General features: G+C 49.2%; 4 protein-coding genes across 4 annotated transcripts; 1 reads left to right on the forward strand and 3 right to left on the reverse strand.

The window, feature by feature from the left end:
* The first annotated feature begins 947 nt into the window (after nt 1-947).
* PGGHG (protein-glucosylgalactosylhydroxylysine glucosidase) lies at nt 948-22,700 on the forward strand. The gene is made up of 14 exons (XM_050952856.1): nt 948-1,072; nt 1,783-2,044; nt 4,281-4,491; nt 5,554-5,989; nt 6,893-7,012; nt 7,155-7,286; nt 9,144-9,255; nt 10,934-11,006; nt 11,300-11,436; nt 12,861-12,994; nt 13,105-13,200; nt 13,970-14,067; nt 18,603-18,817; nt 19,917-22,700. The coding sequence occupies exons 2-14, from the start codon at nt 1,792-1,794 to the stop codon at nt 19,979-19,981; spliced, it is 2,082 nt and encodes a 693-aa protein (XP_050808813.1). The 5' UTR covers nt 948-1,072; nt 1,783-1,791; the 3' UTR covers nt 19,982-22,700.
* A 6,643-nt stretch (nt 22,701-29,343) lies between these two features.
* On the reverse strand, nt 29,344-32,178 carry IFITM5 (interferon induced transmembrane protein 5). Its single transcript, XM_050952976.1, has 2 exons — nt 31,978-32,178; nt 29,344-29,864 (listed from the first exon to the last, which is right to left on the reverse strand). Exons 1-2 carry the CDS (start codon nt 32,161-32,163, stop codon nt 29,646-29,648), a joined length of 405 nt encoding a protein of 134 aa, XP_050808933.1. The 5' UTR covers nt 32,164-32,178; the 3' UTR covers nt 29,344-29,645.
* A 7,886-nt stretch (nt 32,179-40,064) lies between these two features.
* On the reverse strand, nt 40,065-47,892 carry LOC127051098 (dispanin subfamily A member 2b-like). The gene is made up of 2 exons (XM_050952987.1): nt 47,647-47,892; nt 40,065-43,257 (listed from the first exon to the last, which is right to left on the reverse strand). Exons 1-2 carry the CDS (start codon nt 47,842-47,844, stop codon nt 43,117-43,119), a joined length of 339 nt encoding a protein of 112 aa, XP_050808944.1. The 5' UTR covers nt 47,845-47,892; the 3' UTR covers nt 40,065-43,116.
* Nucleotides 47,893-63,102: 15,210 nt separating this feature from the next.
* Nucleotides 63,103-69,902, reverse strand: LOC127051090 (dispanin subfamily A member 2b-like). The gene is made up of 2 exons (XM_050952977.1): nt 69,631-69,902; nt 63,103-63,806 (listed from the first exon to the last, which is right to left on the reverse strand). The coding sequence occupies exons 1-2, from the start codon at nt 69,847-69,849 to the stop codon at nt 63,597-63,599; spliced, it is 429 nt and encodes a 142-aa protein (XP_050808934.1). The 5' UTR covers nt 69,850-69,902; the 3' UTR covers nt 63,103-63,596.
* Nucleotides 69,903-70,226: the final 324 nt, after the last annotated feature.

Genomic DNA, 70,226 nt, shown 5'->3' on the forward strand with positions numbered 1-70,226 from the left:
AGCTTGAGTCTGGGACAGCCCCTGCAGCAATCTGATCTCTAGACAGCCAGTCCTTATGGATAAGACCTCAGCACTTCACACCTCTTGTATGCATTAAGCCCGGAGAGGAGTGTGTCAGGAGATCCCCCCATGGCACTACCTGTCTTACTGTTTTTCTTTCAAAAAAAGTTATTTCCTTCCTCTCCTCTCCGCTCAGTGACTTCCTTCTACCCTCCCTCGCCCCTCCTACAGCTGCAGCAGCAGCCTCAAGCTGCCAGAGTCCAGCCGAGCACTAAGGGAGAAGGCAAGATATAATATCTAACTTTTCAACTTCTCCCCGAAACCTTGTGAGTCATGTTTTCTGCCTGGCTGATTCCTAGGGGCCGCCAGGAACGAGCACAGAGAGAGGCATTTACAGGCGGGAAACTGCCAGGAGAGTTTGACAGGAGAGCTGCCAGCCATGAGCAGAGGGAGGGATTTCCAGTACTGCCAGCCTGGCACTCGGAGAGAGAGATTAATAGCAGGGGAGATGCCGCCCGGCTGCATTCTCATTACTCAAGGTCCCAAACAGGCAGCAACTTATGAATCCTGGCCTGGCCTGCCAAGTTCTTGCAAGCCTAGCCCTTAAAGAGAGAAAAACTACCCAGGCTTGCCTTGATCTTACTCCACTGTGAACGTCAAAGGGAGTTGGACCAGATCCCTAAGTTCAAGGTCTCCCGTGGGATTGTGTCTTTCTCCCAAAACAAACAGGCGCAGTGATTATCTAGAAGAGAAGGGAGATATCCACTGCAGTAAGATGCAGGCAGGGAGGGAGAAGGAATCAGCCACTTGAATTTTCCTATGACATTCCGACAGAAGCATTTTAATTTGAAATAGAATGTTGTGCCTGATTCTCGACTGGTGCCTTGTAATCATTTACTTAGTTCAAAGTGGGTCTAAAATTCTTTTGTTCGTCGATTCATAGATTCCAAGGCCAGAAGGGACCATTGTGATCATCTAGTCTGATCTCCCCTATGATACAGAAATTCCCTCAAATTAATTCCTGTTTGAGCTAGAACGTGACTTGGTAGCATTTTGCGCCCACTTTCCACAGGTAAGAATGACTGCCTGGGGTGCATTACAGAACTGGGCACAGGCATGATTTCCATCGCCAGGTGAGAGGATTGTCACGTGAGCTGCAGCTAGTATTTTTCCTTGACAGGTGGAGTTTTTGAATTGTTTTTAAGATGCGATGAGTGCAAACTCCCTCTTGGTTCCTCCTCACCCTTGGACCTGTCTTTACTTTCCAGGGAGAGAATGCAGATTGCCCCTGCAGCCCTGTGCTCCCAGTTCTGGGCCCCACACAGGCCCACCAGTTCACCTGAGTCCTAACCTGCAACACCAGCTGCTATTCCAGTGGTAGATTCACCACTATTCTACCAATGCACCTTAACCCTGACTTGCAATATGGCTATTCCAGTTCTCAGATCTAGAAGCCATAGAGGCCTGAGAAATTAAAAATAATCATGTTCCACACACCATTCTCACTGTCAGAAATGCCCTGCCATCAACTACAAATCATGGAAACTTCCTAATACCCCTTCATCCATCTGCCACCAGACAAATGGGGTATTTCCTCATCCCACAAGCAATGCAGGACCAACTCCATCTAGGGTCCTGAATGCACTCTGCAATCTCAGCCAGGCACCATGATAATGTTGCATTAAGATCGTGGGGCTGCAGGGTTGTCTTTGACAAAAATTCACTGTATGGAGTTGTTTTATTTAATCCTCGTCTCTGATTCTGTTTGTTCCCTGTTAACAGGAAGTAGCAATGGCAGATGGTGGGACAGATCCTGCTGTGTTCACTTCCAGCACTCTGCCCTCAGATCCCCGCCTCCTTGCGACAGTGACCAATGCCTACCTGGGCACCCGAGTTTATAGGGACATCCTCCATGTAAACGGGGTGTATAATGGGGCAGTGGGGGACACTCACCGTGCCGATGTCCCCAGCCCTGTCAACGTCAGAATCAATGGGCCTGGTGAGAATGGACTGACAGAGACCTTCACCTTGAACACCAGGACAGGTAAACAGGCAGAGCCTCAGCTCCCAAGTAGCAACTACGTTCTTGTGCTTTAATGTTTTGTTTGCCTGATTTTCTTTTCTCCTCATTGTCAGTGACTCCCTCTTAGAAGCCTAGAAGTTAAATCTCTAAATCCCCCTACCAATGTTTTCATTTTCTATGTGATCAGATCAACACATTCTCTCTCCTCCATTTTTGGTCCCATGTTTCTAACAGAGCCAGAAAGGAGCAGGACTTTGTGTTTCCTTCTTGCAGGGCCACCCGGGTGGGGGGGGGCAAGTGGGGCAATTTTCCCTGGGCCCCACAGGGGCCCCCACAAGAATATAGTATTCTATAGTATTGCAACTTTTTTTTTATGGAAGGGACCCCTGAAATTGCTTTGCCTCAGGCTCCCTCAATCCTCTGGGCAGCCCTGCCTTCTTGCTGTGTGCATGGCATCACGGACAGCAGTCAGACAAAAGCATGCATAAGTCTGTGCTATGTTCATGGCATACACACAGTGAAGACAGATAAAAAGGATAAAATACTCTTGTTAGAAGGGTTGCAATGTAACTACTTTATTTCTTAGAATTCAAGACAATCATATGCAAAAAAACCCAAAACAGAGAGAGACAAAGCAGGATGCTCCCTAAAAAAGAGAGCCACAACTCATCCCACCTTACTCTAGGCTGTCTGTCTGCAGAACTGAGTCTGATGATGGCATGTTTCCCTACAGAGCCCACTAGCCTGCAAGCAGGACCAGGAAACCCCTCAGAAATTTAAAGTGATAGCTTACACTTTAAACACAGTTTTCAGTACCCCACAGTCTGGGAACAGTGAATGGCTTCTGCAGAGCCAGTGAGGAGCACTCACATGCACATTTTAGGGGCGAATTTCACAGAATAGTGGCTAAATGTCTTTAAAAATAAACACATACATAGAAAGCTGTAAGGCCTGATTATACTGGGCTCTGACTTCTTCCACCTTCGCATTACACTTTTAAGGTTGATCAATTTCCCTTTAGCTGAGAATAAGACACTAGTGATTATGCCATGTCTATGCACCTGCTGGAACCATGCTAGTAAATGATGTTTAACCATGACGTTCGGTAAAACAGTTTATAACTGGGCTTGGAAGGATTCGATTTTATTAATAAATGTTCATTTCACAGACAAACCAATGAAAAAATATTTCCATTGATAATAATTGAAATTTACAGATAGGCAAAATAGGAAAAATGCTTCTTGAGAATTTATGAGTTTGATTTAAGGCTATTTACTTTGTATGTTTTGACATATGATGCTATAACGCTTTAGCTTTTTGAATCTCTGTGTCTCCTGTCATTAAATAATTGTCTAACCCTCCCATTTAAATAGATTTTTAAAATGCTTTAAAATAAACATTGATATTACCAGTTGAAATTATTTCTAAAAAAATTTGAATTCTGACAAGCCAATTTATAACATAATTCCTTCCATGGCTGCTCTGTCCTGGTAAACTATATTAGCAGTTACTTACAGGCAAGAGCCATGTTTAAACATTTTTGGATAAAATGGTTTCAGTACTAGCAGAGACAGTGGAGCAGCCAGAAAAAAGATTCTGGATCACAACTTCAGAAATTGATCCAATTTAGGCTCCCTCTTTGCAGTTTGGACTTAATTTCGCTTACTCTATCGCACTCTAAAAAACTGGCACTTGAGAAAGTTTTTGAATTTAGTCCAGATCTTGAAATCCAAAGTTTGGGAGAGTTCAGATCCAGCGTTCTGAGTACTTAGGTAGGTCTGTTTTAGAGACACTGGGCTGATTCTGCTCTCAGTTACAACAACATAAAGCTGGTAGGAGCAAGTGGAGAATCAGGTTTGTGAGATTTGGATCCAGAGTTCAGTTTTGAGGGTTGGTCCTGGCTCATTTCTTGCTTTGATAATAAATCACTGCTGGGTTTAAACTAATTGGGGAGGATCATATTTCCTGTAGGTTCTATGGCCCAGATTCTCAATGGTATTTAGCTGTCTAACTCCCATTGAAATCAGTGGATGTTAGGTGCCTAAATAACTTTGAGACTCTGGGCCCATGTGCACTTTATGTATCTGTTACAATGGTACCTCTGACTATCCTTTCTCCCTGCTCCAAACAGGGCTCCATGCAGACACAGATCTGCACCCACCCAGATCTGATAGCAGGATCAGGCCCTAGATTTAGAGAACAGGCAGGAACATCTGATAGCAGAAGCTCCAAATGATAACTCTGTTTGTGTCTGCAGGAACTTTCAGCCACTTGTTTCAGTTGCCAGGTTACACCACTACGCACAGGATCTATGCCCACCACTCCCTCGTACACCTGCTGGCCTTCAGCATCACCATCAAGCGATCGACTACCAAAGGCCCACCAGTGACTGTGCAGCTCCAGATGCAGTTCAAGCCACAGAGCCGAGACCTGGACTTGCACAAGGGGCAGGACTTCCAGGGAGCTCAGTGAGTGTGGTCATGGTAGGGTGGTACCCAGCAGGGATGTGGCCTGAGGAACAAAAGGACTCGCCCTCTTTCCAGCTTTCAAAAGGGTGACAAAAACAGAGCTAGGACAATGGCTAGGGTTCTGAGAGGCCTTTACCCATGCTCCAGAGGGGCTGGGCCCGAAAGTCAGGCTCCTGGGAGCTGCCTCAGGCCCTTGGTACTTTTGGTGGTGCCATGGCAATGGATGCCACGTATCACAGCTACAGATGTATCAAACACAGCAGCCACTGACTACAGTGGAGGGAGAAGGGAGAGTCTGGAAAGCTGAGCTTTGTAGAGTCCAGCTTGACCTAAGTTGGGATTTCTTCAATTTCCTGTTTGACATTTACTTGATGTTCGGGAGGGGTGGGTGTTAATTTAATTGACGGAGACAGCCCCACTCCCACCCCATCGGGTAAACTTCAAGCTGTTCAATGTCCCATTGCAGGTGGGTGCAGCCTAGAGGAGGGGCATCTTGCCATGGGCATTTTGCTATATTTTCCCACCAGGGGTGTGGAGAGGAAGACAATCTGAAGGGGGAAGAGAGCACCAGGTATTTAGGCTTGAAATGAATGAAAGTTAGAAGCCTAAATAGCTTAGAGGATCTGGGCCCATGAGACAATCCAAGGGAGGAAAGAGGGGGTGTAAATGGGAACCCTGAACTCTCCCGTACTCTGGGTCATCTGTCTATTTCCCCTCCATGTCTATTGGTCTCTCTTCTCACCACCCCTACGCTGTGCTCCACAGCTCTTGCTAATAACAGTGGAATGAGAGTCCTGATACATTCCAGACTCGGAAGCTCTCTCTGGTGGTGAGAGTCCCTCTTAGCTAAATGGGCTGGGGGAGGAAGGAAGGCCCATTGCACACAACAATATGGGCCCGATCCTCAGCTACTATGAATTGACGTAACTATTTTGGAGTAAATGGAACTACACTGATTTATACCAGCAGAGGATCTGGCCCCTTGAGTCATTCACTTTGTGACCCTTTTCTGGCTGCTGAGGCGAAGCTGCAATTTCCCATGCTATTTGCTGTACCTTGCAGATATATCTATGGGAAAACTTTGATCCCCGAGGTGAAGGGGGCTCCCCAGCCCACGGTGCACATGATCTGGACTCCAGTGCCGCAGGCTGTGACCCTGCCAGGGGAGGAGCAAGAGAGAACCTGGGAGTTCCTGACCGCCGTGGCAGAGAGTGAAGAGGAAGTGAAGAAGTGCTTTAGCGAAGGAACGTCCCTAATTGCTGCTGGCTCCTTATATTCCTCTCACACCCAGGCCTGGACAGCACTCTGGAAAGGATGCCGGGTCGATGTAGATGGGCCTCTCCCTTTGAGGCAGGCCCTGTATGGATGTCTCTATTACTTGCTGAGTGCAATTCCTCCCTTGGATTCTCCTGACTTCCTGTTCCATGGAATCAGCCCTGGTGGGTTATCCAATGGCACGCAGGGAGAAGACTACTGGGGACACGTCTTCTGGGACCAGGTGGGCTACAGAGGATTGCAGCCCATAATTCCATTCTGGGGATCAGACATGCTACAGCACTCCAGCCTGGGAGTGGGACACGTGGCACTGAGTGGGAGGTGTGGCAACAGTCTATGTCTTGGAAGGCTGATAGGGCAAATCTTGGTAGCCATGCCCTGGGGTGTGTATCCTATAGCACTCAGAGGCTGGGAAGACAACTAATAGCAGGAGTGTGGTGGGATATAGAACCTCCTGAACCCAGACCCTGTCCCTATAGCCAGATTCATAACCCGTTCTTGGCAAGGTTGCCTCTAAGTATGTTTAGTGTGGTGACCATGGTCAGCTCAGAGTGTTTCCCCCCTGCCAGAGGCTTAGACCAGCACACGGTTTTCTTCCGATAACTGGATCACTGCACGGTCTATTTTGTAGTGTGGGCAGCAGTTACACCAGGTCTCTGGAACTGGTTTGGATGGCCTTCTTCCTAGCAATCTGTGGGGTGGAACAACCCCAAGTGCTGCTGCTGTGTAGGAACATCCTCCAGGCTCTCTGCTCCACTGGTGGGGCACTATGGGAGAACTGCTTGGACTCCCCCAGAATGCTCTGATACAAACAGGGCTTGGGAGCATGGCAGGTATGGTGACACCAGCATGGATGTGAGGGCAGAAATGCTCCTATATGGGCACAACTCAACTATGTTACTTTTAATGAGCTAAGGTGACAGTGCAACTAGCCAGTTACATGCACAGTTAACAGTGTTTGTGTTGGCAGGGCCTCAGCGGCTCCAGGAGTACAGATCCCACAGTATTCAGAGGCTAGAGGGGCCTGGGCCTAGTGTTCTCTCTGAGTCCTGGCACACTCATTGTCCTAACCTCCCCTAGTTTCACTAAGTGTCTGACCTTATACAGACTCATTTTCTGTTTCCAGGACACATGGGTATACCCAAACATCCTGTTATTTTACCCTGAAGCAGCCCGAGCCATCCTGAAATACCGTATTCGAGCACTAGGCGGAGCCCTAAAGAATGCCCAGGAGCAGGGATACAAGGTAGGAACAGACTTGTCAGAAAACGAACAGAGACGACAGCCACCAAAGGAAATAATCCTCTTAATACTTAGCTTGCCCTGATCTGTTCCGTTCAGAGGGTCATGCTCACCCTCTCCGGGGGGGGGGGGATTTTTTCCGACAGGGTGCTAAGTTCCCTTGGGAGAGCGCAGTCACGGGCCAGGAAGTCTGCCCTGAAGAGATTTATGGAACTCAAGAAGTTCACATCAATGGGGATGTTTTGCTGGCATTTGAGCAGTATTATCACGCCACACAGGTAACCAAGACATGCGGGCGGTGTGGTGCAGGTATGAGGATGGTGCCAGAAACAGAACAAGCCCAGTGGCCAAATCTACCAGTCTACTGGACAATTCCTTGGATGGGGTCCTTGGTCACTTTGCTCCTTCCCTCCCAGAGCAGATAGTCTCTGCTGTCCTTTCCCCCATCCACAACAGCCAGTAACACTCCCTGACTAGACTCTCCACAATCTGCAGTCGCCCTTCTTCAACGCCTGCTTCTCAGGTATTGTTCCTTATTTCACTCTTCAGCATCTTGCTTTTGAACTCTGGACTAGTCTCTCTTTACCCCTTCCCCTAACTACTGCTGGTACAACCAGTTACCAGAGTCCCCTGGACCCCCTAACAGCCCTGCTGCTCTCCTCGTGCCCTGAATATTATATTTATCTTTCTTGTGTCTCCCTTGCCCTGAGTCTAAAAGCTCTCTGAGTAGGAGCTAAAGAACCCCAACTAAAGCGAAACATTAAATAGCCCCCATTGATTTTTGCAGCTGTCAGTCTTCTCTGTCATTCAGTTAGAAAGCTGTCTTCTTAAAAGTGGATGGGGCTGACATGAAGCCTTTTAAGGGTATGTCAACACTGCAGTGTAAGCCCAGGGTTAGAACTTAGGCTCAAACCTAACCCTTCCATCTACACACAAATCGTGCTAATCCAGGGCTCAGATCCAGCGTCCCAGGACTCCACCGGTGTGGAGGGTCCAAGCCTGAGCCAAGCTAGGACCCAGGGTTCAAGCCCTATTAATTTGCAGTGTAGACACAGACCTGTTAGATTTATGCTCTGCAAGACCTCCAAAAGTATACCACAATTCCATGGGATGACTTTCTTTTTCTTTTGGATAATTAGATGGACAGTCAAGTTTTCCCAAACTGCACCACAAATAAAGGGCTAGAGCAACCACACTATGGGAGGGCACTAGGATGTTTGGGATATGGGTGACTGGATTTGAGGCCACATAAAGCAGTGTAGACACTGGAGCCCAGGTTGGGACCCAGGGTTCAACAATTTCTACCCTGGTGTTACAAATGAGTGTAGATGCTCAACCCCCTAGGTTAACAAACCCAGGGTCTGCTAACCTGAGTTGTACTAGCTCTGGGCTTACACTGCAATGTTGACATACCCAAAATGTCTCTTAGGCCTGAAAATTACTGGCAGGTACAAAGTCCAGTCCACAGAGCTGTTTGCTTGCCTGCTCAGGGAACTGAATTCCCCCCAGTTCCTCTGGGGAAAGCCTGTTACAGAATGTGTGCAGAACAGGACAGAGGTTCATTTTCTCCTAGAGGAGGAAGCCTCGGGAGATGGTGGTGTTCCCCTCCATTGTCTGGAATTGCTTAGAGGGGGTGGTATGCGATTTCCTCACTAAGGCGATTACACACACTTCAAATGAGTCAATGGGCCAAATTCAGACTGGTGCAATTGCTGAAATCCATGGAACTGTGTCCACTTACACTAGTGTTGAATTTGGCCTTATTTCTTTACTGTGGAGGTAGTGTCTAGGTTGGAGGGTATATTGCACTCTACTGCTGAAACTTCAGGGATATCCAAGCCTGTAAACAAACTCCACTGGGAATAGCACCCCCAAAGAGCAGTGCAGTATCAGTCATGTGATGAACTGGACAAAGGGGATGTGCTTGTGCTGATGCTGGAAAAAGGCAAGGGAAGCAGCTGCTGTGATTTCAGCCAACTGACTCTTGGGTCAATGTCCATCTTCTTCCCAGCTCCCCATCTCTCTGGGTCTGGGTACCACTGTCTCTCTTCCTCGTGGCTCCCTCTGGGTTTGGGTACAAGTGTTTCTGTTCCTCGTGGCTCCTCATCTCTCTCTCTGGGTTTGGCTCCCTCCAGGACCAGAAGCTGTTCAGGGAGGAAGGAGCCTGGGACGTGGTCAGTATGGTGGCTCAGTACTGGTGCAGCAGGGTGGTGTGGAGTCAGGAGGAGCAGTGCTACCATATCAAAGGTAATTCCCCCCCTGAGAGCTGGTTTCTGGGATATAGGACTTGGCAGGTGAAAGCCCACAGCTTCTCCAGCTTGGCCTGCCTCACTCTGGCATATGGTAACAGCTGTTCTCTGCGTGGGGTGCACTGGCTCTCAGGTCCCCTGTATTCCTGAGCAGCCTACCATGGGCTTAACACCCACCTCCCACTCAGACCCCGCATAGCTTTACTGTGTGCTCAGAGAGTGGCTGGAAAAGCTCCCTTGTGCCTTCCAGGCTCACCCAATCTCCCACTCCCTCGGGCCCTGTGTTGCACCCTTCCAGACAGGATGGCCATAAGTGTGGAGCTCCCTGTATTTGCCACTGTCGCGGCATCAGAATCAGATCTCATTTCATTTCTGATAAGGATGTGCCTTGCGTTACGCAGGAAATGGATAATGTGGTCCTCACTGGAGTAGAAATAGGAGCAAGGAGAGGATGGTGGCACAGCCCAGTGGGCTAACACACAGGCCTTTAGCCTCTGCAGGCCTGCATTCAAATACAGCAGTGAGTTGCATGTGAAAAGGTGTTTTTGTCTCATCCTACAGCCCACAGGTGAATTAGTCAGTATCACCTACCCAACACATACTTTGGCATGTCTGGGGGAGGTGTAAGTCTAGCATAGCGTCACCTCTTCCCAGGAGCCAGAAGAGATATGGAGCCTTCTCCTTTCCTGCCAGCTCCAGGGGCAATGAGATGGACAAAGCATATTACACCTGCCATGGCTTCCCTTTCCCCCTTGCTGAGTGAGGGGCAGCAGGCCAGAGGGGAAAAGGTGCGTCACAGCTGCCCCTTTGCTCTGTGCTGGGAGTTGGGCCATTTGTCTGGGCTCACCGGGTTAGAAAGACCCGAAGAAGAGCTTAGTGTGGCTCAAAACCTTGTTTCTCTCCCCAACAGAGAACAGCCCAATAAATGACATTCCCTCCCACACCTTGTCTCTCTCAGGAGAAGGAAGACTAAAAAAGCAGGAGGTGCGGCAGATCAGGACCAGAGTGCCTGGGGAGAGCTGTGAGGGCCCTGGGACTGGAATAAGTGTGGCTATTGTGCGTCAGGATGGACGTGCATCCACAGAGCTGTGGTTGCAGAATATTGGAAAATCCTTGTACTATGCACAACTGGCTCTTTCTTCCTGAGATCCTATTCAATGTGCACCAGTGTTTTAAAGAAAAGGTTATTGTTAATCTAAGGGATCCCCCCTCTACTGAGAAATTAATGCCTCTGTCCCCAGAGACAATCTTCTCCACTCCCATATCGGAAATGATTGAACACAGTGCTAGGGGAAGGTACCAGATTAACCACTATGGAGTTAGGAGCTCTAGATATTAATTCATAGAACAGGTACCCCACATGCCACTTCATCCACATCACCCTGCCAATGGGCCTCAGCCCTGAGGCTACGGAAACACCACTATGGCTCAGAAGGTAGTCCAAAGTCTATAACTCTAGTAAGGCTGCCAACATTGGTGCCAGTGATGTATACTTCTCCAGTCAGGGCTGCAGTGAGATCCCTGCTAGCTTCCCAAAGGCCACCCACTAACACTTAGCTACAATGCAAACCGGCGAGCTCAAGGTGAAAGGTTCCATAGCCTCTCATCAATCCCCGGAGCAAGGGGTTTAAAACAAAAGAAGGACAGGCAGTGACGTCTTCTCCCTCTTCCTCCAGGTGTCATGCCCCCAGATGAGTATCACTACAGTGTCGATAACTCTGTTTACACCAACGCCGTGGCCCAGAGGAGGTAACGCGCATGATTTCTAGAAACACTGAACCATTCTTCCAGACTCTGATCAGTCTTCCCTGCTGCTTAGCAAGCTGGCGGGTTTCAGAAGAAAGCCCAGGCTCCAGGAGGCATCAGCAGCTCTCTGAAGCTCATGCTTTGGGCCATACATGGTCTTTCAGTCTTGCTATTTCCCTTGTGGGCGACGGGCTGGGTTAGCGCCTTTGCTTCCAATCTTCTTATATTTTGCTCTTTAAAGCATTGCAGACACCATATAAACAGTCTCTCCTCACCCCCTCACCCCCATCTCACAGCTTGAACTTTGCAGCCGAAGTGGCCTGTGATTTCCAGATCCCTGTCCCTGAGGAGTGGCAGGAGGTTGCCAAGAAAGTCAAAGTGCCATTTGATGCAGCCAGGAACTACCATCCAGAGTACGATGGGTACAGCCCAGGTGAGTCAGAGGAACAGGAAGGGGAGGGGCTGCATCTCAGCCTCCATCTGTCCTTTGAGGATGCTTTACAGCACAATAGTAACCTCGGATCCTGACTACATAGAGTTTAGGGCAAGCGCTGTGTTGCTGGCCCATTGAAGAAGGGTTGATGCTGATGCAATGTGCGTGCTGGTGGGTCACCTAACCCAGGTTCTTAGGTAGAATGTGTGGCTACTGAGCTGTTTTCTGCACTGGATGGGATATTTCTCACCTCTGGGTTATTTTTAGGCTTGGAAGGAATCAATTTTTATTGGTAAATGTCAATTTCACTGTCCATACGCAAAGTGATGAAAAAATATTTCCATATTTTCAATATTCCAGTGATAATTAATTAATTTTACTAATTGGCAAAATAAGAAAAATGCTGCTTGGGAATGTCTTAGAATTTGATTTACGGCAATTTCCTTTGTATATTTTGACATATGATGTTGACAGTTTTTGTTTTAATAGTTATAATGCTTTAACTTTTCGAATCTCAACGTCTACTGTCATTAAATAATTGTCTGACTCCCCCCATAATTTCCCACGTCAATGATCATTTAACTGAATAAAAATCTAATACCATGTTTTAAAATGATCAATATAATCTATCAAAAATATAAAAAATAAAAGTCAACTTTTGCCACACCTAGTTATTATTAAAGAAGTTGACCTATGTCAAGATTTTCTTTGCAAGGGGTACGTCCATAGTGCCTGGGGAATTTGCTCTTTCCCTGGTTGCAAGTGGCACGGTTACTGTTTGAATGTTTGTTTAGACATTGAAGCTACATTTTCAAGGCTGTGCTCCACAGTAATGGCTGCTGCTCCCCGGTTCTGTGCATGCAAAAAAGATAATTGCACACTGAAACATTAACTCAGTTAAAATCTGCTTTGCCACAAGAGTGCCTGCTTGGTCATAAATCTGGGGTGGTGTGTGTGCACCTGCACATTTGTGAGTCATTCCATTGTGCCTTCTTTTGAGAAGATGCCTTCTGGTTAACACCAGGTTAAAACTGGGTGTTTGGGGTGCTATCCTGGCCCTGCACCAGCTTCCAGAGAAGGTACCTGCTAGGACCACGTCCATGAAAAACTTTCTAAACAAACTGAAAATCACTGTGTCTTGATCTAACTTCCAGCCAGCCAAACCTAAGCCATCCCCAGCTGATCTCCTGTGTTCATGACCTGCCTTCTCTAGGCTTGCTTTGCACTTCAGTTATAGTTTTGCTCTGTTGAAATGGCATCGCGTGGTTCTCAGTGTATTGCATTAAATGCCTCCCTATCAAATTAGCTTTCTAGCTGCCAGCTCTGCAAGCTCTTCTCTGGGATATGAGATTCAAGTTGGGCCCATCACCTGTCATTCCTAGTTTCCATATATGCTCTGCCCTTTCTGGCTGTCCTTTTCCCAGGTAAGCAGGTGAAACAAGCTGATGTCATCTTGCTTGGATACCCAATGATGTATCCCATGAGCCCTGAAGTCCGAAGGAATGACCTGGAGATGTATGAACCTGTCACTGTGCTGGATGGGCCAGCCATGACCTGGGTAAGCTGCCAAGCAGAGTGGAAGCCAAGTGTGAAAGGGGTGAGCCTCCTGCAGGGCTCAGCTCCTCGCAGTGCACCCAGGAGGCACCTGTTTGGATCTCTTTCCTGCAGAGCATGTTTGCGGTTGGCTGGATGGAGCTGAAGGAGATCCAGAGGGCGCAGAGTCAACTGAGCAAGTGTTTCAACAACATCACCGAGCCATTCAAGGTCAGGCAGGTGCAGTGGGGTTTGCCCCTTGCCACTGTAGATAGATGACAGGTCTGTAATGGCTGGTCACTAGCAGCCCGTGATGCTGACAGATGTCACTCAGACCAGCACCTACATTAACTGTATTATCAGTCGCTGTGGCCTCTTCTGTTTTATTGACCTCCGTCTTGCATACTACGGGGCAGTTCACCACCCCCATCTCCCTGCACATTGATGGGCAATGGGGGAATGGCACCACCACCCTTTTCCCTCTCCTCTCACTAGGGGAAGTAGGCTAACGTGCAGGCATCATGCCCACCTCAGATTCCTTCTCCTCATTATGGGTGAGGGCAGTGGGACAAGCAGTACCCTGCTCTGCTCTCCCGCCCAGCTCCTCGTATCAAAGGTAGGCCACAGGGCTGGGAGCATTGCAACACCACCACCCCTCAGTGCTAGGAGAGGGCCCACTATCAGCTCCCAATTCCCCTCTTTCCAATGGTGACTAGATCTCACCCACTATGACTCCCTTTCTCCTCCTGCTGGGAGAAGGGCAGCGGAGCAGGGAAGACCTCCCCTTTTCCCTACTGAGGGGCAGCAGGACCATGTGGGAAGAATGCATCATACCCACCCTATCCCTCTGTGGCAGGAGTGGGGGCAGTTCTCTGGGCTCCCAAGGCACCAGACAAATGATGCTCATAAGTAACACTTTCCAACTGCATGTAAGGCAGTGAAGCATAACTAATAAATCCTGACATGGCCTAAGTCATTTCTCTCTCATGTGTTGGTGTAGATCTGGGTGGAGAACTCCGATGGGTCAGGAGCTGTGAATTTCCTGACGGGAATGGGGGGATTCCTGCAGGCCATCCTTTTCGGATACACGGGATTCAGGTGCGAGCGCCAGTGCTACCCACTGAATTTCTTGACAGCCATGACAAAAGTTCTATACGAACCTTCACCTTTAAATGTAGCAAGATGACTGGTCCTATGGCGAAAGCATTCAGGATGCTGGGACTTAAAGTCTTTCCAGTCTATGGCATCATCTCTAAATGGAGGATACTGTCCCATCCCCGTCCTCTGACAGCTCTCTGCAGGTAATGGACAAACAGCAAAGCTTACAATCCCCTAGGAATCCCAGATGGTAACTAGTGAATTGCAGAGAATGGGGTGGGATTTTCAAAAGCCCCCACTCTGCCCCCGTTGAGGTCAATGGTAAAACCATTATCATCAATAGGAGCTGGTTCAGGCCAACAGTGAACCCTTCTGAAAATCCCAGTCAGCTTCTCCAATGGAGTTTGAAACCCCAATAGGGTCAAAGGACCCCATAACACTCCCTAGAGCAGGGGTCGGCAACCTTTCAGAAGTTGTGTGCCGAGTCTTCATTTATTCACTCTAATTTAAGGTTTCGCGTGCCAGTCACACATTTTAACATTTTTAGAAGGTCTCTTTCTATAAGTCTATCATATATAACTAAACTATTATTGTATGTAAAGTAAATAAGGTTTTTAAAATGTTTAAGAAGCTTCATTTAAAATTAATTTAAAATGCAGAGCCCCCCGGACGAGTGGCCAGGACCTGGGCAGTGTGAGTGCCACTGAAAATCAGCTCGCATGCCACCTTCAGCACGTGTGCCATAGGTTGCCTACCCTTGCCCTAGAGGGTTCCATGCCTTAGCCTCCCAAATGCTCACCTTAGGTATCCAGACCTATCCAAGTCAAAGTAGGGGGGAGCTTCAGCTTCTTCACTAACTAAGGTTGGAGGGACAAGGCCACCATGGGTATGTCTCACTAGAAGCACTACAGCGGCACCGGCACAATTGTAGTGCTATAGTGTAGACACTTCCAACAACAATGGAAGGGATTCTTCTATAGTAAATCCACCTCTCCGAGCGGCGGTAGCTAGGTCAATGGAAAAATTCTTCCATTAACCTAGCAGTGTCTACACTGGAGCTTAGATCAGCTTAGCTACATCTCTCAGGGGTGTGAATTTTTCACACCCCTGAGCAATACAACTAGGTCAACCTAACTTTGTAGTGTACGCCAGCCCTAAGACCTGAATCCATTAATTCTGAAATTATTGGTTAGATCTATCTTGATTAAAAAATTAGTGCACATACCCATGACAAAATTTTAAAAATTTTTAATAATCCACTTTTTATTAATAGGCCAGTTTCCAAAAATGGAAGTCAACCATCAACATTAAAACACACTTTTAAAAGCTTACAAAGTAAATATCTTTGAATGTGCCCTGTATAACATTACAGAATGGAACATTTTTAGTAAACTTTTAAATCTGCCTATTGATGCTTTATACTTTAGATAGCAAGAGATTGCTCCTCTTAAGTAATGTCATGAATAGACTGACTTTTGTTATGTATTTGAAATATATGCTGGATTAGATTTTCTCAAATTAATGGAAATCACTGGAGACTAATCACGGAAATCACTCCTTGAGGTGACAAAAGGCTAAGTCAGACTTCAACATTGTAAATATTAAAGTTGGTCTGAATCTCAGGGGGATTCTCCCCTCTCGATAATAATACTAGTATCCTTCCCATTTTAAAAATGGGGAAACTGAGGTTAAGAAGAGCGAGTGACTTCCTCAAAGTCACATGATAAATCAGTTGCAGAGCTGAGAAGCTACATCTCTGGAGCCTCAATCCTGTGTTTCAGCTACAAGACCATCTGTTCTTGCCTCGGGTACTACTTGAGAGTAGAGCTGGTTGAATGTTTTCCAACAGAAGAGTTTTCCATCAGAAAATGCTGATTTGACTAAATTGATACATTCCAATACGTTTGATGGAAAATATTTCATTGAGATCAAATTATTTCATTTCAACCTTATTGAAGCGTTTTGGTTTGATGTTTCTGAAACAAAATTTAGGAATTTCAGTTCTGCTGTGATATTTCTAAGCTTTGACATTTTGTTCCAAGTCAGAATTTATTAATTTTTAAATTAAATTTCTCACGGAACAGGAATTCTAGTTTCCAGCTAGCTCTACCTGAGACCTCCCCTCCCACTGCAGGCAGGAGGTGTCAAAATAACCCGTTAGCAAACTACCAGTTTACAAAGCCATTTTCTACCTTCCCTTTCTCTTCCCTGCTGGGTAGAAAGATGGTGATGAGCAGACAGAAGCACTCTCCTCTCTAGCCAGATGCGTCTCCTAAGGTTTGGTTTCACCCAGGAATGTACAAATCATTGGCCTGGGATATCACCATCAAGAAGACGGTGACGCACTGGAATGGGTTACCTAGGGAGGTGGTGGAATCTCCTTCCTTAGAGGTTTTAAGGTCAGGCTTGACAAAGCCCTGGCTGGGATGATTTAGTTGGGATTGGTCCTGCTTTGAGCAGGGGGTTGGGCTAGATGACCTACTGAGGTCCCTTCCAACCCTGATATTCTATGAGTCTATGATTCTAAGTGACACATTGTGACATCAGGGGAAGGAGATTGTTTCCTATTGGCAAACAAATATCCTGGTGAGCAGCATGCAGGGAGAGAGATTACAGGAAAGGAACATGGCTCTGCAGTGGGACTCTACTCAATCTGTTTAAGATTTGCCAGAAGCTAGTAATAATGTCTGAGCCCTTTTACTAACGCAGTTATTTCTGGTTTATTCATAATTAACTGTGGGGAAACTGGCAGCAGCCACAGAATTTATATCCAGATACAAGAGACCCAGAGCAGAGCAAAGCCAGCTGAATCAATATTGAATTAGAGCAAAGTAGAGATCCGGATATCACCCTAATGACCAGGCACATCAGCCTCCAGGCTTAAAAACAACATCTTCCCCACAGGGACAGAGAAACTGTAAATAACTAAAGGGCCCAAAATAGACCACGTGGTGGGAACTCACCACTGACATCAACTCCTGAGGAGGGGAAATCTCCAGCTGAGTCTGAGAAACTTGGGCTGGCACGGTGAGAATGGAGCCAATTCAGAGCAAGAGTAGAGAGCTCACCTGACACACATGTGGAGCCATTTCCAAGTGTTCCTGCCCTATGGGTCAAAACCAGTTGCACCTGCAGTAAGTAAGTGGTTTAAAGGGGAGCCAATTAGCTGCATGAGAAGTTGTGGTTCTGAAAAAAAATTGAACCTCTGAATTAGAAAAAACTTAACTAAAGTCTCCTCAGTGGCCCTAAAAGCAGCATTCAGAGAGCACTTTAGAGTGCTCAGATCTGGTGGATTTTCAAAGCTAAGGTCACAGTATTTATACTCAAAACAGATGTGATTCTGGTCCTGGAACATAATCTTGAAGAGCTTAGTTGAGGACAGATAGAGTTTAGAGGTGGTAAGATTGATACGTAGAAAAATAGTTAGTGCTAACAAGTTGCATTCATTGTTGGTGTGTGTGGTCAGTATTAGGTGTGAGAAACTCCAAAGTCTCTGATAGACATAGGTGTGAGTTGCAGGTTTCACCATCCAAACTCCAACCTTAATCACCACCTTTCCACCAGTCAAAGGTATTTAGACTCCCTGTTCCACTTAGACACAGACTCAAGCCACAGAGTTTGAATCTGGATCCAAATCTTCCTTAGAAGGCAGACTGAGATGACTTCCACCTCTCCTCCAACTCATTTCACATGGGCCTCCAAACAGACATCATAGAATATCAGGGTTGGAAGGGACCTCAGGAGGTCATCTAGTCCAACTCCCTGCTCAAAGCAGGACCAACCCCAACTAAATCATCCCAGCCAGGCCTCTGCCAAGCCAGGGCTTTGTCACATTGGCTGCTAACAACCATTTGTCACTAGGACACTGGGCCAGAGTTGAACCAGTGACCTAGGTTAAGGCTCCACATGCCATTAGCATGCTCCAGAGCCACCCAGTCTTTTGTGATGTGGTTCTGAGTTAAGCTGTTGCCAGTAGCTCAGGTAACAGCGCTGGAAGAGTCAGTCATGAGCTGTGGCTCATTGCACGCCGCTTAGCGACTGCTAAGGAAACTAACTGGCAAAAAGCAGATTGGCTAGGAATTATTTTTTGTAAAGAACTAAAGACACTGTAGCCTAAAGTCCATCTCTTCAGTGACCATAGAGAGTAAGAGCTACATGACACCGTCACTACCAAACTCTGCCCGGAAGGAGTTATTCACAGAAAGGGAACAGATTCACCCTCTTCTACAATCAGCTGTGGTTTTTGGGTTTACACAGAGGTCCTCTTCCCTATTTGATGAGCTGGTTTGCTCCAGGTGGAAGTCATAGGAGACATTTTGCATGCTCAAGTCAGCAGCTGTTCTGTATTCTAGCAAGGCTGTTTTGGGAGATGTTCTGGTTCTCACAGCTGGTATTTGCTTTAGTCCCGTTGTTGCTCCCACCTCAAGAGGGAGTGCTGGAAGATTCACTGATATTCTAAGAAGAATAGCCAGTGTCTCTTCCCCCGTGGACGGAATTCACTAACATGGCCCCTGACTCCCCTTTGCCTTTCCTAGGATCACCAAGAGCAGCCTGAACTTCGACCCTATATGCCCGGACAACATCAGCAAACTCAAGGTCACTGGAGTCTCTTACCTTGGAAGCAAGCTGAACTTCACGTTCACCAAAGAGAATGTTAGGATAAAGGTGACAAAGTCCTCGCGTGACCCACAGCTGTCCCCCCTGGAAGCTGTGCTGGTAGCATCAGGGCAGCACATTCCCTTGCCCGAAGGTACAGTGTCTCCCCACTACATCACTGCGCTGTGCATCTCTGATCTTTGCTGCAGAGCGTGTTCTGCTGGGAAAAGTTAGGGGGCAGAAAGGCATCTGGGTCTCCCAGTCCTACACCCTTTCCTGGAGTCACTTCTGCTGGCAGGGCCGGCCTCACAGGATGGTAACGTCGACGACCCCCCAGGGTGCCATGATCAGGGGGGCGCTGTGGTCAAGAGGCAAGAAGTTGGGTGGGCCTGGGGTGTGAGACCACAGAAGGGAGCTCCAGGCGATGCGGGGCTGGCAAGCCTGGGGAGGCAGTAGGGACCTGTGGGGATGGGTGTGGAATCTAGGGAGGTAGCGGGAACTAGATGTGATGGAGGCATGGATGGGGAGACAACAGGGGCCAGGGAATGCCAAAATACAAGTTTGCCCAAGGTGCTGTTTTCCCTCAAACCGGCCCTGCCTCCTGGGAAAAGCTGTGGCTGCTATAGTGCAAGCTGGCCCATGACCTGCACTCCTAGACCATTGCTTACAGCACTACCTGCTGGCAGAGGCAGGGACTGGACTAGCTGTCAGCTCCACACAGCCAAGACTATAATCTCCTGCCCTCCACAGCCCATCCCACTGGAGTAGACTGGGGGCAGAACTACCTGACTGCATTTCCTGCTTTGAAGCTGACTTAGAAAAACACCCTGGCCCTAGATCAGGGGTTGGCAACCTTTCAGAAGTGGTGTACCGAGTCTTCATTTATTCAATCTAATTTAAGGTTTCGATTGCCAGTAATACATTTTAATGTTTTTAGAAGGTCTCTTTCTATAAGTCTATCATATATAACTAAACTATTGTTGTATGTAAAGTAAATAAGGTTTTTAAAATGTTTAAGAAGCTTCATTTAAAATTAAATTAAAATGCAGAGCCCCCCAGAACAGAGGCCAGGACCCGGGCAGTGTGAGTGCCACTGAAAATCAGCTGATGTGCCACCTTTGGCACGCGTGTCATAAGTTGCCTACCCCTTACCTAGATGATACCTTAACATAGGAGACTAAAGGGAATAACCAGAGAGAGGGTGCTTAGAGCCAGAGTCCTTCTCAAAGCTTGTGTGTTTGCTTCCATTGCAGGGCAGAGCGTTTCCTTCGCCACAGCTGCTGGCCGGATCCAGAGAGCATCTGAGGAGCCATTTTAAGTTGTATTTGTCAGAGCAGGCATTAAAACTACCAAAGCTACGCAAACATAGCAGGGAGCAAGCGTCCTGGAGCAGCGTGGCCTGGGAGCCCCTGCTGCGTTGTGGAGCAGACTGAGGTTTGGCTGCACAGACTCTGCGCATAACTGACGTGCTCCGGGGGGGGAAGCTGTTTGACTTCCTTGCTTCCTTTGTGGCCAGTGAGCGGATGCTTGGAAATTCTAGATGGAGTGGGGAGGAGGGGAATGCACCATCCTCCTGCTCTTATTGCCTTTGGGAAATGGTTTTATTGACAGCTGAATTTGGTTCACCTCCCAATTACCTGCCCTTATTACCTCCCTGCAGATTTGCTGACCAATATTTACCTCTTCTCTGCTGGGCTCAGCTTCTGCCACATCCCTTTGAGAACCTATTTATGGCACTTCCTTAAGCTTGCGCCTAGTACGTTTGGCAGCATGGGAGCTGGGTTTTGCCCTCCATGCCTGGTACAATATGTCACGCACACATGATGGAGTGACAGCAGCTGCTCCATAGTTAACATGGCATGTCATTTTCCTTCATATGGTGAGAGTTTCAAAGGCACAAGGAGCAGCTAGGCCACCTCCAACTCCCAGTTGTGCCTTTGAAAATCTCTCTCTGATTTTGGCCACCCACCTAAAACCCACCAGAAGAGGGAATATTGATTCAGATGGGTAGGTTAGCTCTGGAGCTGAGGAGGAATGTTTACCCAACCTGAACAGAATTGCACAAGTGAGTCCTGCATTACAACCTCCTAAAAATAGGTGTCTGCTGGAATTCATCTGGCTTTATTTACTGCTTTGTAGCACAAAACCAAACAGAAAGAGAGAGGGAGAGAGAATGCATAGTCTGCTGGCTTCTCCTGGCTGAAATCTCATGCCCAGCCCCACTCTTTCACTGCTTAGTGTCCAACTCTAAAAGTTACTGTCATTCTGAGTAGGCTCCTGAGAATGGCACATTGGCTCTGGCAACCTCATTTGGGCTCAACAGGGGTTCCAGACCCACTGGGCCTGACTCTATTCTCCATTCCACCATCATAAAGTGGGATTATCTCCACTGAAAGCCAGCGGGTCGCATGGGCGCAATGGACAGGGAAATCAAACCCATTACTTGGTAATCACCGGCCAGGTGCTTGGAAGGTACAATGCACAAAATGGAGACAGTCCCTGCCCCAGGGTGGTTACACTTTAAAAAAGATACACGCTGGGGAGCCCAAAGGATTTATTTTATTGGCTAATGTTGTTGTTGCTCCCTTGAGGGCACTGCGGAAGACTGTGTGTGTAGGAGGGTGGGTCTTTTGGAGAGGTGCGGCAAGTGGCCCGCAGGGCAGCTGGTGGAGAGGCACGGACAGGGTAGAGCTGCACAGAGAAACATGGCAATCGGCCATTGGGGCGACGAGCGAGTGCCCGAGCAGTGGCGAATGTAAGATGCCTCCTTACCGTCCACCCCCTTCCACACAGGGTGGGAGGTGAACTCTGTGGATGAGATCAGCTCCTGGAGTCTTTTTCCACAGCTCACCACTAGATGTCAGGGGAGAGCTCATTCAACTCTGCTTACATATACACGGAAAATGTTGCAGTGAAAACACTCACTACAGTGATGGGAGGGTCTCCCATTGCTGTAGTTAATCCACCTCCCCGAGAGGCAGTAGCTAGGTAGGGTGACCAGACAGCAAATGTGAAAAATCAGGACAGGAGGTCGGAGGTAATGGGAACATATATAATAAAAAGACCCAAAAATCGTCACTGTCCCTACAAAATCGGGATTTCTGGTAACCCTATATCTATGTCAATGGAAGAATTCTTTCATCAACCTAGTGCTGTCTACGCCCGAGGTTAGGTCCACATAGCTATGTCCCTCAGGGGATTGGATTTTTCACACACCCTCTGAGAGAAGTGACTATGCCGAGATAAATTTTCAGTGTAGGCCAGCCCTGAGAGTAATCGTACAGGACCGCAGGGGCTCCTTCCTATCTACTCTCTAGAATGCTAGTGTGAGGGCTGCTGTGTGACTCACCCAGCCCTGATCCAGCCACTCTTTCCTGGACTGCAGATACCTTCCCTTTTCTGCACAGGTGGGGTGAAATCCATATGTAGATGTTCCCCTCCATGCATGGAACAAGGGGGTACAATCTGACCCAGAGGGTAATAACAAAACTGGCCCTATTTGAATTTGCCCTGAGTGACAATAGCAACTATCAGCAGTTCCAGGCTTTCCTTTTCTCTCTCTCTCTCTCTCTCTCTAAATGCAAGGAGAGCTTCTCTCTATTTCTTCAGAATCTCGAGACAACCTCAGATATGTTCCTAAGGGAAAGGAAGGAAAATGGTTCAATCTGGTTTTTCTTTTCTGGGTTGGTCTCTCCCGCCCCCTCAAATCAAAACAAAACATTACACTGTTGCCTGGATTCCATTTAAATTGTGCTTTAGCTCTATCTCGTTTATTAAACCAACAAGAAAACTAACACTGGTGCCAGGAAACTTCCAGCTGCTGGAAGAGATCAGGTTCAGTCAGTGTTGCCAACTCATAGTTGTATTCTGAGTCTCGCAGTAACTGATGGTTTTCTTAAAGTCCCAGCTCCTGGAGTCAGGTGACTATGTGAGACTTACAGCTTTCGTTAAAAACAAAAATATATGTTCCTCACCCACATATCCACGGACCAAAGCTTGGAAACATGAACCCTAAAGCTCAAAAGCCAGAAGGCAAATAAAGAGACCCAATATTTATTGCTTTTAAATGTCATGATTTCTGACCCAGTCTTATGATTTTGGGAGGCCTGACTCATGAGTTTTGAATGCTTAGGATTGGTAATACTAGTGGCTCCTTATACCAGTCAAATACTACATCCAAATGCCAAGGTGCATTAGGCAAGGTATTCTAAATGCAACTAGAAACAATATAAAATTAATATTAAAAAGTCAGTATGTAAAGATAACATAGCTGGATCAGGACAATACCAAGCAGCTTCCTGCCTTGTATTCCTGGGCAGCCTCCTGTACTGGAATCACAGTGTGAAACCCATGATCCTGGGATCTATCACAAACCACACAGATCAGGATTTGATCCTCTATGCAGAACGGTCTCAAAGCCTCCTTGTGTTTCTCACTATTTTCTCCCCATCCTGGCTCTTTCTGTGTTCCTAACCTGAAACACTTAATAAATTCTGTGATGGCCTGAAGTTCCTCTGGGGATAAAACATCTCTGCACTGAGGGCAGGAGAAGCTTGGCCCTGATTCTCCTCCCCCCAGAACTGAGTGATGCAGGCTCGGCAGAAATTGTGCCCACAGTCTATGGGCCTGTAAAATACACCAGGCAGATGGGACAGGCAGCTTCCTTGCGCAGACTCTCAGCAGTGCTCACAGCAGCCATGGCCCCTTCCTAGTGCCCAAAGGTTAGTTTCACTTTCCTGTGCTCAGCCTGTAGCAATAACACAGGGCTTTTTCCTCCCTGAAACCATCCTTTGTGCACAGAGTTACAGGCTGTGGCGGTATCTGGGTCCCTCTCAGAGGCTAAATCCTGCAAGTTGCTAAGCATGGTAGCTCTGCTCCAGCAAAACACTTAAGCACCTGGTTAACATGAAGCCTGTGAGCCATCCTAGTCTGAAGGACCTACTCCTGCTTTGCTGGATGAGGGTGCTCAGAGCTGTGCAGAACTGAAACCTAGCTAAGGAGAAAGGTGCCAAATGCTTTTCTCCAGCAATTTCTGCAGCTTGTCTTCTGACCAGCGGTGAGTCCTCCCCTAGACACTAGGGCCCAGATTCCCAAAGATATTTAGGCTCAAAATTTTCCCTTAAGGATCTGGGCCTGGGGTCCTCCTGAACCTGGACCTGAGGTTCACTGAGCAAAGCCCAGGATGTCCCCCTAGGGGAGTGAGGGGGTCTTGCTCCCTCAGACATGGCAGGCTCTTCTCCATGACAGCAAGTGTTTTGAAGGGCCCGAGAGAGGCCTTGTGTCTTCCCCTCTTAGCTTTAGAAAGCTAACAAAATGGCCACCAGAACCACAGATGTGGAACGGAATCCACTTGAGAGCTATCAAGGGCCAAAAAAAGCATCTGAGAAAGGAACTGAAATTACAGCATGTGTGGGTGGGTGAGTGTGTGAGAGGGGGCCACAGCCATGTGGGTTCCTATGAAATCAAAAAGCAATTCCTGTCTGTCCCTGTGGTTGGAGGCAGTAACACCCAGGGAATTTCTTGGTCCCAGGCAGACAGAGTGCTGCAGAGGCAACAGCTCATGCCCACCAGGAGATGACTTCATGTCACACTGGGTGATGCACACAGTGTTAGAGACTCCGGGGAGTGCCTTGAGAACAGGCAGAGCAAAAAGGAGGAACTGAGGGGCCCCCAGAGAGCACACAGAACCATTCTGCCCCTAAAATCTTGTTGAGTTACATCCCCCTGAAAAGAAAGGGTTAACAATGCCCTGGGCACATTGTCACAGCTGGAAACTCAGCAACATTCTGACCCCTGCTGCTATCCTGTTGTATCTAGGTACAATGCCAACATGTTTTTGGTCTGTACTGACTAGGGTGACCAGACAGCAAGTGTGAAAAATCGGGATGGGGTGGGGGGAGTAATAGGAGCCTATATAAGAAAAAGACCCAAAAATCAGGACTGTCTCTATAAAATCAGGACATCTGGTCACCCTAGTACTGACCCTCCTGCTTCCTTCTATCCTGGCCGGCACTGACTATGCCTGATTAAATGGACCTGATCAGCTGAGCCGGCACTTTGGTGGTGGGTCCCAGGGCAGAAGGACCCCCCTTCGCCGAATTACCGCCTAAGACCCGGAGCAGAAGAAGCTCCAGGGGCCCAGGCCCCGCGAGAGATTTCCAGGGCCCCCGGAGCGAGTGAAGGACCCCTCTCCAGGGGCCCTGAAAAACTCTCATGGAGGCCCCTGTGGGGCCTGGGGCAAATTGGCCCACTTGACCCCCCGTCTGGGTGGCCCTGTATGTCACTGTATGCAATTGCTATAAGCATTTGTTGTTACTTCTTCCTCTTTTGAGTACAGGCTGAAGGGCCATCTCTCTCGCTCTCTCTCTACCTTTCCTCCTCATCTCTCACTCTTAATGTTTCAAACCAGAGCATTTTAAAGCCACGCCCTGGTTTGGCAAGATGCCGTCCTGTGTAAACAAAACCCAGAAACCTCAAACTAACCTTGATGGAGTTTATAAAAAGCCCCAGAGCCTCTTTGTGCCACCAGCAGCATGTGGCAATGCTTAAGGAGGGAGAAAACAAGAGTTTCTGCCTTGTAATTAGGCTGGCTGTAAATTAGGTCCTGTCAGAGCAGCACAGCCACTAATCAGCACTGGGCCGCTAGGCCAGGGCGGGGTGGGAGGAGGCAGCCCCCCTGATAACAGCCCTGAGGGCCTCGAGGTTTCAGTCCATGCTTAGATCCTGGAGGAAAGTATTTGAGAAGGAATTAAAATAACCTGCTCTAGATTCCCAGCTCCCTGCCCCGCTGGGGGAGAGCAGCAGAGACAGGATGGAGCTCCCTCTTCTCAGAGAGCCTGAGCTGTAGATCCCCTCTGCCAGCTGACCCCACTGGGGCCCTGGGAACACTCCCCTGCCAAAGCTCAGGGCCACTTCCCATCAGGATAGCCTCGGCCCGGCACCTGCCAGGATGGCCAGTGGCAGACTCCCCTGGGAGAGTGCTGCTGGCAAGGGTCCCTTTGGAATCTCAGCAGCTTTCAGGCCAGCTCCTGCCGCCCTTCATCACGCTGAGCAGGAATCAACAGGGCCCCTCGCAGAGTAAGGCAGTGCTCAGTGTGCATCACAGCTGCATAGTGGCTGCTGCTGTGCAGAGACCATGGCCTATCATACTGACTAGTAGTGTCTCATTGGTTCCTTGGACTCCCCCATCTGTCTGTATCCATCTGTGGGCTCTTGTTGTGTAGTTAGATTGTAAACTCCTTGCGGCCGGGACCATTTTTTGGTTTGGGGCTGTACAGCGCCCAGCACAGAGCGGGTCTGGGCCATGACTGGGACACTCCGATATTATAAATAATAAAGAATAGTACTCCCCAAATGAGCCCTGTCCTTACCCCAAATCAGATCAGGATTCACCAGCTCCACTGGTGGCAACAGCAATGGAAGCTAGAATATAAACTGGGCTGGACCAGCTTGTCCTGATCTCCTGGGGAGATCGTGCAGCTCCACCCCTTTCCAGCAGCAGGAGTGATATTGGCCTTGGGTCCCAAAGCCTAAACCCCTTTTGGCTGGGCCCCACTCATCTTCTGAATGAATCACACAACAGACTAGGGCTGCACCAGCATACGTGGTGCCCCACAGAGTCACCTGGTATGGCTCTCAGGTGCAGCTAATGGGCAAGACTAGTAGGTGTAGAAGAGAGATCCAGTGGAGAGGCAACTCACGCTACAACCAGTACTTCAAGGGAATTTGCCTTTCTGCTCAGGAATGTGTGACACTTGGGGCTTATTCTTATGTTGCCTTGTTTGTCCCTTCGACACCTCCAAGCTGTATCCCACCACCCAGAATCTGGTGATTCCTAAGAATGCAAAATACCAGACGAGTGCCAGGTCACAGAGAAGAGAGGTGGATTTGGGGGAGTCACTATTAAGATGTCCCTTCAGCAACAGTGGCCATCAAAGCTCCCAGCATGGCTTGAGCTGACCATGGACATCAGAGTTCTCTGCCAATCCCCAGGACGGCCTGAGCTCACTGGGGCATCTGAACACACACAGTGCAAGCCCTGGCTGGGATGATTTAGTTGGGGTTGGTCCTGCTTTGAGCAGGGGGTTTGACTAGATGACCTCCTGAGGTCTCTTCCAACCCTGATATTCTATGATTCTATGTCCTTTCAGTGATATCCCTGCCAGACTTGGAATGCTGTAGGGACCGCACAAGGAGTAAAACAGAACAGCCCAAGTTATCTACAGAAATATCACAGCGTCTCCACCCTAGGAGACCGCAGGAGGCAGGGGGAGCAGAGCCCAGCTAGGCTAGAGCCAGATTAACTGGCTGCCTGACCAGAACAATTAAACTCTGGACAAAGATCAATGGTGAACAAACCAATGAGAAGCCAGTTAACGAGCCAATCAAGACTGCACTGAAAGGCAAGGGAGTGGATGACTGGACATTCTCAGCATTGGCTATATCCTGAGTTCCTTGCATGTTTTGAGTGTTGAGTCTGTGTACTAACTAATCAGAACTCTGCTCCTCTGAGTCTGGCAGCCAATGAGATTGCTTGGTTGACAGGAGAGGTGCACCCATTGGCTTCCAAAGTCAAAAGCCACACTATTTGGCTGATAATGATATGCTACAATTCTCCTGAGTCTCGGCAGCTTTGACACTGTTAAGCTGCCCTGGGCTGAAAAGCCAAATACACCAAGAGGAGCATTAAAAGGAGCCAGTAAACTAGTTACTCACATCTGTGGGGAAAACCCACTGTTGCTCTTTTCAGCTAAACTAGGCCCCTTCTGTGGGAAGTCTGGGGTACCCCATGTGCAAGGCAGAGGGATGGAGCTGAGTGAGTGTGACTGAAAATCAGAGTTCCTTCAGGACCCCAGGGGGATATTTAATGATATTTGACAGGCCAGGAGATGGAGAAATAGTAAATTGCTCCTTGAGATCCCCACCCTGGTTCTCTCAGGGGATGGGCAAAGTTCAAAAGGGGCAGAAGTGCTTTTCAGATAAGCATCATACCCTCTGGACACTTAATCTTGCCTCAGCATGGAAGAGGGACTAGATTCCCTCTTCAGCCTTCCATTTCTATGATTCTCTGAACTTCACCCCAATTCTCCAAAAGTGCACTGTTAGGCAGGACATTTTACAAAGATAGGTAGATTTCCATTGCTTTATGCTTCCATTCATGCCAGAAATCCAGCCAAACAACCTTCCTTCTGATCATTTGGATTTCCCATCCTTGCTCCTAAATGGAATCAAGGCATGGCAAAAATGAAAAAAAAAATCAGGAAGGAAGAGGCTGAGAGATTTTCAAACCTGAAAAATGTTTTGGGTGAAGGTTCAGGTTGGTTCTTCATTGATCAGAACCAGAGCACGCATCCCTATATGGGAATCTTCAATATAATGAATTTGTAAGGCGTAACTAAGGCTAAGATTTTGTCACACATATTTTTAGTAAACGTTACGGACAGGTCATGGGCAATAAAGAAAAATATATGGAAGCTGTGACCTGTCTGTGACGTTTACTAAAAATATGCGTGACAAAATGGGCCGCCCAGGGGTGCTTGGCTTGGAACTGCACGGTCCCCACATCACTGGTGGCTCCAAGCTTGGGGCATCCCCGCCATCTGCAGTGCCTCTGGCTTGGAGCTCCAGGACACCCCTGCCAACCGCAGGGGCTCCATGCTCTGGGGTAGCCCTGCTGGTAGGCTGGGAGCTGCGGAGCACCTGTGCTGCCCGCGGTGGCTGGTAGCTCCCAGGGCCCCGCTGCCCGTAGCGGCTGGCTACTGCAGAGTGGTCCAACTGCCTGCAGTGGCAGGGAGCTCCCAAGACCCCTCTGCCTGCGGCGGTGGGGAGCTCCCGGGGCCCTACTGCCCGCAGTGGCTGGGAGCTGCAGATGGGTCCCGCTGCCTGTGACGGCTGGGAGCTGCGGGCCACTCCTGTCGCCCTTTATGGCTAGGAGCTCGGGTCCCACAGTTCCCAGCCACTGGGGGTGGGGGGGACCCTACAGCTCCCAGGCGCCAGAGGCTCAAGTCACAGAGGCCTCTGGAAGTCATGGGTTCTGTGACTTCCATGACAAAGTCGTAGCCCCAGTCATAACTCAATTCATATTAGGTAATATCTCAAAAACGCAAACCACCATCTAGTGGCCTTGGTCCCTTCACAGGAGCTAGGGATTCAGATTCAAACACCCAGGCTCATTTCTTTTCCCTTTCCCCCCTTGGGCATGCCCCTGTATTCACTAGCCTCCCAGATCTAGTCCCGACATGTACATTGCAGCTTGGGCCTCCCATGGTGCGAAGGAGGGGGCAGGCCTAGATTAAGGCCTAGGTTCTACAGGCCCACGTTTAGACCCTCGAGCTCTTGGAATCACATGATCACAACAGAATCTGAGATTTCATTAAGAAGAACAGTCAGGTTCTAGCCCTTCTGACTGGGAAATTTGAAACCAGGACCTGAGGGTAACCGAGTAACTATGCCACATTTACATTAGCCATTAGAAACTGCCACACATAGAGAGACATGTGATTTGTGAAGTTATTTAATCACTTAAATAGTAACAACAAAGGTTAAACTGGTGGCGCAGCCAGCATTAGACACAGTAACAAAAGAATAGGGTTCCAAGGGAAGTCGATAGCTCATGTCTCTAACACCCCATGGCCAAGATCCCAGGACAAGCAAAGACCAAAGGAGGAGGAAAAGAGGAGAGGAACCACAGTGCACAGACTCAGCTAGCTTGAGCATGAGTCCACGCAAACTACCAGGATGCAAAAGGAACTATTTTCACACCTCAGGCCACACCAAAGGGCAAGCTGTGAAATGAGTTCCGGGGCACATGAATACCTCAGTGATGCTCTGATTGGTGTGAGGCATTGGTTGCTCTAGGTTACAACAACGGAGGTTGCAATGTGCAGTGGTTTGGTTTGCTGGGTTATACTGGATTAGCAGTGTCCTTAGGAGGCTACCAGAGTGGCCCACATGTGTTTCCAGGAGCCCACGAGGCCCTTGGATCACTTTCCATCATCGTCGTTAGTGAACAACTTGTAGTTGAAGAAGTCCATCGATTCCTGAGCGAGCTTGGAGAGGTGGATCACGCCTGTGATCACCAGGGCGATGAGCAGCAGCGGCAGCAGCAGGCTCCACACCATCGCCAGGATGTTGTAGCATTTGGCTTTGGAGCTGAAGCGGCGAGCAGCCTCGATGTCACCAGCCACCTTCTGATCCCGCGCCTGCAACAGCCCCAGGAAGGGTTCAGTGAGTTAGTGACATGGCAGAGGAGGCAAAGGACAAGGCAATGCCCTGAGAGCAATACAATCGAACTACAAGCATCAGAACAGGCTGCAACCACCCACTGCAGCTCTCAGTGACTGTCTGTCACTCACCTCACTTCCATCTGCCCCTTGCTCTGGAACTGACTGTTCTCTCCCCGCTCCATTCTCTCTGAACTTCTCTGTCAGCCTAATCCAGTGAGTTTAAGCAAACAACTGGCACCTTCTGCTGGCTCCCTCACAGCAAAGCAGACTCACCCTCTTACCAACTGGTAACTTACCCCTCCATTACCATACACGTCATCTCTGAATTTGGCCCACTAAGTCTCAGCTGGTGTAACTCAACATGGCGAGTGGCCAGGAGAGAGGTCTGTAGCTACAAAAACCACAGGGCACTGCAAGAATGTGTGAATTAAAGTAGTTCACATCCCGCTTTAATTTACATCTTCCTCCAGCTCCTTGATGTGTTAATTAAACCACTTTTAGCTCCCTTACGCATCAGTAAGCGATTTACAGCACCTCTGACCTTAGCCCACTGTCTGCCTTGGCTACACTGGCACTTTACAGAGCTGCACCTTTCTCGCTCAGGGGTGTGAAAAAACACCCCCCTGAGCGCAGCAAGTTACAGCGCTGCAAAGCGCCAATGTAAACGGTGCCCCAGGGCTGGGAGCACAGCTCCCAGCACTGTAAGCTAATCCCCATGGGGAGGTGGAGTGCCTGCAGTGCTGGGAGAGCTCTCTCCCAGCGCTGGCCCTGAGACCACACTCGCACTTCAAAGCACTGCCGCGGGAGCGCTCCTTTGCTATTAGCATCTTTTAGCAAATAAAATCCAAAAAGGAGCAGTGGCTCTGACCCTACATGAATGATCCTCAGCAGAGAGATCTGGGAACAGAATGGTTACTCTAAACTTCTCCTTCCTCCAGTTCTCTAGCAAGTGCCTCTTGCTGGCTTCATTAAATCCATTCCCAGCAGTTCAGGATATACCCATTCCCCATTCCTGAACAGAGCAGATTCCCAGCTGCAAGATGTGGGATATGGAGGAGTCCCTCCACATAGATCATGATCCCTGGGCATCCTCTGGAGTAGAGAAGTCAGTCCCCAGAACCTTATCCATATACAGATGGCACTAATTGTGGGATAACAGGAAAGTGTGATTGCCAGGACAGCTCACAGCCTCATTGATGTGTGGCAATCTAGCCAGGGATATTATTTAGATGATACACATCAGCCTCAACCAGCATGAGGACATGGTGCTTAAGGATGCTGCACCAGCACAGGGTGCTCACATAATTCCTGATGCTCTTTACACAAACACTGCAGTCAGCTATCCTGCCCAATCACTGCCCTTTCAGACCCAGTCACTGAATCAGGAGGCTCAGGCAGTCTGTCTTGCAAATGCCAGAGCAGCTGTCACGGATAGTTGTATTTTTCAAAGTATTTTTCCTTTTGAAAGGTAGAATTCCAGCTAGTGGGCAGCACGGGGCTAATTTCCTCTGCTAGGACAATGCTAACAAGTTGAGATTTAGGGCTGAGGCAAACTGAAGCCAACTGCCGATAACAACTTTCTACCGTGTCACAGTAGTATGAGTAGGGCGGTACCCTCCAGTACGCAGTAACGGCAGGAGATTTTTTAGCCTGTAGGGGATACCGGAAAGAATTGAGGCTAGTCCCCTCCGCCTCCAGAGGGGGAAGGGTCATGACATTCTTCCAGAATCTCCTAGATTTTTCACATACCTTCCCTATTTTAGGGTATATTACGACTCAGAGAACAGAGAGATCCCAGAATCGCTAGGTAACCTGAGAGAAGTTTATAATTCCTACCAGAATCCCTGGGAAATCCTAGCATCTCTAGGTCAACTCAATAGAACTGGAACATATCATTCTTACTAGAGACCCCCAGGAAGGAATCTCCATGTAAGACTAGATGCACTGAGATGTACACTTCCTGTACACCTCCTAATCCTGGAATCTCCAAGTGACTGGGAGACATGGACACAAAAGGGTCCGTTTCTGCACTAGAGTCAGCCTCTATGGGCTTGTGTAGAAGAGGCAGAGGAGAGCTGGGCTGTCTTACCTTGACGGAGTAGGCAAGAGCCACTAAGCCAAAACAACAGAGGTTCATGTAGATGGTGTTGAAGATGGACCAGATCAGGTGGTCCCGGGGCACTACGGAGGGTCCAATGGTGATGACGGTGGGACAAGTGTCCTGCTTGCGGGATGTCATGGGCAGGTAGTCCTCGCGAGGGTAAGACGTGTCCATGGTCCTGGAAGGCAAAATCCTCAGCTCTCCTGTGGTAGCAGCCTGTAAGGGGAGCCAGTACAGGGCAGGTCTTTTTTATAGTCTCTGCCTGAGGCACAGCTCCATCTCCCTCTATATATAAAACAGGGAAATTACAGCCCTTGCTGGCTGTGGTTATCAGAAATGTTTGGCCAAAGCTGAGAGCAACATACTTGGGTTTGTAAGCCTGTCCTCCCCTGATTGTATATGGAGCGCTTTTTATAGTCTCATGGGCTGAGGCCTCCCTGTCAGCCTTTTCCAGAGAGCTAGGCAGCTTGAGGCACTGATTCAGGAACCCAGCTTCAAAAGGACATGCTGCAGATCCTGAGCAATGCAAAGGGCCATGGACCATACAGGACTGTGCATGGCAGTTCTGTGTTATAACCCATCGGGGACAGAGAGGGAAGCTGTTGGCACAGCGAGGTACATGTACAGGGCAATACAAGTGCATTGAAAGAGCTCTTTCTTCTCAAGCGCTAAAAGATCAATAACTTCCCAAGGGGGATTGCATTTTCCCTGCCTGCCTCTATATGTTTTTCTGGGTTTTGCATTACCCTTTGCTAAATATTCTAAAATCTACGATTCCCACCCATCTATAGCCTAAGATGATGCCCCCACATCAGGAACTTCACAAATGTGTCATCCACAAAAGGTAAAGCACTTTGAAATGGAGAGCTGCTGCCAAGGCTAGGGAGGGGCTGAAACACGGCCCTAACAGAGCTAGCTTTGCAAACCCCGGGCTAGACCCTCAAAAGTATTTAGGCACCAAAGTCAATGGGAGTCAAGTGCCTAAATACTTTTGAGAATTTGGGCCCTGTGCCTACCCTAGAATAAATGCCCTGTAGAAGTGTTCTCCAAGACAGCGGCAAGGACTGTTCGAACAAGGGGCTATTGTTCATGGTATGGAACTGAAGTACTTACAGTCAAGGAGGAGCTGTGAAGCCAGCAGCTGCCCTCAGTTACATTGATGTAAAAGAGTAACATCTGCCCCATAGGGTCCATTCCAGGGTGGCAGATATCCAGGTCAAGTTTTCTTCTTCCAGAGTCCAGAGCAGGGTTTTTTTTTTCCCTCTCCTGAAACCCCAGGGCTCAACCCTAGCAGTGGCTAGAGCAGTTCTGATCATAAGACCAACCAGACTTCAGTAAGAGTAAAGACAAACCAGCAGCAAGTGTAATATTTCTAACATCTCTATGCTCAGAGGTTCTGGCTATTTCAGTGCAAACCCCAGCAATTCGCAGGAATATGTTGGTGTTGTCTTTTCAGGTTTGACATGGGCCATCAGACAGCTGTCACACTAAGAGATTCTAGTCTTTACCAAACCAGGCTGGCTACAGGTACATACAACTCACAACCAAGAGATTGCTGCCTTTCAAAGTCGCTTGCCCAGAATAAAGACTAACTGGATATTGCAGTTCAGTGGACGGGTTGCTTAGGACTCAGGTACCCTCCACACATCAATGGAAGAGGGAATGCAGGTGAGAAACAGGAGGTCAGAGCTTAGATACTAGAGACAAGCACCTTAGCAATTCTACAGATTAGATGGATGGCAGTGATTCTAGTACCAGCCCTGATACAGCACAATAGGGAGAGCTGTAGTGTTAGAGGGCACCATCCATATGACCAAGGCTCCTACAGTCACACACCTGGAAAAGGAAAGAGCTGCTCATGTTAAATCCAGCCGTACTGGTAATATTGCAGGATACTGTACTTCCCTTTCTACCACCATAGCTTTCTGCCAGGTTCTTGGCTATGGTGCCCCTCAAGATCTGTAACAGTAACCACTGCAGTTCAGAGGGTAGCAGTTCACAGGGTTCAGGAAGTGCCTAGCACATGTTGGGGTGCAGTAAAATAAATAATAATTGTAATGGATATAATGGCCAAGCTTCCCCTCCTGTGTAAAGTGAATTGACTATGGCCTTTCAGAATCCAGACAGTCCTAAGAAAGCTCATAGGAAGGTCTAGGTATTGTTTAATTCCCACACCAGCTTCAGATTGCTTCCCTTCCTCCACTTCCCCCCCCCCCACACACACACACAGAGAAAGAGAGAAAATCAGCCTCTTAACTCCTACAATGAGTTGCACCATGCAAGAGATAGAAAAGGCCATATGAAAAGGTTCTATAAATACATTAGGAGCAAGGGAAAGATGAAGGAAAGTGTAGGTCCCCTACTTAGCCAGGAAGGAGAACTAATAAAAGATGACATCAAGGAGTCCGAAGAGTTCAATGATTATTTTGCTTCAGTCTTCACTGAAAAGGTTAATTGTGACCAGGTACTTAACACAATTCATATTAACAACAAGGAGAAAGGAACACAAACCAAAATAGGAAAGAACAGTTAAAGAATATTTAGAAAAGTTAGATGTATTAAAGTTGGCAGGGTATTCATCATTGGGTACTTAAGGAACTAGCAGACACAATTCCAGAATCATTACCAATGATCTTTGGTGAGAAATCATGGAGGACTGGTGAGGTCCCGGATGATTGGAGAAGGACAAACATAGTATCACTTTTTAAAAATGGGAACAAACAGGACCTGGGGAATTATAGACCAGATACTGAAACAAATTATTAAAAATCACTTTGTAAGCACCTAGGGGATAATAAGGTTATAAGAAACGGGCAACATGTATTTGTCAAAAACAAATAATGCCAAACCAACCTAATTTCCTTCTTTGGCAGGGTTACTGGCCTAGTGAATAGGGGAAAGCAGTACACACAATCTATATTGATTTTTGTAAGGGGGTTTTACACAGTTTCACATGACATTCTCATAAGTGAACTAGTGAAATATGGTCTAGATGAAATTACTGTAAGGTTGGTGCAATACTGGTTGAAAGAATATACTCAAAGAGGAGCTATCGATGGCTTGCTGTCGAACTTGGAGGCGATATCAAGTGGGGTTCCACAGGGGACTGTCCTGGGTTTGGTAATATTCAATTCTTGCATTAATGACTTGACTCATGGAGTGAAGAAAGTACTTATTAAATCTGTGGATGACACCAAGCTGGGAAGGATTGCAAGCATTTTGGAGGACAGGATTAGAATTCAAAAGGACCTTGAAAAATTGGGAAATTGGATTGAAATCACTATGACGAAATTCAATAAAGATAAGTGCAAAGTACTGTATCTAGGCAGGAAAAATCAGATGCACAAATACAAAACGGGGAATAACTAGACAGAAAATAATACCACCAAGAGTGGCTCTAGCTTTTTTGCTGCCCCAAGCACGGCAGCTAGGCTGCCTTTGGTGGCATGCCTGCAGGAGGTCCCCAGTCCCGTGGATTCAGAGGCATGCCTGCAGGAGGTCTGCCGCTTGGAGCGCTGGTGCCTGGAGCCACCACTGAATACTGCAGAAGAGAATCTGGAGGTTTAACAACTTGAATATGAGCCAAAAATGTGATGCAGTTGTGAAAAAGGCAAATATTAACTGGGGTGTATTAATTGCAGTGTCATATGTGAGACATGGGAGGCAACTGTCCTGCTCTACTCAGCACTGGTGCACCTCTGCTGGAGTTCTGTGTCTAGTTCTGGGTGCTACACTCTAAGAAAGATGTGGACTATTTGGAGACACGCCAGAAGAGCAACAAAAATGATGGAAGGTTTAGAAAACCTGGTCCTGGCCTCTGAGGAAAGAGTATTTAAAAACCTGTGTATGTTTAGTCTTGTGAAAAGAAGACTGAGGGGGGACCTGAAAAGTCTTAAAATATGTTAAGGGCTGTTATAAAGAGGGTGGAGGTCTGTTGTTCTCCATGTCCACTGAAGGTAGGACAAGAAGTAATGGGCTCAATCAGCAGCAAGGCAGATGTAGGTTAGATATCAAGAAAAGCTTTCTAACTATCAGGGTAGTTAAACGCTGCAATAGGCTTCCAGAGGAGGTTACAGAAGCCTCATAATTTCAGGTTTTTAAGAACAGGCTGGACAAACACCTGTCAGGAATGGCCTAGGTTTAATTGGTCCTGACTCAATGCAGGGGGCTGGACTTGATGACTCCTTGAGTTCCCTTCCTGTCTTACATTTCTATCTCAAAAGTCAAACATTGGGAACAAGTTGCAGCTAGTCAGGTTGGCAACACACTGTACCCTAAACCAGAGACTGCCTTGGGAAAATGGAACACAGGGAAAGATTGGATGAGATGCACAATGCAAAGGCCTCCTTTCTCAAAGTAGCCTACTTCCTTTCCTTATGTTATATCTCCACCAAGTGGCCTACAGAAAGATTCATTCCTCATTTAGGGCAATTCCCTTCCTACAGATAATAGGAAGATTTTGGTTTTGATGTGGACTTGCTGGAGGGAGGTGGGGACAGGGGCACCATCTCTATTGCCAAGGATGAGCAGAAAAGAGAATTTCCCCTCTGACATTGCCAGGTCTTTAGGGAAAGATGCCCATCCCCAGGTATACCTGGGGCAGTGTGATCTCCCCTTGGAAAGGCTGAAGATGAGATGAATCATTTGCAAGGCTCCTTGGTACCAAAAAGGATGTGGGTGAAAAGCCAACAAGCTATGTACAGAGAGAGCCTGCAGGTTTTACTTAGCAAAGTTTCTGCAGGCAGAGGTGTTCCCACTACAGAGTCTAACAAACTGCTGAACAACTCTGTACCAGGCTCTGACTCTTATCCTCCAATGAGAACGGAAGCAAGTGAGCCCACCACCATTCTCCAACTTTCTGTTATCAGAACTGAAGACAATTGACACATAGCTCTAACTCTGTTCCTGCAGCCCCTGGTGTTGTTCAAACATCAGGACTCAGGCTCCAAAAAGCCATAATATTGGCTTAAAAATCATGAGGCTTTTTAAAAAAAATAATACATTTGTATTTGTTTTTGAGCCTTTAGGACGGGGTGGGCAAACTATGACCTATGGGCCACATCCAGCCTGTGGATCTGTCCTCCCCAGCCCTTGAGCTCCCAGCCAGGTAGGCTAGACCCTGGCCCCTTCCCTGCTGTCCTCCCTCCCCCGCAGCCTCAACTCGCTGTGCTGCCAGCACAGGAGGGGGCTGCACTGTGGGGGCAGGGGAGCTGAGCAGGGAGGGAGGCTCACCTGCAGCCTCAGGGGAGCAGATGGGCAGTGCCAGGGCCAGCTTTAGCCAGTGCGGGACCCGATTCGTGGGGCATGTACTCTCTGGGTGGCGTGCTCCGGAGGTGGTAGTGGGGTTGTGGGGCTCCGGCCGAAGGAGCGGGGATGTGGGGTTGTGGGGCTCCGGCCGGGGGAGTGGGACCGCGGGGTTGCTGGGCTCCGGCCGGGGAAGCAGGACCACGGGGTTGCGGAGCTCCAACTGGGGCTTGGAGGTTGCAGGGCTCTGTCCAGGAGAGTGGCGCCAAAAGGCAAAATCTGACATTAACATTGTTTCAGTCTCTGTGTTACCTGACATCGTGTATTCAGTGTCACCATAGAAGGGAAGGGCTCTACATAGACGGAAATTTGCCTAGGCTTCAGTAGAAAATATTCAGTAAAAGTTTTGTGATCTGCTCTGCAATCAAGGTGGTTAGAAACTCACTTTTTTTTTTAAATGAGAGTTGAGATTTCCATGCAGTCACGTGGGCTTTAAGAAAAATACCAGATGTAACCTCCCTCCTCCCGCCCCGCCTCCTCCTTACCATAAGTGAGGCTATGAAACTTACCTGGGCCTGGAGTCCCAGAAGCTGTTGCTGCCCTGTTGCCAGGCAACCCTCTCTGAGGCAGAGAGGCCAGAGAGCCGAACTAAAGCAGCTGCCCAGATGTCCCGGAAAAGGGGAGCTCTGGTTGGGTTTTGACCCCAGATGCCTGAGGAGAGGAGACAGTCACTCCTCTTGAGGGGTCGGTTGGAAAGGAAGAGGAGGGAGCATCCAGCTCCCTTCACGGAGTGACTGGTTTGAGAGTTTTCCCACTCCTCATTTGGGAAACTCCGTTGAGTTGGGTTCCCAGTGGGCCTACCAAACCACTCCAAAGGGAGTGACTGCCTGACGGACAGCTCAGCTGCCTCAGCCCATAGCCAGGTCGCTGACAGCTACTTAAGCCAGGAGGAAAAGCAGAAAGCTTATAGCTAAGCTTGTTGCCCCAGCGTGAGGCCTGGTCAGGGGCGGCTCCAGGCAGCAGCACGCCAAGCGCGTGCTTGGGGCGGCAAGCCACTGGGGGCGCTCTGCCTGTTGTTGCAAGGGCGGCAGGCAGGCTGCCTTCAGCAGCTTGCCTGCGGAGGGTCTGCTGGTCCTGCTTCGGCAGACCTCCTGGAGGCGTGCCTGTGGAGGGTCTGCTGAAGGCAGCCTGCCTGCTGTGCTTAGGGCGGCAAAATGCCTAGAGCCACCCGTGGGCCTGGTCTACAATACAGAGTTAGGCCAACATAAACCACCTTGCATCAACCTAACTATGGAAGCGTTGACACTTAAATTTTGTTCCTGTCAACATAACTGCCCGACTACACTGACTTACTAATTCCATCTCCACGAGCAGCATAGCCTCAAGGTCGACATAGGTGGATGCAGCATCAGTGAAGACACTGCATTGCTTATGTTGCCTGTTACTGGCTTTCAGGAGCCTTCCCACAATGCCCCACTGGGGAAGTATAATTTATACAAGCACTTCTGATGATGCCACACAGCACTGACACAAGGGGCTAAGTGTTGGCACACACAAGCGATGTAATCACTGCAGCTAGGGTTACCATATTTCAAGTTCCCAAATGACACTGCCAGGGGGAGGGGGAGCTAGAGCAGTGGGGGTACCATGCCACTCTTACTTTTGTGCTGCTGCTGGTGGCGGTGCCGTGTTAGTATTGTTCAAGTAGGTATTAGACCTATAAGGATGTGTTTAGTGGTTAGACTTTATTAAATGCTTGTGAGCTGCTGCATGCACTAATCTCCATATACTATATTGTACGGTAGTATTTGAGCAGTTGTATTGTAAACCTGTGTGACAATGTAAATCACCAGACAGGAGAGAAACATTAACTAGTGTAAAGTACTAATCTGCAACAGAAGATGTTATGTCCTGCCCAACAGGAAAGGTCCATCAACACCAGATGGACTATTGTGGGACATGAAAGAGGACAAAAGACTCAGTTGTCCTGTTCTCTTCACCCCACGAAGATGAGTTATGCAACTGAATTCCTCTCATTAGCTCAGGCTGAAGAGATATAAAAACCTCCAATAGAAGGAATTGATTATCTCTGTGCTGCTTCGACTCTGGTGGTCAAGGTTTTCTAGGCATAAGCAAGAGGTCCCCAGCTGCTTAGCCTGGCTTAGCCCTAAAGGACACATACTGCTTGCTGAACATAGAAACTTCTATTACCTTTTGAAACTTAAGGGTTTTTTAACTCATTTGTTTATCTGCTTTAATGTTGTAAATAACTTGGCCCAAAGAGTAGAGTTAACCCTTGCAATACCAGTGCAGGGCAAGCGCGCCCCAACACAGTGGGTCTTAACTACAGCTAGTCCAGAAATTTTCATTGAAACAGTTCTCCCCAGGAAAATAGCTGTTTTGACAAAGCCTAAATTTTTTGTGTCTCAATTTAGTATCAATTTTAAATAAATTCCATTTTGGAAAAAAAATGGGGAAAAAATCCCCCATTTTGACATTTTTGGAACAAAATGTTTTGATTTTTTCATTTTGAAACGACTTTGTTTTGACATTTACTTTATTTAAAAAAAAAGAATAAATTTTAATAAGGGTTGAAATTGAAACAAAATGTATCAATTGATCCAAAACTATTTTTTTATTTTGTTTTAAAGGAAATTTTGGCATTTCATTCCTTTTTGGGACAAAGAAAAAAAATGAATTTTTTTTGTGGACAGAAAATCCATTTTCCATCCAACTCTAGTCTTGACCCACATGCTTCAGAACACCAGTTGGAGTCAGATAGTAATTTCACCAAGGACATAATCTTGCAGCATCAGGCACAATCTGGAGAGTTTATGCTTGTTGCATGTTCAAATTTAATAATGAAAATATTAATAACACAAGATGTCAGACAGCTGGTTCATTTGCAATTCAGTCAAAGATTATTAGTAAAAGATTAATACAGCCTGATACAGAATACAGAAAGGAATACATATGTTACCAATCTGATCACTGGAGAAGTGACAGCTGCTCAATGCACTTCTGACTTAACTCCCTAAAACTCTTTCCTTATATATAGCTTGGGACAAAGAAATTCCATTCCCATGACTGATTTAACTGTGAGTTCTATCTTGGATGCCTCAATTTACCTCATCTATAAGACTTCTGTGACTGATTCATTATTACCTAAACCACTTGTGACAATAAGTGGTTCTTATTGACCTAAAATAATGCACCACTGGTTGATGTTTATCAATCACAAATACTTGTGTAATAACAAACATCCCTTGTCAATCACCAGTGGTCCCTCTCTGGACATGGGAATGCAATTCTTCACAGGTCAACAGGGTCAGAGGAAAGGATTATACACATTCCATTACTGATTACAAACATTCATTCCTTTGGTCCCTCACTAAGGTTCAACCTAAGTACAAAGAACTTTTCAGTTTGATAAGTACTGAGCACTAGATTTGTAGATACAAAACACTTTGGTTTATACCCCAAAAAAGATTTTGATTAACAGATATAAAAGAATATGTATAAAAATATATAAAAGAATTGTAGCAGTTTTAGTATCTACTAACATGCTTCACTCTGAAGTCTCCAGCATTGAGACCCCAGACTAGATGAGATTACAATATCCTTTCTCATCTGTGGCTCTTCTGCCATTTCTTGTAGATCACTTTCTCCTCAGATAGACCTCCCCATTTCTCTGGCAGGCACACAGGTGGCGGACACCAAATTGATGGTCTTCTGAATCATGCAGATTGGTGGGTAGGACCTCACATTCACATTCCTCCCTCCGCTCCATCGGAGCACTGGCTCGTACCTCGGACCCAGATCCTGCCCTTCTATGAGAGCGGGTAGGTCAGGGAGCAAACTCACAGTCCACTTAAGATTTTTTTTTCCCCAAATTCTTCTGTTGGAAGCACAATTCAGTCCTATACATGCACTGATTGTAGGAATGGGCCCAGGGGTGAAGAGGAGGAATGGAGCCAGGGGGTGAAGGAAGCACATAACTAGCTTTGCTGGGATACTAACTAAAGCAAGGGATCTCAAACTGGGGGTCGGGACCCCTCAGGGGGGTCATGAGATTATTACATGGGAGGTCGCAAGCTGTCAGTCTCCACCCCAAACCCCGCTTTGCCTTCAGTATTTATAATGGTGTTAAATATATTAAAAAATTGTTTTTAATTCATAAAGGGGGGGGTCTCACTTAGAGGCTTGCTATGTGAAAGGGGTCACCTTATACAAACGTTTGAGAATCACTGGAATAAAGGCACCGGAGTGCCCAATGCTTCTGCTTGCAAGGGGTGTGTCAGAGTCTGGTGCATTCACTTATTTAGGACTCAGCCCAATTCTCCCCAGCCTGACCCAAGGGGAGAGGGAGAAGGGAAACTCCCCACACTTTCAGCACAACTGCTGCTTTTGTACTGGGGCCCTGGAACTGGCCACAGGAGGCCTGGGTGTGGGGGGAACTGAGTGTGTGTGGACAGAATGTGCTGCTGCCAACCACTATAAGGCCTTTTATTTTTAATCAGATTAACACCCGAGTGCCTTTCCCAGGCACCCCCTAGGCTCTAGGCAGGACCCCTGCACTCACCCAGGCCCCTGGTCTGCGAAGCCCGGGTAGTTTTCCCACTCCAGTTCCAGTCCTAAAAAGCTCAGCCGTCCAGCTGGGCCCTGGCTAGAGCACCTGGCTGTGGGCATCAGTGACCAGAACAAAAGGGGAATTAACACAAATGAAGCATCCCCAAGCTGGGTTAAGGGCTCTTGTTCTTCAGAAGGTGCTCACCAGGCTGGGGCCCTAAACTGATGAGTTCACAAGAAAACCGAGAGAAATAGTTCCCTCTCATGGTGAATTCACATCGAGCAGGGTCAGCCCACCCTTCCTTCCAGGAGGAGCTGCTGGGCAGCAGTTGCACAAAAAGCTCCTGCCTTCTCTCTCTCTCTCTCTCTCTCTCTCTCACACACACACACACACACACCGCCTTGCAGGAGCTGCGGACTGCTCCCCTCCCCACTCTGCAACCAACTCATTTGGGTTTCTCCCATTTAAGCACCCCCTACTCTGACATCTATCAGAGGTGGGGCGGGGCCAACTGGTTCCACAGTGCGTTACCCCATCACACAGATCAAGTTAAACATTTTGTCCCCTTTACACGTCTCTCTTCCCCACAGGGCAGATCGCTGCAGTGAAAAGAGCAGGTTGGAGTCTCTGCAGATGGCTTTAGTGTGTAAATACTGCCCCGGGCGAACATTATTGCTGGGTTGATACAGACACATAAAACTGGGCCAAGGCACAGAGTTTGAATCCAAATCTAAATGTCGCAAAGCATGGGGAGCAGGGGGGGGTGTGAGGGGGATTTGGAACCCATGTTTTGATTGGCCCATTGTAGAAATGGGGGCCAATGGCAAAGCTTGGATCTAAACTCCCCCAAAGAGTGGGTGGTCCTGGTCCATCTCTAGGAACAAAGTGAGGTAGACTGGAGCCTCCTCTGACCTCATCATCTATTACTCTCCATGTCAGGCACTGCAGAGAGGGAGGGTCACAACAGCAGTGAATGTGGATGATTTTCAGTGCAAGAAACCCAAAAAAGGTAAACAGCTGGATCAGGCTGGAAGAGGAACAAGTAGGTAGTGGCTGATTCCATGGCCACAGTGCATGAAGCAGAGAAGTGGGGGCCTGCGCAGATTTGAAATGAGGGTGACCACATAACTAGCATCAAAGCTACAATGGTGCTATTCATGAGTCAATTTTTGAACTCATGACCTGTTGTGAATTTCCATCATAGCATGAACAGCCAGCAGTGGGTCATTTGCTCGCCATTTGAGTTATCTACCAATCCCCTCTCTGAATGCCTGGCTGGTGTCAGTCCCAGGAACTTCATTAAACGGATGCTGTTAAGGTCTCCAAAAGTAAACAAAAAGGACCACAGCAATAGCAACTACCACCAGCAGTGACCCGATGATGTTTAACACCTTGGCGGTGGTGCCATAGCTCCGAGCACCTTCCAGGTCCCCCAGCACTTTCCGATCTCGAGCCTGGAAAAGAAAACAGGAGCATGTGAAAAATCAGAGCAGTCAAGAGGGTGGGAGAATTTTTATTAACGGCTTAACCCCTTCTGGGCCAAGCTAAAGTACCCACAGCCCATGCACCTTCTTACTGAGCTATAGAGAACACCCTGACTTCTGCAGCAGAAAGAGAAGAAGCCAGAGTTCAAAGGAAGCTAGTTCAGATGTTTATTCATGAGGTTTCACTAGGATTGTAGAAAATACAAGTGATGGTTTTGCAAAATAGCCAGAATTTCAAAAAGCACTGCTTGTGCAGAGCATTCCATCATGCAGTTTATGGCCTTTCGTAAATATGAAGCTCGTTTGCATAATGATCATTTGTATAACGTTGCTTGTTTGCATGTTGGTCCCACCCACCAGTGCTAGATCCTTGATTCACTATGGTTTTGTTTTACAGTGCCATCTTTAACTAAAAAGGAAACAAAGGGAGGGGTGTAAGTTTAAATAAGCAACAAAAAACATGACCACAAGATGGTGCTATAGCCTAACAGCATTGATGCATGAAATGGTTAATATGAAACTAAGCAGGCAATTTTCATTTGAGCAACCACATCTGTTGACTATATACTTATATGGTCATGGGAGGATTAAGAAACTGTTGATTAAGTTAAAAGCCACAAGTGCCCTGATTTGAGAAAGGATGTGGATGTCCAAGGTAAAAGCTGCCCTCAAAAGAACTTGCTCCTAAAATTGAGCAGCGTGTAGCTAGTAAGCTTGTCTCTTTCACCAACAAAAGTTGGTCCAATAAAAGATATTACCTCCCTCATCTTGTCTCTTTCAACCTAAGCTTAGTAAGCTAATGCTTCCTCAATAAAAAGGGGGTATCCTAACTGAATTCCATTCCAACATTCACTATAACACATCAAATAGGCAAATCTGGTGTGTTGGATTTCAGCTTTAAAATCTAACAGGCACTTGGGCAAATGTATAAAATTGATCCCCATTCCCACTTATATAAATATATAACCCCCTGCAAAGATGTGAAGCCCCAGCAGTGAGAACAATCACTCTGTGCCCACTTGCGATGGGGTACAACTAGAAATAACAGGGTGCCACTGAGCAAGAGAAGATGCAGAAGATCAGAAAAATGACTCCCTAATGGGAGGTGTGCCCACATCACCTGGAATACATACAACTATCCGGTAGGATACGTATTAGGTGGAAAACATGGCATTTTCAGAGGAGGGGGACAAAATGACCTAACTGGGGAGTTTTCCCATCTCTGATGTCTATGAATGGTTTGCTATCCTGACAAAGACTGACTGAAAACCTAGCATGGCGGGATCCTTAAGCCTGCTAAAAAGTCCCACTTGTGACAGGAAATCCTGTTACTAATTGTCATTATAAACTACCTTCTAGAGCCCTCGCCATGGACCAGTTGTGCTAGGCCCTGTACATATACACTGGATGCCCTAAACACTGTGTAAATATTGTATTGTGTGTAAGTCAGGACATTATAGAACGAAAACTGGAGAAACAGACAGGGGAGCATGGTAATGCTGTTTCCCCAATGAAAAATATTGAATTTCTTTTTTTCCTTGGTACACCTCAGGTGTTCGTTGTTCTTGCAGAGGACCAGACCTCAGAGAGCCTGAGCAGATACTATTACGGAAAAATAAATGCACAGTTCCCAACACTTTGGAAGTATGTAGTTTGCAATTTCCAAAAGCTGACCCAGCTGTATACACAGCAGTCCACATTCTACTGCATGCGCTCTCCCTGGCACGCACACCCATGTGTTCCTCTGTGGGTCGTTTCTATTCTCCAGCTACAAGGAGCCCTTTACGCCCCACCAGTGCGCTGACTGAGTCTCTCTCATTGTGGAAAATGGAGCCAGTTAACTCCTAGGGCAGGCTGGCTACAGCCCAAGCTGAGCCCTCATTTACTAGAGAGTCTTGGGCACCCAAAGCAGCCTGTGGAGAAGCTGAAGTGCATCTCTTGCACAGTGGTTTGGTGTTCCTATTGCACTGTCCCACTGATCATTCCCAGCCAGGTCTCAGTCTTTGGAGCACTAATGTGAGCAGGGCCGGCTTTAGGCCAATTCCACCAATTCCCCTGAATCGGGCCCCGCGCCTAAGAGGGCCCCGCGCCCAGTGAGAATCTCTTCCCTGGCTAGAGGTGCCTTTTTAATTTTTACTCACCTGGCGGCGCTCCGGGTCTTCAGCAGCACTTCGGTGGTGGGTCCTTCGCTTGCTCTGGGTCTTCGGTGGCACTTCGGCGGCGGGTCCTTCAGTGCCACTGAAGACCTGGAGCGAGTGAAGGACCCGCTGCCGAAGTGCCACTGAAGACTCAGAGCACCGCACGGTGAGTACAAGCCCCATGTGTTTTTTTACCCTTTTTTTTTTTTGTCATCTCTGCCAGGGCCCCGTCGAAACTGTTCGAATTCCGCACTTCCTAAAGCCGGCCCTGAATGTGAGGCACCATTCCCACTGCTTACCCCCCCGCCCCTCACACACTCACACACACACACACCCCAGAGGCAATGCAGGGAGCACTGAACAAGTGCCCCAGACACACCAGGTCCTTCCCTGACCTTCTAATGGGGAGGGGGGAGAGAGGGAAGCACCACTTCACCAAACCACATCATCACACGCTGCCAGCTGCTGTGGCATAGTCTTCACACTTCATTGCATCACACCACAACACAAGCGCCGCACCCTCAGGGGGTGCACCATAACTAGACAATTCTGCCCACTGATTTGAGTGGCTTTGCAGCCTCTCCGAGGATCACTGAGCTGCTGCTCAGCATCACAGAACCATAGACCCACTGGGTTAAGAAGGGGGGGGGCAAAGATCTAGTCTAACCCATCCAAGTGGGCAGGCGCTCCAGCCTCTTTTTGAAAACCTCCAGGGCAAGAGGTCCTTCTGCTGGAAAGCTCCCTGCAGCCCCTAAATACCCCCACATCCAATAGGACCCCAAGTTCCATGCTCAGGCTCACCCTGCTGCAGTTAGTTGGATGCTCACAGACAACCGGCTCTGCAGCAAACTCCTAACCCTAAACGCCCACACACAGCCCGGGCCGAGGACAGCTGATAGCAGGAGCAGAACAGGACAGCCCACAGGGTGGATTCCTGCCTTGGGACTTGGCGGTGGGGGTGGGGAGGGGGCTGGGCGGAGAAAGAAAAGCCAGAGTCAGGGCTGTGGAGGAGGGGAAAATAAACTTCCAGGAGAGGGAAGAGACCGGGGGCTCCGAGAAGAATGGAGAAGGGTTGGAGAGCGGGAATGCATGGGCCACCAGCTTCCCAGCGGGGTGGCTGGGGACATCGGGGGATCCGGGCGGGCTGGAGAGATCCAGGCGCTGGGGGCACCGGGGTGTGTGTGTGTGTGTGTGGAACCGGGCGCTAGAGGCATCGGGGGATCCAGGAGCTAGAGGCACCGGGAGACCTTGCGGGAGGGGGGGGAATCCTGGCGCTAGGGCACCGGGGGACCTGGAGGGAACCGGGCACTGGGGGATCCGGACGCTCCGGGGGGCGGGGGGGAGAAGATGCGGGCGCTAGAGGCATCGGGGGATCCGGGCGCTGGCGGCACCGAGGAGGAGGAACTGGGCGCTGAGGGCACCAGGAGACCTGGGCGGTGTGGGGGGAATCCGGGCGCTGGGGGCACCGAGGGATCCGGGGGGGGGACCGGGCGCTGGGGGCACCGGGGGATCCGGGGGGGGGGACCGGGCGCTGGGGGCACCGGGGGATCCGGGGGGGGACCGGGCGCTGGGGGCACCGGGGGATCCGGGGGGGGAACCGGGCGCTGGAGGCACCGGGGGATCCGGGGGGGGGGGGCGCTGGGGGCACCGGGGGATCCGGGGGCTGGAGGCACCGGGGGATCCGGGGGGGGGGAACCGGGCGCTGGAGGCACCGGGGGATCCGGGGGGGGGGGGGAACCGGGCGCTGGAGGCACCGGGGGATCCGGGGGGGGGGAACCGGGCGCTGGAGGCACCGGGGGATCTGGGGGGGGGGGGAACCGGGCGCTGGAGGCACCGGGGGATCCGGGGGGGGGGGGGGACCGGGCGCTGGAGGCACCGAAGGATTCCGGCGCTGGGGGCACCGGGGGATCGGGGGGGGGATTCCGGCGCTGGGGGCACCGGGGGATCGGGGGGGGATTCCGGCGCTGGAGGCACCGAGGGATTCCGGCGCTGGGGGCACCGGGGGATCGGGGGGGGGATCCGGGCGCTGGGGACACCGGGGGATCCGGGGGGGATCCGGGCGCTGGGGACACCGGGGGGGATCTGGGCGCTGGAGGCACCGAAGGATTCCGGCGCTGGGGGCACCGGGGGATCGGGGGGGGATTCCGGCGCTGGGGGCACCGGGGGATCGGGGGGCGGGGATCTGGGGTGGGAGGCGCCGAGGGTCCGGCCCGACTCTCACCTTGATAGAGAAGATGAGCGCGGGAAAGCCCAGGCAGCCCAGGCAGGCGAGCTTCTGGCACAGCAGGACGTTGAAGATGGACCAGAGCACGAAGTCGCGCGGCTGCTCGGCCAGGAAGCCCTGCTGGGCGCCGGGGTAGGGGGGAGGCAGGCCCTGGGGCTGCAGGTCGATGCTCACGCTCTGCTCCTTGCACGCCATGGCCGCGCGGTGCGGGTGTGAGCGCGGCGGGGAGCGGCCAAGTCTGGAGCCGGGCGGGCGGAGACAGGAAACGTGATTTGGGAACTGAAACCGCCCCTCGGCCCCAGCCAGCCGCCACCCCCGCCCCAGCACAAACTCCCTGCCCCCTCCCCGCGTAGAGCCGCCACCGTGCCCCCCAACAGCCTCCGCACAGAGCCATCACTCTACCCTCCAGAGCCCCCCCCCACAGAGCCACTCCTCCTGCCCCCAACACCCCCTCCGCACAGAGCCATCACCCTACCCTCCAGAGCCCCCCCCCACAGAGCCACTCCTCCTGCCCCCAACACCCCCTCCGCACAGAGCCATCACCCTACCCTCCAGAGCCCCCCCGCACAGAGCCACCCCTCCTGCCCCCAACACCCCTCCCGCATAGAGCCACCACCCTACCCTCCAGACCCCCCCCCCACAGAGCCACTCCTCCTGCCCCCAACACCCCCTCCGCACAGAGCCATCACCCTGCCCGACAGAACTCCCCCACAGAACCACCCCTCCTGCCCCCCAACACCCCCCCGGACAAACCCACCACCCTACCCTCCAGAACCCCCCACAGAACCACCCCCTCCTGCCCCCCAACACCTCTGCACAGAGCCACCACCCTGCCCGACAGAACCCCCGCACACAGAACCACCCCTCCTGCCCCCCAAAAGCCCCCGCACAGAGCCACCCCCTCCTGCCCCCAACACCCCCCCGCACAGAGCCACCACCCTGCCCGACAGAACCCCCGCACACAGAACCACCCCTCCTGCCCCCCAATACCCCCCGCACAGAGCCACCCCCTCCTGCCCCCAACACCCCCCCGCACAGAGCCACCACCCTGCCCGACAGAACCCCCGCACACAGAACCACCCCTCCTGCCCCCCAATACCCCCCGCACAGAGCCACCCCCTCCTGCCCCCAACACCCCCCCGCAGAGCCACCACCCTGCCCGACAGAACTCCCCCACAGAACCACCCCCTCCTGCCCCCAACATCCCCCCCAGAGCCACCACCCTGTCCCCCACACCCCCCCGCCTATAGCCATCCCCTCCTGTCCCCCAACACCCCCACCTAGAGCCACCACCCTGCCCCCACACACCCCTGCCCACAGCCACCACCCTGCCCTCCAGAACCCCCCCACAGAACCACCCCCTCCTGCCAACACCCCCCCTGCACAGAGCCACCCCCTGCCCCCCAACACACACCCCTGCACAGAGCCACCCCTGTCCCCCAGAAGCCCCCTGCACAGAGCCACCCACTCCTGCCCCCCAACACTCCCCCCACACAGTCACCCCCTGCCCCCCACCTTGCCCCCCAGGACTTCTCCACACAGAGCCACCCTCTGTCCCCCAACACCTCCCCCACACAGAGTCACCCTCTTCCGCCTACCAACATCTCCTCCTGCACAGAGCCTCCACCTCCTACCCCCCAACACCTCCCCGCAAAGACACTCCCTCCTGCCCCCAACACTCCCCCACAGTCACCTCCTTCTGCCCACCAACACCTCCCCCTGCACAGAGCCACCCCCCTACATATAGCCACCCCCTCCTATCTCTGCCCCAGTATCTCCCCCCACAGCTACCTCCTCCTGCCCCTCCCCCTGCACAGAGCCACCACCTCCTGCCTCTGCCCCAGCACCTCTCTAGGATGAGGTAGCTCCCCTCCTTCCCTCAGGACCAAGCTAGCCTTCCCAAGTGCCCGCTGCCCCAGGGCAGAGCTCCCCATCTCTCCTCAATACCCCACCATCTGACAGGCCCCTGAGTGATTTAATTCTCACCTCGTGCTATTGAATTAAGTGCACCTCCTTCTCCCCCTCCACACACACCCTCACCCCAAATCCCCCCTCAGGTCTTATCCCAGCCTGGCAGAGCCAACAGACTCTGCTGGACTCCTGCCTCCCTCCCCCAAGTCTTCACCCCAAACTCCAAACAGCTGCCATCAGGGGGCAATGAAAGACAGCCCCAGGTATGGGGCAGCTCAGCCAGCCCCAGGGGGAGATGGAGTCCTGCCTTGGGATAGAGGCCAGTTGGAGGCTTCAGGGGGTGGGGAAACTCAAGGAGCCTTGGCAGGTGGAGCAGAGGAAACAACACACTGCAGAGGGCTGGGGGTTGTAGGGTGGGGGATAGGGCACAAGAGATGTCCAGGGGTGGAGGAACCTGGGTGGGATGGGAGTGATGTGGCAGAGAGCAAGGGGCAGGGATCGGGATGCAGCAATAGGTCCTGGCGCATGGAGGATCTGGTGCAAGCTGGACTGGAGGGATCAGAGCATTTTGGTGGGGCGTGTCTCACCTTGCTGAAGATCAGTGCAGGGCAGCTCACACAGCCCAGGCGAGCATCTCCTGGCACAGCAGGATGTTGCGGAGAGGGACCAAAGCACAAAGTCCAGGAGCTGGAAGCCCCACGCAGGGCCAACGTAGAGGGCAGCCAGGCCTGCTCACAGCCTGCAGCTTAGACTCCATGGCTGGGTCATGCAGGGCCTGAGTGTGGTGGGACTCGGATGGTTCTGGAGGGAAGGGCTGGGGGAGCCCAGGTGGGGTCAGGAAACTAAATTCAGGGCATCACTCCCCAGCCCCCCAAGACAGAGCTGAACCTTCTGCCACCAGGAGGGATCTTCCTCCTCCCTTAGCCAACTAGATCTGCCCCCGCTCCGCCCATCAGATAGGCTGAAAGGAGGGGACAGGTCTTTGGCATCCCATCCTCACCACCACTTGCCACCCTAACCTCCTTTAGAGACCCCACCCTCCCTGTCTCTCCTTTCTTCCCAGCCTCTCCCCTCCACACATCCCTTCTGCTTCACGCCTTGCTCTACCAGCCTCTCCTACGCCTAGGAAATGTCCGTGCCCTGGAGAGGATACACAGGAGAGACAGCGCTGGCTAAGGAGCTAGCCTTGAACATGCTGAGCGGATTAGTTGTATTACTGTAGTGCTGTGGGACTGTAGTCCTAGGCCAGGACTCTATTTTGCCAGGTGCTGCACACACAGAACTACAAGAAGGTCCCTGCCACAAGAGACTTACAATTTAAGGGGTCTAAAGCAGACATGGGCAAACTATGGCCCATGGGCCACATCTGGCCTGTGGGACCCTCCTGCCTGGCCCCTGAGCTCCTGCCTCGGGAGGCTAACCTCCCCTGCTCTTCCCCCTCTCCAGCAACCTCAGCTCACTGTGGCACCAGAGCAATGCTCGGGTGGCAGGGCTGCGAGCTCCTGGGGCAGCGCAGCTGCAGAGCCAGGGCCTGAGCCGGTGCTCTGAGCTGCGAGGTGTCGTGGCTGCCTGTCCTGGTGTTCTGGGCGGTGCAGCTGTAGTGCTGCCAGCCATCGGTGCTCCAGGCAGCGCGGTAAGAAGGCAGGAAGCAGGGGGAGTTGGATAGAGAGCAGATGAGTTTGGGGTGGTGGTCGGGGGAGGAGGTGTGGATAGGGGCCGGTGCGGTCAGAGGGTGGGGAACAGGGGGGTTGAATGGGGGCAGGGGTCCATAGGGGGCAGTCAAGAAGGAGAAGGAGGACTGGATGGGACAGCGGGGGGCAGTCAGGTGCAGGGGTTCTGGGGGCAGTCAGGGGCAGCGAGAAAGTGGATGGATGGGGCAGGGGTCCTGAGGAGGGGGCAGTCAGGAATGAGAGGGGTTGGATGGGGTGGGGGGGCAGTCAGGGGCCAGGGTTCCGGAAAGGGGTGGTTGGATGGGGCAGAGGTCCTGGGGGGGCAGTCAGAAATGAGAAGAGGGGTTGGATGGGGTGGTGAGGGGCAGTCAGGGGCCGGGGAGAAGGGCTGGTTGGATTGAACAGAGGTTCCAGGGAGGCCGTCAGGAATGAGAGGAGGGGTTGGATGGGGCGACTGAGGTCTGAGGGCAGTCAGGGGAGAGGGTGTGTGTGTGTGTGGATGGGGCAGGGGTCCCAGAGGGGCCATCAGGGAACAGGGGGGTTGTATGGGCCAGGAGTTTGTGGGGAGCAGACAGAAGGTGGAGGCCAGGCCATAACCCCCTCCCCTAACCAGCCCTCCATACAATTTACAAACCCCGATGCAGCCCTCAGGCCAAAAAGTTTGCCCACCCCTGGTCTAGGGGCCTAACTGCATGAGTGCTGTGTAAAGTGGGACAAAGCACAGGGGTTAATATGTCAGCACAACTCCCACACCACCACCAAGTCACTGACAGCTAGGAGGGAAACAGGAAAAGGCTGACGGCTAGAACACAGTGAGATTTCATCACAATAAGCTTGTAGGATGTTTTCATATTCATGTATGGAGAAAATACTGGGTTAGGGAGAGAGATCACAAATGGTCACTGGATAAAGGTCTGGAAAGCAACCCCCACACTGTGAGGAAATCACTTCCTGTTGCTATTTGACTGGTGGCTCTTCCTGGCCTGCTGAAATAACATTTAGGAACATATGAATTAAGCGAATTGTCCACCTCGTTCAGTGTCCTGTTTCTGACACTGGCAGCTGCACTAGAGGAAGTTACAAGGAGATTTGTACTGAGCCGTTGTATGTAATAAGCCACCCACCCCTAGGCAACATTTCTTCCTACCCCAGGCAATTAGGGATATGCCCTGAAGTATTGTTGTATTTCTTACTTGTCTCATTTAATGAGAGTGGGAGTGTTCTAATGAGGAATCCCTCTTCTCATCCTGCTAATCTCTTCACCTCAATAACATTTTGGAATCAGAGAGTTTAAGGCCAGAAGAGACGACCAGATCATCTAGTCTGACCTCCTCTATATCACAGGCCACCAACACCACCCAGCACCTGCACACTAAGCCCAGCAACTGCAATTAGATCAGAGAATTATAGCCCACAGAAGACTAGACTATTGTGTGCCAAAAGCAGAAAACAGGAGGCCCAAGGTGCACCAATGGCTGAGGCTCCTGCACTGGCATGGGATTAAGTGAGATACACCCAGATAATCTGGCATGTGACCCGCGCCCATCCACTGCAGAGGAAGCTCAAAGAACCCCAAGGTCTCTGCCAATCTGACCTGAGGGAAGATTCCTTCCCGACCCTCTGTATGGCGATCATTTCGACCCTGAGCATGTGAGCAAGAACCACCCAGCCAAACACCTCAGAGAGAGTATACTCGGTGCCACCTCAAAACCCTGGCCCAACAGCTGAAGTATGACCTATAGGAACATAGGACATAAACCAGAAGTGAGCCCCAGGGCTCTTGTGGCAGCATGTTCCATAGGTTAACGGTGTGCAGCAAAAATACTTCCAGATCAATGGAAAACGGGGAGAAAGCAGATCACTTTTTTAAAGGTATCAGAATGTGCCTCAAACATGTGCAACCAGTTGTGTGGAAAACAAACCCCCAAATTCTTCTTGAGCAACTGGAGGGAAATACATGGGGGTGGCGGGAATCCAGAACTCTTAGGCCATCTGTTGAGCAGCCAGATAAGACATGGCAGTGAAGTGGAAATGGAACGCACCTCTTACCATTACAAGAGTGTGTGGGCGGGAGTTGGGATGGAAAAGCCTGCCCAAGCCAAGATCTCCACAGCCGAATGCCAGTTTAGTTAATGTTCATCTGGTTGGTGAGAACAAGACCAGCCCCAAAGAGCTGTTAGAAGAAAAACTGTGGCTATGTAATGGTCCCTCCCTCTTGGGTCCAGAGGGAGGGTAGTACTGGAGAGCAGTCAGGAAAGTAACTCAAATACTTTCCTTATGGACTGTTTTTTTCTCTAAATGGAAAACTTATCCTAAATTCTCACTTACTGAGGGACAATCTTCACTCACTGATATATTTTGCTTTCCGCCACCAACTCTCTGTATAACTTTTTTCACGAGTAATGTACCTGAATGTATGGATGCTAGATATCTAAACTGTATTCTTAAATTCATTCACCTGAATTTGGGTTATTGCTGATTATGCACTATATGTATCTTATGACTTTGTATTTGTGGATAATCTAAACACTATACCCAGATGTACACTCTTTTCTCAACCTATGTATTATATCATTTTTTTAACATTAGCTTTAATAAAATTTTTAATCTACCTGGAGCCAGGCATGAGCTTGTAACAAGAATCAGCTTTTATTTCAGAACCCCAAGAACTGAAGGATGTTGGATTTAGGGATTTGGTTTGACCCATTATAGAGGAGGGCCAAACATCAAATTCTATTCAGCATCCAAGCTCCCCTCGCTTTGGCTGGAGGGTGAGAATCCCTATTTAGCTTTCTGGGAACTGCTGCTGCACAAAGCATCTATTCAAATATCGGGCGATGTTCAGTTTAACCTTAACTCGGAATGTCCTGGCTCTTCACTTTGAGAACTGAACCGTTCTTCCAGGATGTTGACATGCTCCCAGGTGTGACATGCTCTCACCCTTAATTCCAGCTTAAGGAAGTTTTGGTCTGAGAATGTTTCATTTTTCATGAACCACTGGCCGACAGGAGGAATGCAGTCACAGCTGGGTCACTGCTTTCCATCCTCTGCAGAGTTTTGTCCCTCCAAATGTTCTTCTTCCCTTTCCCCTTATATTTCCTTATAGGGTGACTAGACATCCCAATAAAATCAGGACTGTCCCGATTTTTAGGCATTTGTCCCACATCCCGATCAATGTTTGGTCAAGACACAATTTGTCCCGATATTTCACACTCCTGTTTTGTTTTGTTCCACCACCACTTTCTCCCCCACCCCCCTGTCAGCAGGACTCCATTATTATTAATTTTTTCTCTCTCTGCTGGCGGGACTCCATGCTTTTTTTTTTTGCTGTGCCGGCAGGACTCCTCCCCCACAATGTGTCCTGGGATTTCCTTCATCCCATCTGGTCACCCTATTTCCTTATGAAATACATGAGGAAAGGAGGGCCATAGTTCTGAGCCATGCTCAATGCGTCTACACTCACTCACTCCAAGTTCACCCTCCAATGCACCAACCCACAGATCTGACAGCTCTGCCGGCTGCCTTCGGCCACAGCTGCTCCTGCAGTGCTCCCACACTCCAGAGAGTTTCCTTTTTGTCACCACCCGTGTAATAGTTGGGCCTACAAACTGACCACACTTGTGAGCTCCACTGTGAAAAGTGAGTTAAAGGTCATTAAACGTCACAGAAAGCCTATAATTATAAAAACTGGTGGGAAAAGGTGCCAAAAGGAGACAGCCAGACTGAACTAGTTCAAAGGAAAAGGCCTAGGGATGTAATTCAAGGACAGTGCTAAGATCACACCTGGGAAACAAGAGGAGTGTGGAACTGGAAATCAATGCCCCAATATTGGCAGGTCAGACATCCGACTGAACTGGTGGATAGAATGAGGGGTTGGGTGATCCCACCAACCACACCCCTTTGGGGTCCTCCCAATGAGACTAGGGGGAGGGGCATTGAGTAGAGGTGAAGCGAGCACACTCGCTGATTGAACAAAGGGGAAGGTGCGGGGTTCATCAAGATGGCTGCCACGCCCAACATTTCCTGGTTCCCAGCCTGACACCCTTGTTCCAGTCTCATCATCATTCTGAGTCGTTCTGACCAGAGCAGGCCAGAGATAAGGGACCCAGCTGACACCACCACCTCCATGGATTTTGGCTAAATCCCATCCCCCACCTGGGTGTGAGACTTTGTCTTCCTCCTTCCTCCCACATGTCCTTTTCCTTCCCAACCGTATGTCTTCTCTTGCCAATCCCTCTCCTTTTTCCTTCTGTCTAATGGAAGTCTGGCTTAGCTGGCCAAGATGACCTATTGACAACATTGCTGTAAGCCTGGCATCAGAAAAAGGCCACTAAATGCAGTACCCTGAACAGCTGGTTAAGGTAGAAGTTTGCCAAGTCTCAGAGAGGCTACTGAGACCACGTGCTCTGTTTTTCTAGCAGTGAGGTTGCAAGTGAAATATCAACACCAGCAACAGGAGCTGCATTTTCTACTATCATTGCTGTTCTTCTCTTTCCCCTTGTGTGGGTCTTGTTTTGTCGTGAAGCAAACAGGATCTGACACCAGCCCACCTCAGCTAACTCTCTCGCTCCCCCCACACACACACGACGGCTATTACCACTGTTCTAAAAGAATGTCAGATGAGGGCTGAGGAGAGGGTTGGGGGGGTCCAGAAGACTCTCTCCTGCTAAAGGGAACAAGGGATGTTAGGATGAAAGCCTTATTTAATGCTTTACATTTTAACTGTTTGTCCTTTTGCTGCATTGTCAATAAAGCATTAAAAGACTGTTTAAGTGTGCAGACATGGTGCCAAGCCGGCTGTGGTCTCTGCCAAACCACAAACCTTGTGTTGAGTTAAGACAACTGCGGCTGTGTTAACACCTTAGGGACCCTATGTTCCACCTAAGTTATTACAGTCAAGGGGCTGAGTCCTGTGGAGCTACAAGAGAGAGAAGTCAGAGGGTAGATTCATAGATTCATAGATTCTAGGGTCAGAAGGGACCAATGTGATCATCTAGTTCGACCCCCTGCACAAAGCAGGCCACAGAACCCTACCCATCCACTTCTGTAACAAACCCCTAACCTATGCCTGAGTTATTGAAGTCTTCAAATTGTGGTCTGAAGACCTCAAGCTGCAGAGAATCCACCAGCAAGTGACCCATGCCATACACTGCAGGGGAAGGCGAAAAACCTCCAGGGCCTCTGCCAATCTGCCCTGGAGGAAAATTCCTTCCCGACCCCAAATATGGCGATCAGCTAAACCCTGAGCATGTGGGCAAGACTCACCAGCCAGCACTCAGGAAAGAATTCTCTGCAGTAACTCAGATCCCATCCCATCCAACATCCCATCACCAACCACTGGGCATACTTATCTGGCGATAATCAAAAGATCAGTTGCCAAAATTAGGCTCTCCCATCATACCATCCCTTCCATAAACTTATCAAGCTTAATCTTAAAGCCAGATATGTCTTTTGCCCCCACTACTCCCCTTGGAAGGCTGTTCCAGAACTTCACTCCTCTAATGGTTAGAAACCTTCATCTAATTTCAAGTCTAAACTTCCTAGTGTCCAGTTTACACCCATTTGTTCTTGTGTCTACACTGGTACTAAGGTTAAATAATTCCTCTCCCTCCCTAATATTAATCCCTCTGATATATTTATAAAGAGCAAGCATATCCCCCCTCAGCCTTCTTTTGGCTAGACTAAACAAGCCAAGCTCTTTGAGTCTCCTTTCATATGACAGGTTTTCCATTCCTCGGATCATCCTAATAGCCCGTCTCTGAACCTGTTCCAGTTTGAATTCATCCTTCTTAAACATGGGAGACCAGAACTGCACATAGTATTCCAGGTGGGGTCTCACCAGCGCCTTATATAACGGTACTAACACCTCCTTATCTTTGCTGGAAATACCTCGCCTAATGCATCCTAAAACCGCATTAGTTTTTTTAACAGCCATATCACATTGGCGGCTCATAGTCATCCTGTGATCTACCAATACCCCAAGGTCCTTCTCCTCCTCTGTTGCTTCCAACTGATGAGTCTCCAATCTAAATCTAAAGTTCTTATTATTAATCCCTAAGTGCATGACCTTGCATTTTTCACTATTAAATTTCATCCTATTACTATTACTCCAGTTTACAAGGTCGTCCAGATCTTCCTGTATGATATCCCAGTCCTTCTCGGTGTTAGCAATACCCCCCAGCTTCGTGTCATCAACGAACTTTATTAGCACATTCCCGCTTTTTGTGCCAAGCTCGGTAATAAAAAGGTTAAATAAGATTGGTCCCAGAACCGATCCTTGAGGAACTCCACTAGTAACCTCCTTCCAGCCTGACAGTTCATCCTTCAGTATGACCCGTTGTAGTCTCCCCTTAAAGGAGAGGGATTGGGATTGTGATGCCCCCCAGGGATACCCAGCATTGTGAGTGAGGTGACCATATATCCCATTTGTACCAGAACAGCCCCTTTAAGCCCTACTCCAGCAATCCCCATGTTTTTAGCAAAAGTGGGTATTTGTCCTGTTTGCTCTTGCCAACTGATCAAATGCTTACTTTTGTCAAGAAAGTAGAGTGCGGATGAACGTGCTGAGGGTAGTGGGGGCAAGTGGCAATGCCAGCCCTGTGCAGGGGGGGGAAGGAAGGGCTCACACAAGCAACAATGCCTGCCTCAGCCTCGCATGCAAGAGGCAAGCACAGCTTGGACAAGCAGCGGCCCTAGCCCCAACTTGTGGTGGGGGAGCAGGGCTCAGGCAAGCCCTGCATGAGGAGGAGGGGGCCGAGGGCTAGCTCCATGTGATGTCCCGTTTTTCTGTTGAGAAATATGGTCACCCTAGTTGTGAGGCAACTCACCACCACCTGTCCTTAGCATGAGAAAATCTTGTCTGTGCATCAGCTCCCGGACACCACAAGTATGACCTGCCAGGCTGCCACAGACCTCAAGCTCTCTGTGCAGGCTACCAATAGACACACACCAACCCCCGCATCTTCAGAGTGCTCCCTGCAATGCCCGGGCCCTTCACGGCACACACACAGAAATATGAGGGTTGCCATCCCCCAGGGGACCGTACACACCAGCATAAATTATTCAACTCAGGATCTCCTCCGCTTAATACCACAGCACTGAAATACGTGGGGAGTGAAAATAAGATGACATTTATTAAAGATCAGAGGTTCAAGTGGGTAGTGAGTAAGGACAATGGAAATAGAATGGTTACATGTAAAACAGAACTATTACAGGCCTCCTAGAGTCTAAACTAAACAGGCTGAACCCATGACCTGCTCTACACTACGTGTTTATACCAAATTTAGCAGAGTTAAACTGATTTAACCCTGCACCCGTCCACACAATGAAGTCCTTTATATCGATATAAAGGGCTCTTAAAACCGATTTCTGTACTCCTCGCCGACGAGGTGAGTAGCACTGAAATCGGTATTGCCATGTCGGATTAGGGTTAGTGTGGACACAATTCGACGGGCGGTATTCCACAGTGCACCATTGTGACCGCTCTGGAAAGCCATCTGAACTAGGATGCACTGGCCAGGTAGACCGGAAAAGCCCCGCAAACTTTTGAATTTCATTTCCTGTTTGCCCAGTGTGGAGAGCTCACCAGCACAGGTGACCACACAGAGCTCATCAGCACAGGTAACAATGCAGTCTCCTGAGAATCGAAAAAGAGCTCCAGCATGGACCGCACGGGAGGTACTGGATCTGATCGCTGTATGGGGAGAGGATTCCATGCTAACAGAACTCTGTTTCAAAAGACAAAATGAAAAAACATTTGAAAAAATTTCCAAGGCCATGATGCAGAGAGGCCACACCAGGGACTCAGTACAGTGCCGTGTGACAGTTAAGGAGCTCAGACAAGCCTATCAGAAAACCAAAGAGGCAAACGGAAGGTCCAGGGCAGGGCCGAAAACATGCCGCTTCTACGCTGAGCTGCACGCAATTCTAGGGGGTGTCCGCCACCAGCACCCCACACTGTCCGTGGATTCCGAGGTGGGGGTGGTAATCTCAACCATGGCTGAGGATTCTGCGGACGGGGAAGATGAGGAGGAGGAAGAGGAGGACGAGCTTCCAGAGAGCACACAGCACTCCATTCTCCCCAACAGCCAGGAGCTTTTTCTCACCCTGACGGAATTACCCTCCCAGTCCTCCCAAACCACTATCCCACACAATGAAGCCATGGAAGGGACCTCTGGTGAGTGTACCTTTGTAAATATAAAACATGGTTTAAAAGCAAGCATTTTTTAATGATTAATTTGCCCTGAGGACTTGGGATGCATTCACAGCCAGTACAGTTATTGGAAAAGTCTGTTAACATGTCTGGGGATGGAGCGGAAATCCTCCAGGGACATCTCCATGAAGCTCTCCTGGAGGTACTCCAAAAGCCTTTGCAGAAGGTTTCTGGGCAGGGCAGCCTTATTCCATCCTCCATGGTAGGACACTTGACCACGCCATGCATGTAGCAAGTAATCTGGTATCATTGCATGACAAAGCCTAGCTGCATATGGTCCTGAGGGTGTTTAGCAGTGATCTTCCATGATATGAGCCACGTGGTGGGGGGAGGGGTAAAGTGATCATTTCAGAGAATTGGATGGGGGGGTGGTTTCTGCTGCTGCATGTTAACAGGAAAGAAGCAGCACTGAACGGGCTTTGCTTGGTATTTGGGAAAGGAGGGCACTGTGTATATGAAGGCTGCAGAAGTTGAAAGACAATGGCTTACCATGGCCACATGCAAGCTGAATTCTGCTGCCCGGACTTTTGTCTGTGAGATCTCTAACACCAGAGCTGCAGGCACTCAATATTAAGATGTAAAATGCGACCTTGTAGTGAAATCACATGTTCTATGTAAGGTGAATAATGTTGTTCACCGTGAAAGAGAATAAGCATTGTTCTGTAAAATGTATCTTTTTAAATACTTCTCTCCCTTTTTCCCCACCCTCCTGCAGCTGCAAATTTTTCAAGCCTCCATCCCGAAGGCTATCTCAGATAAGGCGGCAGAAAAAGAAGACGCAAGACAAAATGTTCTCAGAAATCATAGAAGTGACCAGCAATGAAGGAGCTCATCTGAATGAGTGGAAGGACGTGGTATCAAATTACAGGAAAGATGCCAGTGAACGTGAGGAAAGGAGGGATGCTCGCAATGAGAGGTGGCGCCAGGAAGATCAGAGGTGTAGGCAGGAAGATATGCGGTGGCGGGATGCAACACTGGAGCTGCTGCGTGATCAAACTGACATCCTCTGACATCTGGTGGAGCTTCAGGAACAGCAGCAGGATCACAGAGTGCCACTGCAGCCCCTGTGTAACCACCCTCACCCCTCACCATGTTCCATATCCTCCTCACCCAGATGTGTAAGAACGCATGGGGGGAGGCTCTGTGCACCCGCCCACTCCACCCCCGTGGACAGCCCAACCAAAAGGCTATCATTATTTTAAAAAATTTTTAGTGGCCTTTTCCTTCCCTCCTATCCTCCTCCCAAACCCCACCCGGGCTACCTTGTTAGTTCTCTCCCTCTTTTTATAATGAATTAATAAAGAATACATGATTTTTAAATGATAGTGACTTTATTTCCTTAAGCAAGCTGTGATCGAAGGGGGAGGGTGGGTTGCTTACAGGGAATGAGTCTATCAAGGGGGGGGGGCGGGGTTCATCAAGGAGAAACAAACACAGTCACACATACCCTGGCCCGTGATGAAACTTGTTTTCAAAGCTTCTCCGATGCGCACCGCTTTCTGGTGTGCTCTTCTAATTGCCCTGGTGTCTGGCTGTGTGCAATCAGTGGCCAGGTGATTTGCCTCAGCCTCCCACCCCATCATAAAGGTCTCCCCCTTACTCTCACAGAGATTGTTATTGCTGCTTGCTGTGTGCTTCACAAAGGGTACATTGGTTTGGCTGAGGTCTGAGCAAGTCAGTAATGTGCACCAGCGCACCGTTAAACAGCCAAATGCACATTCTATCACCATTCTGCACTTGCTCAGCCTCTAGTTGAACAAATCCTGACTACTGTCCAGGCTGCCTGCGTATGGCTTCATGAGCCATGGCATCAAGGGGTAGGCTGGTCCCCCAGGATAACTACAGGCATTTCAACATCCCCAACTGTTATTTTCTGGTTTGGGAAGTAAATCCCTCGCTGCAGTTGTTTAAACAGAGTAGTGTTCCTGAAGACGTGAGCGTCATGAACCATTCCCAGCCATTCCATGTGGATGTTGGTGAAATGATCCACCAGTGCTTGCAGCAACATTGAAAAGTACCCCTTGCGGTTTATGTACTGGGTGCCCTGGTGCCAAGATAGGGATATGGATTCCATCTATCGCCCCACCACAGTTAGGGAATCCCATTGCAGCAAAGCCATCCACTATGACCAGCACATTTCCCAGAGTCACTACCTTTCGTAGCAGCAGCTTAGTGATTACCTTGGCTACTTGCATCACAGCAGCCCCCACATTAGATTTGCCCACTCCAAATTGATTCCCGACCTACTAGTAGTTGTCTGGCGTTGCAAGCTTCCAGAGGGCTATTGTCACTCGCTTCTCAACTGTGAGGGCTGCTCTCATCTTGGTATTCTGGCGTTTCAGGGCAGGGGAAAGTAAGTCACAAAGTCCCATGAAAGTGCCCTTACGCATGCGAAAGTTTTGCAGCCACCGGGAATCATCCCAAACCTGCAGAACTATGCGGTCCCACCAGTCTGTGCTTGTTTCCCGGGCCCAAAATCAGCGTTCAATGGCTAGAACCTGCCCCATTACCATCAGGATCTCCAAAGCGCGGAGATTTGAGAGAATTCTGTGTCCATGTCCTCATCACTCTCGTCACCGCGCTGCCGTAGCCGCCTCCTCCTCACCTGGTTTTGCAGGTCCCAGTTCAGCATAGACTGCACGATAATGCATGAGGTGTTTACAACGTCCATGATTGCTGCCTTGAGCTGAGCAGGGTCCATGCATACTGTGCTATGGTGTTTGCACAGTTCACCCAGGAAAAAAGGCACGAAATGGTTGTCTGCTGCTTTCACGGAGGGAGGGGTGAGGCTGTACCCAGAACCACCCGCGACAATGTTTTTTGCCCCATCAGGCACTGGGATCTCAACCCAGAATTCCAAGGGGCGGGGGAAACTGTGGGAACTATGGGATAGCTATGGGATAGCTACCCATAGTGCAATGCTCCGGAAATCAACACTAGCCTCAGTACATGGATGCACACCGCCAAATTAATGTGCTTAGTGTGGCCGCGTGCACTCGACTTTATACAATCTGTTTTTAAAAAACGGTTTCTGTAAAATTGGAATAATCCCGTAGTGTAGACATACTCCCTGTCTCCAGTAGTTATACTCACCTAAAGCAAACTCCCAGCTTCTCCAACTGGCATGGTGAGGATCCCTCTTTCATGAGGCAAAAGCGCTGTCCTTTGGCTCCCCTGGGAAAGGGGAAAAAAAGCCTCCCACAATCCCCTATGTAAAATTTCTCTTAGGGACCTCAGGATTTTCTGCAGGCGCACACAGACTTCTAAGGTCTGTATGTTCCTGTGTGTCAGTGGGGATCTACCTCTGGTGTTTGGCTCTCTGTCTCATGGGATCTGACAGATATGGGGCCCTTATGAGAAAAGTAGAAAGTTTTCTTGCTCCTCTGGAGTTTAAGGTCTCCAGGAGGAAAGATGTGGGGCTGGCACCAAGCAGGGCTTATGCACCAAGTCCTCTGCAGGACTCTGTTGGTTTCCTCTTCCATGTTCCCCACATCCATGCTGCTCCCAAGATCAGCATTAATAGGAGCACTGGTGTTCCCAAGAGCCAGGTGCTACCAGATTAAAAATGGATTGTTGACCCTGGGATGGAGAGTTTGGGGACCAGGATCTGTCAGGTCCTGAAGGAACTCAACTGCCTCTTTTGAAAAGAAGAATAAACCATTTAGAAGAGGAAAAAAACTTTTATTTGAAAATAGTCCCTGCACATTTCTGCCAAGAAGAGCTCTACAAAAATAATTCTCTAAAGCGAAAATTCTGAATAATCATAAGAACAATGCTGACCCTCCCTAACAACTGCAGGATCTCAGAGGGCTTTGAAAGCAAGACATTCTGCTTTTGGGGTGGGGGAAACAGCAATGTTAGAAACTCCCCCTCCCTCATCTCTATAGTGATCCCTCCATCCTGTTAAGGTAGGATTTGGCTGGTGGCACTTTGGAAGGAGGATCCACCAGCCAGTCTCAGCAAAAGGGTGGTGGCTGAAAGCGGGGGTGGGCGGTGGAGTGTAAATCTCCACATCGCAAAGAGAGTTGCTGGGTTCCAGTTACATCAGGAGAGTGCTGCCATTGACAATTTAAACAGCAGAACAAAGCAAGCAGAGCTGAGTAAGGGAAGCTTGGGGAGAAGTCATCCAGCTGGAGAGAATCCGGAGGGGTGATTTAGTTGCCATAGTTAAAGCGGTAGTTGATCCTGTTTTGGTTCCCCTGTTGAGCTACGTGTAAGCCAGCCACAGCTCCTGTTGCCACGAGGATGATGATCAGAACCACTGTCAAGAGGCTCAGTACCAGGACCGTGATGTTCAGGCACTTGGCAGTCTTGCCATAGCTTCCTGCTCCATCAGTGTCACCCAGAACTTTACGATCTCTGGCCTGGGGGGAAGAAGGGGAAGTAATAAGGGTAAAAAGTGAAATGTTTGGGGCACTAAGGCCTGCTTCTCAGGGTGGCTGAGCACTTGCGGCTCTCAAGACTTTGGTGGAAGGCCTGAGTGCTCATCAACTCTCAATATCCAGCTCCAACTAGCCAGTGCTGCTGTCAAGCAGAGGCTTGGGGGGTGGGAGGGGAATGAACAGAGTGATTCCCAACACTTTGCACATTTGAGACCTCCCCACTCTGTGACTTTAGCTTCCTCTTGGGCCTATGGAACTGCCTCTCACTCTCTCTGCAACCTCACCCATGTGGCCCACTGCCTTGACAGCCCCTCGGTTGAAATCCTCCTCCCCACACGTTCTCATCTCCACTCACCTTGATTTCCAGCAACTCCTCTGTGGCATCCCTTAGCCCCACCCCTCAAGATACCAACACGTGTGGAACCACCCTACCTGCCTGCTCACATGCACCCCCCCACCCAAGAAGCACACGTGGATCTTCCATGCCCTCAGAACTGCCCTCTCTTTCCAGATTAAGTTCCAAGTTGGCCTCCTTGTTTAAGTCTCCCCATAGATTTGCTGTAGCCAATTTCGCCAGCTGTCTTGCTCCCTCTCATCCTGCCCACTGCTTTCAGTCTTCTAGCAGCTTGTCTTTCACCTTGCAGAGAGATAAGGTGGGTGAGGTAATTCCTTTTATTGGGCCAACGTCTGTTGCCAAAAGAGACAAGGTTGTACATTCCACTAACTTCTGTTGGCCCATTAAAAGACATGACCTCCCCCACCTTACCTTGTCTCCTTTATATCCAGGGACCAACACAGCTACACCACCACATTTACACACAGTATGGACATTTTCAGTAGGGAGAGACTATATGGCTGAATTACCCATTTATTCACTACTGTATATTATGTTTTTATCCCATTGTTTAATTTATTCCATGGAGCGCCTGGACATGCACAGTTGTCCAGGAGGGCAGAATTCAGACACAGAAGTCCAGTGACATGTTAATTGCGCTGCCCAGGAGAACCAGCAGAGCACCAGCGCTGCCAGGCAAAAACAGGCAGCCAGTAAATTCACAGATGGGACCATGATGAGAATATAGTCCAGCTTCCTGCAGCACGGAGAATTTCACTCAACAATCCCTGCATTTAACCAATAACTTGTGGTTGACATAGACTATTTCCCAGGCTCTCAGAACTGCATTCTTTCCATTATTGGGGATTTATCCATTTGGGACACGATTCCAGAATAAGGTCGTGTGTGACTTTAAAGCATTATAGCTATAGTGGAATAGCTCCCTTTGTGGACGCTCTTATTTCAGAATACCGCAATCCTGGATTCATAGTGTAAGAAATGTGTAAGAGACAGTGTGGTGTTTGTAAAATTAAATTTTCCTAGGAGTGCATACTTAGTAGAAGGTAAGGTATATTATGTGTGGCTAGTGAGCAGGTAGAGTCTGAGAATAAAGAAGAATCTTTACAGTTTAAAGCACCAAAAATGTAGCTCAACTGGTCAGTTCTAATGGGACATGAATGCCACCACTTTATATACATTGCTATAGAAAGCGTCACTGTGTAGCCAGGCCAACACCTTCTGCATGCACAGGTCCTACCAGTTAAGAGAAGTACTCCACTGCTTCCCGCCTCCTCTTTGGACTCCAAATAAAATAAATGTAATTTTACATCTGGGCTATACAAGACTTTAAAAACATTCAAGACTGGTGAAAGACATGATGACTAATTGTCTTGTGGTGTGTGTGTGGGGCGGGGGTGGTGAGGAGAGAAAGGACTCCTGCAATCTTCTATGGTTGAGCTGACTACTGCTGTCAAAACTAAGGCCAACTGTGCTTCTGAATGGGAACATCCATACATGAGTCTCTGGCAGTGTAACTTGTGTGCACTAATGTCACACTTTTAGCATCACACCATGCAGACATGCCCTTATTAGTAAAAGGAAGCAACTAAGGGAAATTGAGGTAAGAAAAAGGCCTCTTAATTCCTTTAGTTTAAAATGCTTTAACTGGTTTTCCCATGACACTTATGCAAACAGGGGGTTGCAGACGTTTAGATACCTCCCCAAAGTGCAGCAGAACAAAATATGCAGCATGCCTAAAAGATGGATTGAAATTAAAATAAGCAATTAGAAGTATAAACAATTCAGTTGAAAAGTCAACATTTAAGTATGCAACAAACAAAGTAACAGATGTGCAAAGTGTGCGCTTCAGGCTTTGCAGGACAGGGGGTTACATACAGAAAAAAGGATTTTTTTAATATATTTGCAATTACAAAGGATGGGAGGTGGGGCGGAAAAAATCACTTTACCTGAAGTCCAAAATGGTACTGGATCCTATAGCAAAGTACAACCATTTTAGGGATATGGATTCCTTGGGAAAGGTAACAGCTTAATATTAAGCTAGGGCAGCCTAAGTGGCAGCTGAAAGCAAGGTTAGCCTGCAACAGAAAGCATCCGGCTGCCAAGGGCACCTGAAAATTTGGGGCACCCTTGGGTCTTAGAGTCCACCCTTCTGCTCTTCCTATCCCTGTTCTGACCCTTCCTGCAGGCTCCCACACCTAGCTGCTGCAGCCTGGTGAGTCTTCCTCTAGAGGGGATTTCGGCCTTGTCTACACTGCCAAGTTGTTGCCAAAACTTCAAAACTTTGGTCTTTCACAGGTACTTAACCCCCCCGCCCCCCCCGTGAAAGAAAAAAGTTGTGCTGACACAAGTGGCAGCGTGAACGTGACTTTGCCAGCAGGAGTGCTATCCTTCCAACAAAGCTATTGCCGTTCACAGGACTGGAAACAGTTTATCGTAAAAAGTGCAGACAAAGTGCGTTTACCCACGTTGACTTTTAGTGACAAGGCTAAAAGCTGCTTTGTGTAGATAAGCCCCTAGTAACTTAAAAGTGAAAAGCCTCCAGCCTTCTAGACCTATTAGAACAACACTGAAACTGTTAGACATTCAAGGGGTAATGAAGCCATTTAACAGGCATTTGCCAACCCCAAGTGTATACTGCCAGTTTCTGCCTTTACTGACAAAAAGAGGTGTGCATGACTGTAATATTTACTCAGAACATGTTAGGGCTAGTCTACACTGGCAACATCGCTTTAACGTGGCTTTCCACCTCCACGAGGGGCGCAGCTCCCAGCGTTGGTGCACTGTCTACACTGGCACTTTGAGCACAGCAAGTTTCAGCGCTGTAACAGGTGCTTTCCTCACGCGCCTGAGCGAGAAAGTTGCAGCTCCCTAAAGTGTAGACAAGCCCTTAGTCTGCAGGATCTTAGTTTAAAATTTGCTCTAAAAATATTTCATTAGTGTGTTGCTGAAGATTATAAAAATCACATCTCTAAAAAAATCCGAGCGCAGATTTTTAGATGCACAAACTGAGTATTCATCATTAGCCTTAAGTGTTTGGATTTTCAGACATACAGTTTTTTTTAAATAAATCCTTCAAAAGACCACCCTTATCTAAAATACACATTTTAAATTACTATAGTACAACAAACTTGCTCCTCAAGTCTTCCTGTCCATCCCTTTCTCCCTTCACCTCCCTGCTGAAGAGAGCCCTTAAAGGGACAACATTCCTTTCCTTCCAGATAGCTGGACAAATGAGTTTCCCTCTCTTTACTCTATCTGATGAACTAGTTTTAAGAGAACCCTCCAGCAAAATCAGTACCTTAGTAAGATATAAAATCCTTTATTATGCCTAAAATCTTTGGAAACATATTTTTTAAAGTTGGTGGAATTTCATAAACATGTGTATTGTTATGGAGATCACACACAGTAAATTAGTGTTCCCTTTTTCTAAAAGCAACGAACATTGCTATCAACACACTGAACCTCTGTGACTGATTAATTTAAAATAATGAGTTTGTTTCAGTGACTTAAATATGTAGTAATCTGGAATGATTACTTTATGAAGATTTAAGAGTACATTTAAAATATAAAATCATCTTAGAAATACTGTTTTTACATTTTCTTAATCAGAAGAGCTGCATCATGTATTCCATAATATTTAGTGTTGTAGTCAGCAGGACGGCTGATTTGCCCTTACTACAAAGTTCTTGCAAATAAATCTCTGATAAACTTCAAGGTATAATCAAAAAACCTGTGACTGACATTTTTTATTCCCAAATGTAGTGCTTTTAATTAGGTACCTTCTGCGTGTCCAGTCTTAACCATCTGGCATGCAGCAGAAAACATACTTCATTTTTTTTAGTCTTTTTGTTCTGTTTTTTTTTAATGTCATTTGCTTCATTTGGGTTCAGGGATATGGCTGGAAGCAAGTGAGCAGGGAGGGGGACGGAAGAGAGGAGGGAGGCAGTGGGAGAGGGCGGGGCCTGGGCAAAGGATGGGCATAGCCAGGGGCGGAGCAAGGGTGAGAAGAGGTGAGCTAGTATCCCAGCCTCTCCAAGTGCAGCTTCACTCACCACCCATAACAGCAAGTAAAAGCGGGACCACACGTGCTGTAGTCTGTTTGGGCAGGGGCCGTATTCATGGAGCCGAATGCGCTGGTGGCACGCATTCTGCATGAGGGACAGGGTACGGGATCTCTGCAGGGAACTGTGACTCTCTCTCTCTCTCTCTCTCTCTCTCTCTCTCTCTGAGCCTGGGCTGCTGTCAGGCATAGGGGCACCAGTTTAATAATACCGTGTAGGGCCCCATAAATCCTAAGAACGGCCCCAACAGAAAAGCACATTAAAAGACCCAAAACATAGTCTTTTTTAATTTAATCAAGTTTAGGTGCATAACTCATGATTTTTGCATTCTTGGCTGTCAATTTATCCTGAGGTTCTAGGTGTAAACAAGTTACAGTAGACGTTTGCCTTGGAGAAGGATTTTTCTGCAAGGTAACACAGGCCTTTAGAGCCTGAATTTTAAAAATACTGCAGCAACTAGTGGGATTTTCAGATGCATGTGAGTGCTTTCAATCTTTAAGAAAATCTGGCTGGTAGTGGTGACCCCTTTTCCAAGTACTAGGGTGCTGGATAATGGTAAAACAACAGTTGACAAAGGCAATCCCCATTGGAGGATCAAAGGAAACTGAAGACGTTTTTATACCAATCCCAGGAATCAGCCTTGAAGTTATAGGACCCCAGAATGAACTTGCGTTATAAAACAAATCGGCATTAAAGACTGTAAGATTGCAAAACAAACAGGAAATGTTCCACTAGAAGCGCTGTGCAATGTGATTGCTGAAGCTACTAGCAACCGTTCATATTTTCAAAGCTGATTTGCTATTAAAAATACAAGTTAAATAGCACAGTGACATCCCTCTGCACAATGTCACCAGAGGGAAATGACCAAGTGCCAACAATAATTCAAAAAAAGGGCATTTTAAAACCAAATAATGGAAAGGAGTGAAATTATATTCCCAGCGGATTACATGAAAGGGAGTCCAGTTCAGAGACTCAGAACCTTGGATCAGACAACTTGGCAAACTGCTGTGAGGCTTTCTGCAGACACACAGCTGATAAAGGGTTACTTTTAACACTGCTACTAGGCATGGCAATCATAAGTTTTTGGGTGGGGGTGCAGGGGGATGCATGTGAAATATTTCTCTGATCCAAGTCTCCTTTGGCCGCTCCATCCATGATTTCAGAGAGGGAAGAGCAGCCTTACCCAGAAGTGCCTGCCGAAGTGGGCGCCCAGTTGTCCTGTCCTGCCAGTCTGCCCCGCAAGCCCTGTTTCCACAACTCCCGCAGCTGGTTAACTGGGGTCACTTCCACCCCCTCCCTGGGCCGGGCACCTGTCACTCGCAGGCAGTGTCCCAAGTCGTGGTGCCTGCCCCGGAGCTGGTCCCGCTCCCCCTCCTCCGGCCGGGCTCACCTTGAAGGAGAAGACCAGAGCCGTGAAGCCAAGGCAGCAGACGTTGCAGAAGATGGTGTTGAAGAGCGACCAGAGCACGAAGTCGCGGGGCGGCTGCTGCACGGGGAAGCCCTGCACGGGACCGGTGTAGGTGTAGGTGGAGTACGGGGGAGCCGAGGCGCCCGACCCCACCTTGCCGCCGTCGCGGGGCTGCAGGTCGATGCTCACGCTGGAGTCCATGGCGCGGCGCTGCCCCCCGAACAGCTCTGCGCGATCCCCACCCGGGGGGCTCCAGATATGCCGCTCGGGGCGGGGCCCGGGGGGCGGAGCTCGGTCGCCAAAGGACTGAAGGGGGCAGGGCTCGCGGGGGGCCCGGCGGGGCGGTAACAACTGGGAATCGAAAGTTACAGGTTCCGGAGAGGCATAAGCAAGGGGTAGGGGGAACTTTAGGGTACAAGGTGGGGGAGGGCAGGATGGGTACAAATGAGTAATTTGTTTAAAACAATCCATAACATAGGATTTTTAGTGAGAGACTTTAAATTGGATTTTTTGTGATTTAAATCAGATTTTATTAATAAAATCCTTTTTGAGGAAAAAACTGATCTCAGGATCGTTTT

Source organism: Gopherus flavomarginatus, chromosome 5 (genome assembly GCF_025201925.1).
Source record: "Gopherus flavomarginatus isolate rGopFla2 chromosome 5, rGopFla2.mat.asm, whole genome shotgun sequence".
Lineage (NCBI taxonomy): Eukaryota > Metazoa > Chordata > Testudines > Testudinidae > Gopherus > Gopherus flavomarginatus.

Bases quoted from the DNA above. Each gene is read 5' to 3' on its own strand.
- PGGHG (XM_050952856.1), top strand. From the start codon at position 1,792: ATGGCAGATGGTGGGACAGATCCTGCTGTGTTCACTTCCAGCACTCTG. The intron at 9,256-10,933 runs GTAATTCCCCCC...CTCTTCCTCCAG, and splicing joins GCAGTGCTACCATATCAAAG to GTGTCATGCCCCCAGATGAG. The intron at 11,437-12,860 runs GTGAGTCAGAGG...TCCTTTTCCCAG, and splicing joins GTACGATGGGTACAGCCCAG to GTAAGCAGGTGAAACAAGCT.
- IFITM5 (XM_050952976.1), bottom strand. From the start codon at position 32,163: ATGGACACGTCTTACCCTCGCGAGGACTACCTGCCCATGACATCCCGC. The intron at 29,865-31,977 runs GTAAGACAGCCC...GGGCTGTTGCAG, and splicing joins CTCTTGCCTACTCCGTCAAG to GCGCGGGATCAGAAGGTGGC.
- LOC127051098 (XM_050952987.1), bottom strand. From the start codon at position 47,844: ATGGCGTGCAAGGAGCAGAGCGTGAGCATCGACCTGCAGCCCCAGGGC. The intron at 43,258-47,646 runs GTGAGAGTCGGG...TTTCTTTTCCAG, and splicing joins CGCTCATCTTCTCTATCAAG to GCTCGAGATCGGAAAGTGCT.
- LOC127051090 (XM_050952977.1), bottom strand. From the start codon at position 69,849: ATGGACTCCAGCGTGAGCATCGACCTGCAGCCCCGCGACGGCGGCAAG. The intron at 63,807-69,630 runs GTGAGCCCGGCC...TCTTCCCCCCAG, and splicing joins CTCTGGTCTTCTCCTTCAAG to GCCAGAGATCGTAAAGTTCT.